General features: G+C 48.1%; 3 protein-coding genes and 2 pseudogenes across 3 annotated transcripts; 4 read left to right on the plus strand and 1 right to left on the minus strand.

Moving 5' to 3' along the window:
* Window positions 1–13,898: 13,898 nt before the first annotated feature.
* On the plus strand, window positions 13,899–18,079 carry LOC143173462 (olfactory receptor 5V1-like). The gene is made up of 3 exons (XM_076363726.1): window positions 13,899–14,271; window positions 14,455–14,665; window positions 17,989–18,079. Exons 1-3 carry the CDS (start codon window positions 13,899–13,901, stop codon window positions 18,077–18,079), a joined length of 675 nt encoding a protein of 224 aa, XP_076219841.1.
* A 5,965-nt stretch (window positions 18,080–24,044) lies between these two features.
* On the plus strand, window positions 24,045–24,992 carry LOC143173463 (olfactory receptor 6B2-like). The gene has a single exon (XM_076363728.1). The coding sequence runs from the start codon at window positions 24,045–24,047 to the stop codon at window positions 24,990–24,992; it is 948 nt and encodes a 315-aa protein (XP_076219843.1).
* A 12,990-nt stretch (window positions 24,993–37,982) lies between these two features.
* On the plus strand, window positions 37,983–39,036 carry LOC143173458 (olfactory receptor 14C36-like; annotated as a pseudogene).
* A 20,869-nt stretch (window positions 39,037–59,905) lies between these two features.
* Window positions 59,906–60,841, plus strand: LOC143173457 (olfactory receptor 14C36-like). The gene has a single exon (XM_076363724.1). It carries the CDS (start codon window positions 59,906–59,908, stop codon window positions 60,839–60,841), a length of 936 nt encoding a protein of 311 aa, XP_076219839.1.
* Window positions 60,842–69,844: 9,003 nt separating this feature from the next.
* Window positions 69,845–70,811, minus strand: LOC143173459 (olfactory receptor 14C36-like; annotated as a pseudogene).
* Between the last annotated feature and the right edge of the window lie 280 nt (window positions 70,812–71,091).

Consider the following 71,091-nt stretch of genomic DNA (forward strand, 5'->3'; position numbering starts at 1 on the left):
CCTATTTTAATTTCTTCTTTTGTTCTTTGGGTTAAAGTGATAAAATAAAAATCATCATCATGTTTATCTTTCTTCATGCACATTTCCACATAAGAAGAAAATAAAGAGTCAAAAATATCTTAGATGCCTCTCTGAGGATTAAATGGTGCTGAAGATGACAGTATACTTTTTTATTTCTTCTGGAAGCACAAATTAGTAATTTAGAAACTTAAGTTCTTGACAGCTTAAACCTTATGAGCTGATTCACAGCCCAAGTGAGCATCAACACAATTAAACCAAAATCTCCTTTCACAACCAGGATACTTACACCAAAAGTTTCTTTATGCCAGATTTTATATCTGCTTTAAGATAAATCCTTACAATGGCATTTTCATAGAAACAAAAAAGGAGTTTCTTTCCTTTGCGGCATGTTAGTGTATGTGCATTCAAAAATATTTAGAGGGCTAAGAAAAAAAATCTGAAAGCCAGTTAACCATCAAAAGATGCTGGGTGAGTTCCAAGAGAAAAATGAATAAAACCTATGAGTTGCTTGGCCAATTAAATATTATACATTGCAATGTCAAATATGTGTTTAAATCTCTTTAAAAAGCCATGTCTTTTGAAAGTATGTCCCGTTATATAGAAGACACCAAAATTGCTGTCTTTAAAATAGAAAACCATAACTCCCGTTTTAAATTACATTATTAACAGTATGAGAAATAGCAAGATGAAAGGGACTGTAAGCACAACATTGGGGAGACAGACATCTTTTTGGCATATGGAGATAATTTAATGTTTTGCAAGCAGGTGAAACAAGAAGAGGAAAAACTTTTTTGATGTTTCAGTTTTCCAGGAATGAGAGGTTGTCCTGGTTTCAGCTGGGATAGAGTTAATTTTCTTTCTAGTAGCTGGTACAGTGCTGTGTTTTGGATTTAGTATGAGAATAATGTTGATAACACACCGATGTTTCAGTTGTTCCGAAGTAGTGCTTACACTAAGACAAGGACTTTTCAGCCTCTTATGCCCTACCAGCGAACAGCTGGGAGGGGGCACAGCCAGGACAGCTGACCCAAACTGGCCGAAGGGATATTTCATACCGTATGATGTCATGTTCAGTATATAAACTGGGAGGGATTAGCCGGGGGAGGGGTGACTGCTGCTCGGGAACTGGCTGGGCATCGGTCGGCGGGTGGTGAGCAATTGCATTGTGCATCACTTATTATGTATATTCTTTTATCATTATTATTATTATTATTACTATTATTATTATCCATTCCTTTTCTGTCCTATTAAACTGTATCTCAACCCATGAATTTTACTTTTTTTTTCCTGATTCTCTCCCCCATTCCACGGGGGGGAGGGGAGTGAGTGAACAGCTGTGTGGTGTTTAACAGCCTGCCAGGTTAAACCACAACAGTCGTTTTGGCTCCCAACATTGGGCACAAAGGGTTGAGATAACAACAGATCTGACCAGAGTGTGTTAAGGCAAATTTGTTATAAGCATTCATCATATTGGTTTAACAGTCACTGGTCACAATGTTGATTAATTTACTCTCAAAGTCGTCATGCTTGCTCTCAAGGCTGTGTTATGTAGCACCTTACTTGCTGTATATGTTCCCTGTTGTGCTATCACCTCTGGGAGCTGGATCAAGGATATAATTTTGCTGCACTGCATAACACTACTGGTTTATGATGTGATAAAATTTTTGGTCATGAGACTAATTTTTGTATTTGTACTTCTGTATTTGTACTCAGTATTGCCATCATCTCCGTACCTTGGGAGTCACTTTTCAGAAACTATTAAGAATTACACCTTTTACCTTTTCTCCTTGGGGAACCAATCTATGGGGGAGATGGGGGGGGACACTTTCCCCTGCTCCCTCACCTTCCCTTTCTCCTTCAGGCTAGTTACAACAGCTCTTGAGAATTTTGAATATCCTTGGGATGTTCAAACCAGCATGGTCCTATTGCTCTGTCTTCTGAATGTGGTCATGATCTTGTTGAAGGTTAAAAAATTATTTAAGAATACCATCCAGAGATCAATCCCGTTGACGGGCACTGCAGCTACTCCAACCCCGGTGACAGGCACTGTGGCTACTCAAAACCCTGTGACAGGCACTGCGGCTAATCCAACCCCAGCAACAGGCACTGCAGCTGAACCAGAGAACCAACCCATGCCGGTATCAGTCACTTCTATACACAAGAAAGAATACACAAAAAAATCAACTCTTTTAGTAAGGGATGAAGATGAACCAGGGCCATCATGAGAACAGGAGGAGGAAGAGGCAGAACCCATAAATGAGATGGTAACCACCCAATCCCTGTCCCTGAGTGAACTGCGAGATATGCAAAAAGATTTCAGTCGTCGTCCAGGTGAGCATATTGTCACCTGGCTGCTCTGTTGCTGGGATAATGGGGCCAGTAGCCTGGAATTAGAGGGTAGGGAAGCCAAGCAGCTGGGATCCCTTTCCAGGGAAGGGGGCATTGACAAAGTGATTGGAAAAGGGGCACAAGCCCTCAGCCTCTGGAGGCGACTCCTGTCAGGGGTGAAGGAAAGGTATCTCTTCAAGGAAGATGTTGTATGTCACCTAGGCAAGTGGACCACCATAGAGAGAGGTATCCAGCACCTGAGGGAATTAGCCATGCTGCAGGTGATTTATGATGACCTGAACAATGAGCAGTTATCCAAAGATCCAGATGAAGTCAAGTGCACACGACCCATGTGGTGGAAGTTTGTATGGAGCGCACCAGCATCATATGCTAACTCATTGACAGTGATGACCTGGAAAGATGAAGAGGAAGAAACAGTGGATGAATTGGCTGGCCAGCTCCAGCAATACAAAGAAAGTCTCTTCCTCCCTCATTGTGGCTGTGGAGAAACTGTCCCAGGAGGTCCAGCAACTCAAAGAGGATAGGTCCTACTCCCCACCTGTATGGACCAGTATCTCAGCCATTAGGAGTAAGTGTCCCTCTGCTAAAGAGAGAGGATATAGTGGATATACACCACGGGCCACCCTGTGGTTTTACCTACGTGACCACAGAAAGGACATGAGGAAGTGGGATGGAAAATCTACCTTGACCCTAGAGGCAAGGGCACGTGAGTTGCAGGGAAAAACAATCACAAAAGGGGGTTCTTCCAGGAAAATTGCTGCTCCAGTTTCCAGTGAGCAGTTCCCCAGACAGAGCAGAAGGGCTGATTTTACTGCCGATCTTAATAAGAGGACTTTTGATTTGCATTTACAAGAAGTAAGTAATGGATACTTTGACGAGGACTAGAGGGGCCCTGCCTCCAGCCAGGTGGAGGAAAGGGACAACTGGGTTTACTGGACTGTGTGGATTCGGTGGCCTGGCACATCAGACCCACAGGAGTATAAGGCTCTAGTAGACACCGGTGCACAGTGTACCCTACTGCCGTCATGCTATAAAGGGGCAGAACCCATCTGTATTTCTGGAGTGACGGGGGGATCCCAACAGCTAACTCTGTTGGAGGCCGAACTGAGCCTAACTGGGAATGAGTGGCAGAAGCACGCCGTTGTGACTGGCCCAGATGCTCCGTGCATCCTTGGCATAGACTACCTCAGGAGAGGGTATTTCAAAGACCCAAAAGGGTACTGGTGGGCTTTTGGTATAGCTGCCTTGGAGACAGAAGAAATTAAACAGCTGTCCACCCTGCCTGGTCTCTTGGAAGACCCTTCTATTTCGGGGTTGCTGAAGGTCAAAGAACAACAGGTGCCAATTGCTACCACAATGGTGCACCAGCGGCAATATCGCTCCAACTGAGACTCCTTGATTCCCATCCATAAGCTGATTCGTCGACTGGAGAGCCAAGGAGCGATCAGCAAGACTCGTTCACCCTTTAAGAGTCCCATATGGCCAGTGTGGAAGTCTAATGGAGAGTGGAGACTAACAGTAGACTATTGTGGCCTGAATGAAGTCACGCTGCTGCTGAGTGCTGCCGTGCCGGACATGCTAGAACTTCAATACAAACTGGAGTCAAAGGCAGCCAAGTGGTATGCCACAACTGATATTGCTAATGCATTTTTCTCAATCCCTTTGGCAGCAGAGTGCAGGCCACAGTTTGCTTTCACTTGGAGGGGCCTCCAGTACACCTGGAACCGACTGCCCCAGGGGTGGAAACACAGACCTATCATTTGCCATGGACTGATCCAGACTGCACTGGAGCAGGGTGAGGCTCCAGAACACCTGCAATACATTGATGACATTGTCGTATGGGGCAACACAGCAGAAGAAGTTTTTGAGAATGGGAAGAAAATAGTCCAAATCCTTTTGAAAGCCAGTTTTGCCATAAAACAAAGTAAGGTCAAGGGACCTGCACAGGAGATCCAGTTTTTAGGAATAAAATGGCAAGATGGACGTCGTCAGATCCCAATGGATGTGATCAACAAAATAACAGCCATGTCTCCACCAACTAGCAAAAAGGAAACACAAGCTTTCTTAGGCATTGTGGGTTTTTGGAGAATGCATATTCCAAATTACAGTCTGATTGTAAACCCTCTCTATCAAGTGACCCAGAAGAAGAACGATTTCAAATGGGGTCCTGAGCAACAACAAGCCTTTGAACAAATTAAACAGGAGATAGTTCATGCAGTAGCCCTGGGGCCAGTCCGGGCAGGACAAGATGTAAAAAATGTGCTCTACACCGCAGCCGGGGAGAACGGCCCTACCTGGAGCCTCTGGCAGAAAGCACCAGGGGAGACTCGAGGTTGACCCCTAGGGTTTTGGAGTCGTGGATACAGAGGATCCGAGGCCTGCTATACTCCAGCTCAAAAAGAGATATTAGTAGCATATGAAGGGGTTCGAGCTGCTTCAGAAGTGATCGGCACTGAAGCACAGCTCCTCCTGGCACCCCAACTGCCGGTGCTAGGCTGGATGTTCAGAGGGAAGATCCCCTGTACACGTCATGCAACTGATGTTACGTGGAATAAGTGGGTTGCACTGATCACACAACGGGCTCGAATAGGAAACCCCAGTTGCCCAGGAATTTTGGAAGTGATCATGGACTGGTCAGAAGGCAAAGATTTTGGCATATTGACAGAAGAGGAGGTGACGTGTGCTGAAGAGGCCCCAGTGTATAATGAACTACCAGAAAATGAGAAGCAATATGCCCTGTTCACTGATGGGTCCTGTCATATTGTAGGAAAGCATCAGAGGTGGAGGGCTGCTGTGTGGAGTCCTATACTACAAGTGGCAGAAACTGCTGAAGGAGAAGGTGAATCGAGTCAGTTTGCAGAGGTGAAAGCCATCCAGCTGGCTTTAGACATTGCTGACCGAGAAAAGTGGCCAGTACTTTATCTCTACACTGATTCATGGATGGTGGCAAATGCCCTGTGGGGGTGGTTGCAGCAATGGAAGCAGAGCAACTGGCAGTGCAGAGGCAAACCCATCTGGGCTGCTGCATTGTGGCAAGATATTGCTGCTCAGGTAGAAAATCTGGTTGTAAAAGTCTGTCACGTAGATGTTCACATACACAAGAGTCTGGCCACTGAATCAAAACAATCAGCAGGTGGATCAGGCTGCTAAGATTGAAGTGGCTCAGGTGGATCTGGACTGGCAACATAAGGGTGAATTATTTCTAGCTCGGTGGGCCCGTGACACCTCAGGCCATCAAGGAAGAGACACAACAGAGAGATGGGTTTGTGATCAAGGGGTGGACTTGACCATGGACACTATTGCGCAGGTTATCCATGAATGTGAAACATGTGCTGCGATCAAGCAAGCCAAGCGGTTAAAGCCTCTCCGGTATGGAGGACGATGGCTAAAATATGTATATGGGGAGGCCTGGCAGATTGATTATATCACACTCCCACAAATCCGCCAAGACAAGTGCCCTGTGCTTACAACCAGCAACGGACGGCTGGAAACATATCCCGTGCCCCATGCCACTGCCCGGAACACTATCCTGGGCCTGCAGAAGCAGGTTCTATGGTGATATGGCACCGCAGAAAGAATTGAGTCAGACAACGGGACTCATTTCCGAAACAACCTCATAGACACCTGGGCCAAAGAGCACGGCATTGAGTGGGTGTATCACATCCCCTGTCATGCACCAGCCTCCGGGAAAATCGAACGATACAATGGACTGTTAAAGACTACACTGAGAGCAATGGGTGGCGAGACATTCAAACATTGGGATACACATTTAGCAAAGGCCACCTGGTTAGTCAACACTCGGGGATCTGCCAATCGAGCTGGCCCTGCCCAGTCAAAACTTTTACGTATGGTAGAAGGGGATAAAGTCCCTGTAGTGCACATAAAAAATATGTTGGGGAAGATGGTCTGGGTTTTTCCTGCCTCGGGCAAAGGCAAACCCATCCGTGGGATTGCTTTTGCTCAAGGACCTGGGTGCACTTGGTGGATAATGCGGGAGGATGGGGAAGTCCGATGTGTACCTCAAGGGGATTTGATTTTGGGTGAGAATAGCCAATGAATTAAATTGTATTATGTTAATTACTATGTAATACTGTAAATCATCACTTCTGTGGTGGCTATATGCCTTATCAATGGTATTACAGTAAGAATCACCCAGCTTAATGAAGAATGAACTTTGATGAAACTGAGCAAAGTGCAGCGATGATAGAACCGGACAAATGCAGCAGTGATGGGACCAAAACTGGCTTCAGCATGCAAAAAATCCAACACCACACACCATCTCTCCCGCCCTGAAGGACTGTTATGACAGATGGAGCCCAAAGTCATGGACTAAATGAACTCAACGGACATTTTATAGGGATGGCCCATAGACTAAGGGAATGATATCTGTGTGTATATATCAAAATACAGGAAAAGTGGTGGTGATTAATTGGGATGTATTGGAAAGTGTGGGGATCTGGGCATGACATAGATGGTATAGAATAAGTGGTGGATACTGTCCTGGTTTCAGCTGGGATAGAGTTAATTTTCTTTCTAGTAGCTGGTACAGTGCTGTGTTTTGGATTTAGTATGAGAATAATGTTGATAACACACCGATGTTTCAGTTGTTCCTAAGTAGTGCTTACACTAAGACAAGGACTTTTCAGCCTCTTATGCCCTACCAGCGAACAGCTGGGAGGGGGCACAGCCAGGACAGCTGACCCAAACTGGCCGAAGGGATATTCCATACCGTATGATGTCATGTTCAGTATATAAACTGGGAGGGGTTAGCCGGGGGAGGGGTGACTGCTGCTCGGGAACTGGCTGGGCATCGGTCGGCGGGTGGTGAGCAATTGCATTGTGCGTCACTTATTGTGTATATGCTTTTATCATTTTACTTTTTTTTTTCCAATTCTCTCCCCCATCCCACTGCAGGGGCGGGGGGGGGAGTGAGCGAACGGCTGTGTAGTATTTAGCTGCCTGCCAGGTTAAACCACAACACAGGTTTACCAGAGAAAAGTACTTGAATATGTGAAGAGGAGTATAGAGCTTTATCAGGAGAGAAGTAAGGACATTTGCCAAAAGAGTTATGAAGCAGGGGACTGGAAACTATAGGAAGACTATGACTGATGGCTCAGTAATATTTAAAAACCCAGCCAGGATGAATTCAGTGAGAATGACTTTAGGTACCACCAAAACCTCTCTTCAGAACTGTCATCTACAAAGACACAAAGTATATTGAGATAAAAATAGGCTAAAAGCTATTGGCTTTAGACTTGATCATCTACAGCTGTCATTTGAATGGTGTGTATCCAGTTTAATGTACACCAGAGTTAGTCATTGTAAGTTTTGTTCATAACTTGCAGAGATATAGACAACATCGCAAAATCCAAAACTTGATGCATTTTATTTACAAGAAGAATCTGTATTTGGCTAGAAAAACTGGATCCCTGAACTGTCCATTTTCTGCACTGACAGTAAAGTGAGCCTAAATTGAGTTGCTCAGATAATGATATATGACATCACGTTAGGTGGAGACTAATCTAATTCCTGTTTCTTCTGAATTACTTATCTTTACACAGCAGTAATGTCTGTTCTTTGGCCAAGTAAGGCAGAGTGTTATGAGTTCATACAGAAGTCCATAGCTTGCCATATATCGCCACATCTGTACTGCTTATCACTTGGAGCAATCCCTGCCTCAGTACTGTCCCAAAGCCTTTCATGCCTGTGCACTCAGAGGACCTGTTATCAATCTGTGCATGCCATGAACAGCACCTGTCTTTTCTGCAGGCTCTAAATGACCACGATATTTCTCATTTTGGGTCTTAACATAGGACACTGTCCATATTTTCATTTTGAGTGATGCTTCTCAAATCCCTCGGCACAGAACTGCTCTGCCATTTTCTTATGGGTGACTACGGACTGTCTGTCAGTGATAAATATTCCTCTGTCCAGCTTTGATATTCTGGATGTGTGTTCTGTGAGAAGAAGTGTGGCATGAAAGCACAAAGCTTTGAGGTATAATACCAGAAGACTAAACCAAAATGGGAAAGACAGGGTGTGGTCCTACACTTGCTAATGAAAAGGGATGACAAGAATTATGATACCTCTAAAATATATTTGAATCTTATTTGGGAATGGGCCAGAAGAGATCCTTGAAGAGATTTGTCATTCATATGCTGTTAAAACAAGGGGTGCATGCTGCAGTAAAAGAAGGAAACATGCACATATTGCCTACTGTACTTGATCTTAGCAGTGAGACTGCAACCTAAAATAGATATCTGAGATAGATTAAATGAGCGGTGCCTCAGATGTGCCTCTTTTCGCCCCTTGCAGTAATGGTAGCATAGAAAGTTATCTCACATATAAGAAAATGAACTCCATCTCAGTTGAAGACCTGATTATCAGAGGGACCAGAGGAGTCCTAGTCAGCTGCCAGAGAGACTATAGGGTCTGGGGGTCTCTAGAGATGAGACCTGTGTGCGTGTGTCTGTGCACGCATGCACATGTGTATGTGCATCTGTGTGAGTGTAGTGGTCTCAGGGGGAGATAGTGTTGGGTAAGAGAGACTTTAAATGCACTAAAGGAAAAAAATCATCTCCCATTTCCCTCTTCTGTCTATCCACCTACATATTTGGATATTTTATTATTCAAAATCCAATGAAGTAATATTCAAGAATTCTTCTAATTTAGAAATTCTAATTCTTCTAATTTAGGAATTAAGATTTTTCTTTCTGTTTAGTTAAATCTTAACTAGATGAAGGAAAGCTTTTTGAAACAGGTTAAAGCTGACAATAAAGATAAAAGATAAATATAGGATGATGGAGAATCTTCTTGATTTATTTGGTCACATAGTAGTAGTATCACAGGATCTACATGCAAATGAAAATTTCAGAGAAAACCATGGTTGAACAGGTGCTCATGCACCAAGTTTCTTCTTCTAGCTAGGATTCCCATGATGCAAGCTTTCTTTTTCTGATACATAGGATATCCACCCTTGCAGCATGCTTAATAGGAGATGAAGACTACTGAACAACATCAGCCACTTGTCCTGAATGTCACTCCACCACAACCATGTCGTCTCAGTTATGTTTTTGTAAAACTGTGGTAAACCCATGGATGATTGCCACACCACAGTTGCAAAGATGCTGAAAGGGGATAAATCACTAATAGCTGCTTTGTTTGGCACACTAGGCAATATACACACAATTACAGAAAGTCAAGGTCAGGCAAAAAGTCTTTTAATAAAAAGCAAAGAGAGGATGTCTAGAAAAAAAGGGAAGCTATGTCACCTCTTTCTACTGCTGGGGTATGGTAGTTCTTTCAGATGGGATGCATGTGCTCCTATTTAGACATCCAGGCTATGGACACCATATTTCTATATGAACTATATAGGGACATTAAGATACAGGTACATTAAGTAGCTATCTATCTCAGCTGTTATTTGCATTGTAGGCACCAAAGATTAGGAGAATAAAGTCCATCATTTAGACAAGAGATAAGCAATAAAAGAATCCACAATGTGAAGTTTATCTCAGATGATTTTGGGAGGGAGAGATGCTTGTAATATTAATGATCACTGCCTTTAATTGATCTCTTCATTTCAACCCGAATATCCAAGATATGATGATTTATTTTACTTGGTCTCAGCATTACTTAGTAGACAGTTTGCATTTCCGGTATCACTAAACCCATTTCTCTAGTGTCACGGAGGCCAGAGGTACACAGCAGTCTTCAAAACAGAATGGCTAATGAAAGGAATTATAAGGCGCAACACTGGGAATATAAGAAACTAGCTAATAGCCTATTATTATTTTTTTCTTCTGTCATGGAATAAGCTTGTTAGCTCCTGGCTCAAAATATTCAGAGTTTCATACACAAGAGATAATTGTCCCAGAGGCAGCCAGGAAATATTTAGGCTTCAAAACTAAGGCTAAGAATTTAGAGTTAGGAATATGAAAAGAGATGAGCTGCAAAGGAAGAGGTTTTTAATAGACTTCCCCAGTACATGACCAGGACGAACACAGAGAAGTGTCTCTTTTCCTGGGGTGAACTGTATTGCATGTTTTTAAATACGTTTGACTTAAAGATGCAGAGATTGAGAGCGAGGACGAAAAAGACAAGAGATGTAGATCAGAGATGAGAGAAAGAACTTCAAGAAAGCTTTATGTTGTATTTTTTGAAACATTGACGTTTTTTCTGTCTAACAGTTCTGTTAATACAAGGGGTAGTCAAGAGGAAAGAACCATATCGTTTTAACTTGTATACCATGAATCAGTCTCCCTAGTTATCTGTGTATCTGTCAATGTATCTGTCTATCTATCCACTCAGTTTTAACTTGTTCCTCATTTTCATGTTAGATATAGGTCAGTTCACTGTTATTTTGATCTTTTCTATGGGTTTGAGAGTATACATGCATGGGCATTAGTTTATTATTATTTCATTACAGTATTTTCTACTAATGAACTCATTCAATACATTTTAGTACCTTTTCCCAGGGAGAGGATACAAGGATTGCAAACAGGTAATGACATCTTAAGAAAAGAAGCAACATTTTTTCTTTGGTGAGTACATAAATCCCAAACCAAGTAATTCAGTGAATGTATGTTTTTTTTTTTCAAGTACCATGAGTTAGTGTTCATGTCCATGTTCATCATCTAGGCTTTTTGTATAGCCAAAGAAAACAACTTGACCATTTCAGGAGTGACTCAGAATATGTGTCAGAGATAAGCAGAATGAATTTGTAATTAAATGTGCTAGTCTCCACTAATTATCTTGTCTGCTATCTGCTACAACTAAGCTCTGGGCTCTTTTAAAATTCACAGCGAAAGATAGAAACTTTCATAGTACTATGATTTTTGTTAAATTCCTATATAAATGTGAAGATAATAAAAATGTAAGAATAACACTGTTAAATTCACTATAAGACTAGCGAATAACGCTACAAAATTTCTCCCAATGGGTCTAAAATGGCAGTCTGCAATGACTAGTGTCATCAATGCTGTAGAAGCCTAAAAGGGTAAAAGACATTCCACCTTTAATATCAAATTGCACTCTAATGACTCAACTCTCTCTCAGCCTATCTTCTTATCTATTTTTCCATTTTAGCTTTCAAAATTAGAATAATTGAGCAAAATATAGTTTTAATTTGTCATTTACAAAAAAATAAATTGAGTTCTTGAATAACTGCTGGATTTTTTTCCCTCCACAAAAACTAGTTTGTATTCATTTAAATGCATCATACAGTTTTTAGAAGTGATCATAAAATCTTCTCCATTGTGGAATTTTTTTAATGTCACTTTCTTTTAAATGTCAGGGAGTCTCTCTTCTGTAAATGGAGAGGAGAAAAATGTTATTAAAAAGTGTACTTATTTCTCATATCTTAAGTATCATTGTCGTGGTTTAACCTCAGCCGGCAACTAAGCACCACACAGCCGCTCGCTCACTCCCCCCCGGTGGGATGGGGGAGAGAATCGGAAGGGTAAAAGTGAGAAAACTCATGGGTTGAGATAAAGGCAGTTTAATAGGTAAAGCAAAAGCCACACACGCAAGCAAAGCAAAACAAGGAATTCATTCACTACTTCCCATGGGCAGGCAGGTGTTCAGCCATCTCCAGGAAAGCAGGGCTCCATCACGCATAACGGTTACTTGGGAAGACAAACACCATCACTCCAAACGTCCCCCCCTTCCTTCTTCTTCCCCCAGCTTTATATACTGAGCATGACGTCACATGGTATGGAATATCCCTTTGGCCAGTTTGGGTCAGCTGTCCTGGCTGTGCCCCCTCCCAGCTTCTTGTGCACCTCCAGCCTTCTCAGTCAGTAGAGCATGGGAAGCTGAAAAGTCCTTGACTAGTGTAAACACTACCTAGCAACAACTAAAACATTGGTGTGTTATCAACATTGTTCTCACCCTAAATCCAAAACAAAGCACTGTACCAGCTACTAGGAAGGAAATTAACTCTATCCCTGCTGAAACCAGGACAATCATCTTCTAGAGATTCCTTTACTTTTTTCTTCTGATGAAGAAACAGGAGGATCTAAGCAACTAGCTTTGATTTTTCTGAATAGCTTTTAGATAAATCAAACAGGGAGACAATATCCCACTGGTTGTCACCTAAGAACTTGTTGATAACAAAAATTTTCTGAGAAGTAATGAGTTTCCCATTTCCAGACTCAAGTGCCTAAATAAAAGAAACCAAGATGTTGGTAATGATTTAAACTAAAAAAATTCATTGCTCTGTTGTAGGACATCATGTGACACTGTGAAGGTCTTTGAGCGTCTCATAGTGTCATGATAGCTCTGGGATCAAACTCACACTCGCATCTAATCTCCCTGAGTGCCAGAAAACACGGCTTGATTCTGCCTGAACCAGCTGGCTCTTTAGAGAGGCAAACCAAAGCAAAGGATGGGGGTGGAAGATGTGGGAACTGGCTCATGGTGTAGATCTGCTTCTTGAGATGCTGAAGGTGCAAACTGGATGGAGATATTTGGTTCTGAGAACTTGAGTTTGAACTCTACAAACTACCAAAGGGAAGGTGAATATGGCCCATCTCAATCCTTGGCCAAGATAGCTTTCTAGACTGCTTTCTGAGTTGGAAACACCTATATAGTTGAGATGCATTGTGTGTTTGTGCGTCTTGTGACATGTCTCCTCTGTTATGTGACTAACAACATAACAATGAGAAAAATATTATATTTTGGACTACTGATTTTCCTGCTTAATCCCCACTGATGTATTGGAGAGTGTAATAGGAAACTTTGTTTAGCAAAATACAAGTGTATGTGTATAGGAAATATTCCTTGGAAGTTCTCTGATTTAAAATACAATTATCTGTTATGTGGTCAACCTCCTGGCAGTAAACATCAGAATGTGTAATTCCCAAAAATTCCACTTACCCCTGGCTTGGAGTGGAGACCTTAAACATGTCCACATCTATACGTGTGGAACACTGAGCCTGTGGGGGTATTCTGCAGCCCCGCCTTTGGATATATCAGATTTCGGCCCTGAGTCAAACAAGAAACACATAGAATAGATTTCCTAAAAACTGGGGCAACCTTGCACTGAGTGTCTAGTTCAGCATTAAGGTCATGAGTGTGGAGGAACAGACTGGTCCAGCCAGAATTGCTGTCATCCTCCCATGTTTGGTGGTGGGCACTTCTGGGATTTAAGCCTGTTTGTCAGGAAGACAACGTATCTTAGACAAGTCAGAGGATTGTAAAGACTTCTTCTTTCCCAGACCTCCCCCTTGTGTGGAGTTTGAAAGGCATTTGTAAGAGGACATGAAGGAGGAGGAGGAAATGCCTGTTGGGCTCAGCGGGGAGGACAGCTCACATCCAACCCTGCCTCCATACCTTTGTTGGAAACCCTGCTTCTCAGCTAGAACTGAAATTGACTTCACCCCACCACCTGCTCCTGACATTGAATACTGGTTGTTTATTTGCCTGTCTCTGTTACCTGGGAGTCAGCTAGTGCCACTTTAGTATGTCCTGATTCCACTTGCTGACATGATGGTTTTTTTCCTCCTCTTACAGGTAACATACTGTGAATGGAAAACCAAACAAGTGCAAGTGAGTTTGTTCTCTTGGGACTTACAAGTGACCCACACCTTCAAAGCCTCCTCTTCTTTGTTTTTTCAGTTATTTATTTAATCACTCTGTTTGGAAATATGGTGATCATGATTGTGATAAGTACTGATCCGCACCTTCACTCCCCTATGTACTTCTTCCTTTTTCACTTAGCCCTCACAGACATCTGTTATGCTACCACCATTATTCCTTATATGCTGGTGAAGTTCCTACTGAAGCAGAGAACCATTGACTTCAGTGCCTGTATTATCCAGATGTCCTTAATCCTTCTCTCAGCTGGTAGTGAAATTTTCATGCTCTCAGTAATGGCATATGACCGATACATTGCCATCTGTAAACCACTACAATACCAAGAGGTTATGAACAAATCTGTCTGTAGCCAGCTGGTGGGGGGTGCATGGGCAATGGGGGTCTTACACTCCATTATAAACACACTGCCGATGCTAAATGTGCAATTCTGCAAGCACACAGAAATTAAGCATTTCAGCTGTGAGTTGCCCCCTCTCTTAACCGCAGCCTGCGGCAGGACCTTCCTCAATAAACTTGTTCTTCTGTCTTCTGCTGTGATCTTTGGGTCAAGCTCCTTTCTGCTCACTCTCATCTCCTATATCTATATCATCTCTACTGTCCTGAAGATACAGTCTGCAACGGGGAGACAGAAAGCTTTCTCCACTTGCAGCTCCCACCTCATCATAGTGGTTTTGTTATACACAACTGCTTTGTTCCAGTACACAAAACCCAGTTCAGTCTCATCATTCATTCTAGATCAACTGTTTTCCATCCAATACAGCATTTTAACCCCCATGCTAAATCCCATCATCTACAGCCTGAAAAATAATGATGTGAAAACAGCTTTGGGCAGAATGTTAGGGAAAATTCAAGTTTCACAATCAGTGTAACTACCTCTAAGCTGTACTTTTCAAATAAATGCAATTTAAAATATGGAGCTATGAAAAAGCAACCTGTCCTGTATGTTAAGGGATGTTAAGAGTGGCTGTCACCTGCCACAGCTTTGGACCCAAGACCTCCTCCTGTCTGGCTGCTGGAGCCCCATCTTGTGCCCTGGGCACCTGGGGTCTCTGTCCAGGCTGAGGGTCATGGCTGCCGCGCTCCCATCTGCATGTTCAACCAGTAGCAAAGCTGAGCACGTGTCCCAAAGGACACTGACACGGCCAGTCACACAGACTGCCACAGACACAACTCTGCCTTCAGCAGCACCTACATACTGGACCCACACAACACACAAGCACATGTCCCCTCCTCCTCTGGGGCTGGCAGAGACTAGGGCAGGCGCACACACAACATTCTCCAAGTTCACAAGGACATGCACAGGTCCCCTGAGCATCAGCACGGCCTGTCTGCTGTCCGGTGCCCCTGCCCTGGCCCTCTCACCTGCCCCATGGGTTCCCTACTCAATGACTGGTCTAGCTTGATGCTTGCTGCAAGCATGCAACACTCACACACTCATCCCAGAGGCACTCCACACTCACAGGTGCTCCTGGGTACCAGCATGAGCCCTCTGCCCACCTGATACTCCTGCAAGGACCCAGGTCCTTCTACTCACTGGCTGGTCCAGCTTGAAGTTTGCTGGTGAATACACATGCACACCCCACGCACACACGTTTTGGGGAAGACACAGACACTCGCCCCTCAACAGCTAGCACCAGGCACATGGGCTGTGATCCATGGTCCTGCTCCAGCCGCCAACATGGAATCCCTCACTCTCCTCCCGCACCCCAGTTGCCTGCAGTAACTGTTTTTTGGGACACACACTGTTCCTGGCCCAGTGGCCAGTAGCCCCTACTCACACCAGTAACTGACACCACAGGCCAGGGGCACCCATGCCCCTGGTCTGATGCCAGTAGCTGGCAACCTAGTCCACTCATGCTGGTTTCCCCAGTAGGTGGCACATAGTCCTTGCAGCACTCACACACAGGACAGAGGGTGAGATTATGCAGACAGATAGTTAAGAACAGTTCTAATAAGAAAATAGGACAGACCGCAGTGATCAGGCAGAGGGCTTGGTCACAGAAGTGTACTGATCTGTTCCATTCTACATGCAACTGCCTTATTTACACCCATTTTTGTCTATTCTTCCTTTGTTCCTCCTCAGTTCCCTTCCCCTGCACATTCCCTCATCAGTTTGCACAGTTCCACTAACCACCTCCAACATCCTGGACCCTCAGGTTTGAATCTTTATTGGTTGCAAATTCCATGTTCGCCTGTAATTTCTTGATAGCCCATCAATTAGTGTGACTGACAAGGTTTCTTTTGTGTCTTTGTCCCCATTACGTTTACCTGTCAGGTTTGTTTCTCTGTATAATTTATTTTCCTTAGTATCACATTTGACAATATCCTTCATTAGATAATCTCGCTGAATGTAACATTCCCACATACCCTTAACAGTTAGCATGACTGACCACGTTCATTCTCATCACTGCCTCCTTTATAGTTTGTGGTCTGGTTTGTGTCTCTGTATGTTCTTGTTTGTTGCTTCCTCCTTTTCTTATTATCCATTTTTGCATTGAAAATGTCCTTGACCAGATACCCTTAAAGGAGCAGATACCCCCATTCCACGTATGTGTCTGTAGGAACAGGCAATATCACTTGCTTTTGACTTCATGTTTTTATTCCCATGCTGTTTTTACTGCATTCCTACTCTTTTGCTACTGGGGTCTTTCCAGGGGGCAACAACTAAGTTGGCAGATGAAATCTGGGCCAGCTCAGTGCTTACATCAGCTGCTCTATTAGGCTTATTCTAGGTCCAGCCACACCATGTAGGGACAGCCCCTGTTCCAGCCACTGCATTCCCTTCACAGCCACGGCAGGCATCTGCTTGCTGAAGTCAGGACTCCTGCTTTCCTGGAGCTGTGTCCACTGAAACTACCAGAATTTGGTCTCTTCAGAAATGATCTCTTTTCACCTCCTCGCTGTCCTGTTGTGCCCCTCTTCTTGTATATGGTCTAACTGCTTTTGTAACCTGGTGCTGGCACTGCAGTGCCTCCGTGGGCATTCCCATAACTACAAGCATGTCCTAGCAATGAGTGCTTCTCTGCTAAAGAAAGCCTGGCCTCTTCTTGCCTTCCTATTACAGCATCTCTGCAGCAACAGGTTTTCAGCGTAGTGCCTGAAAGCTCAGCTTTTCTTACAATGCTGCTGGCAAGAACACACTTCAAAGCATTGCACCTAAAGGACCTGCAGCTTTCCTTGTGTTCTCCATGAGCTCAGGGTGACAAGCAGAGAGTCCCAGCATTCCCTGGGAATGGAGGATGGAGACTGATTCATACCATCGTCAATTAAACACCTTAGGCTGGATCTAGCAGCACATCTGATTGCCTCTCATGCCATTGGAAATGTCTCATGATTCCTCAGAGCACTTTTCATGGCCACAGACACCTAAAAATGAGGGATAATAGCCTGTGGCTCTATCTGGCTAGGTCAACTTCCCTCCCTGACCATCATGTCCAGTGTGGAGTCACCCCATGGCCCCAGAGAACTGCAACTCTGGACTTGGTCAGGGGGCCAGAGCTGGACTGCAACCCCATTCGCTCTGCTGAGCAGCATTGCCAACTTTTGGGGTCCTGCACAGAAGAACATGGCTTCACTTTTACCTGGGAAAAGACTCTCTGCGGAGCAGGGGTGTCACTAAAGAAGAGCAAGGGAGCACCAGTGTGTGAGAGAGCAATAAAATATTTTTTTAGTGCGCAGAGATGTGGCCCACCCCGCCAGGGTAGCAACTTCATGTTGCAGCGTACTTCCTGTTTGTAAAGTGGAAGGGGCAGCTGGTCCTGCCAGATAATCACAGGACAGTCTGCAAACACATGGGGTATGATATTTTACAAAATGGCAGCCTCCAGGGGCAAAAAGAGGTGGATAAACAGATCACATGGCTGAGAACAAGGGCAACACTTTGGGGAAAAGTGGGAAACGTGACTGCCAGTAGGGGTGGGAAATCTGCCAGAAGTTGGGGACATGGCACCAGTCACTTCTTGTCTTGGATAAAAGTTGTTCCTATATTATTGGTGATGTTGTGATGTCTCTGTGATACAGACTGCTTGATCAGGAAGAAGAAATAGTGGAGGCTTTCTTCAAGACACTGCAGGAGCAGTGGTGTCCCAGCCATGTCTGGCTGTTTGTGTGAGCTAGTAACTGTGTGTCTCTAATGGTGAGGGGATCCCCACCAGCTCACAGTCTGTGGGTGCTTTTGTGTCTCCAAGAACAAGATCACCATGGGGTAGTCAATGGTGGAGCAGGGAAGTCTCTGCCAGCTCTGGGTGTGTCAGGGCCTGTGTGACTCTAAGGGTGAGAGCAATTGGGGTGCACTGCTGGGGGACCAGGTGGGTCCCAGGGAGTCCTGGCTGTTTCTGTGTGGAAGTGCCTCTGTTTCTCTAAGAGTGAGACTACAAGGAATTTGATTATTTGGGACAAGGGGACTCTCCATCAACTCTGGGTGTGTGACTTTCCCCGCAAGCCTTTCTGTGGGTCTCACAGGCCACCAACTCAGAGGCGAGCAGCTCAGGTGCTGGCACGATCTGCAGTGGAGCGCTCTAGCGCGGTGCACGGGGGGGGTTCCCAAACCACGGGAACCTTGGGGGGAGCTGAGAGTGCCCCCCTGGCTGATGAGACTCGGGCAGGGCCAGGAGCAACAACAGCCAAGCCCCCACCTCCCACGTATAAAAGAAGCTCTTAGGGAGCACTAGCAACCAGGGTGAGCAAACAGGGAGTGGTGCGTCAGCAAGCGCATGGTGCGGCAGTTTGCACAACAGTTTGCGCGGAAGGGCATGCAGGAAGGGAGCTCTGCCAGCTTGACCAGGGAGCAATGGTATCCACCCAGCAGAAAACCATGGCCTCTCTAAGCTCTCAACCCACCACGACTGACGCAGCTTCCCAGACAGAGCTCCGGTGGGAACACGCTGCCACCCAGGTGTCAGGCTGCAGGGTGTGCCCTGCTCTTACACCAGTACCAGATGGCAGCAGTGAGCACACCCGTGGGAGGTGCGCCCAGGGAGAGGAACTCCTCTGCTTAGTGACAGAGCTCTGGGAGGAGATGAGTAGGTTGAGGAGTATCAGGGAGAGCGAGAGAGAGATAGACTAGTGGAATCGCACCCTACCTTCCCTGGGTAGAGGCCCAACAGGCAGACAGGATGCATGATATGGAGGATTCCCTATCCCCTCTCCACCTGGCTGAACGCAGAGACTTAAGGGATAGGGGGCAGTGGCAACAAGCTCCTGCCCGGCGCAGCAGGCGCGTCTCCTCTGTGACTCCCCCACCTTCCCAGGTGCCCTTGCATAATAGGTATGAGGCTCTGCAAGTGGAACCGAACAATAACAAGGACAATGGTTCATCTAGCTTGGAGGTGTCGCTGAGGTAAAGTCGGCTAACACCCTGCATCAAAACTGCTTCCATAAAGAAAAAAAGACGGGTCATTGTCATAGGAGACTCCCTTCGGAAGGGAACAGAAGGCCCAATATGCAGACCAGACCCACTTCTTAGGGAAGTCTGCTGCCTCCCTGGGGCCCAGGTTAAAGATGTGAAGAGAATATTTCCTACCCTGGTATGGCCCTCAGATTACAATCCATTATTGATTTTTCAGGTAGGCAGCGATTAAGTTGCAACAAGAAGTCTGAGGGCAATCAAGAGAGACTTCAGAGCCCTGGGACGACTGGTTAAAGGATCAGGAGCACAAGCAGTGTTCTCCTCTATCCTTCCAGTTGCAGGGAATGATGAGGGAAGAAACAGGAAGAGCCAGCAGATCAATTCCTGGCTCCAAGCCTGGTGTCACAGGCAGAATTTTGGGGTTTTTGATCATGGGTCAGTCTACACAACACCAGGCCTGCTGGTGACAGATGGGGTACACCTGTCTCAAAGGGGGAAAAGGATCTTTGCACAGGAGGGGGAAAGGGATAAAACCAGGCTTGCTAGAGATAGGCCTTGGGGTGGCATGCCAGTGTTTGAGGGAAAGTGTACTAGTGAGGACTTTCGGTCTTCCATCTCAGTGGAGGTAGGGGATGGAGATTCGTGTGGCAGCAAAGACACAAGGGTTATTGATGTGTTAGAAACCATGGAAGTGCCTGAGAACAGTCACATAGGAATTAGGGCTTCTCCCCAAAAAATGTGGCGGGATCAATAGCCCAAGTGAAGTGCATCTACACCAATGCACTCCCCGGAAGGAGGATCCAGGGAAATACGGGCCTGTCAGTCTGACCTCAGTGCCAGGGAAGGTTATGGAGCAGATCATCCTGAGTGCCATCACGTGGCACGTACAAGACAAAAAGGTGATCAGGCCCAGTCAGCATGGGTTTATGAAAGGTAGGTCCTGCTTGACTAACCTGATCTCCTTCTATGACAAGGTTACCTGCTTAGTGGATGAGGGAAAGGCTGTGAATGTTGTCTACCTAGACTTTAGTAAAACTGTTTCCCACAGCATTCTCCTGGAGAAAATGGCTGCTCATGGCTTGGACAGGCATACTTGTTCCTGGGTAAAAAACTGTCTGGATGGCCGGGCCCAAAGAATTGTGGTGAATGGAGTTAAATCCAGTTGGCAGCCGGTCACAAGTGGTGTTCCCCAGGGCTCAGTTTTGGGGCCAGTTCTGTTTAATAACCTTATCAATGATCTGGATGAGGGGTTTGAGTGCAGCCTCAGTAAGTTTGCAGATGATACCAAGTTGGGCAGGAGTGTTCATCTGCTTGAGGGTAGGAAGGCTCTGCAGAGGGACCTGGACAGGCTGGATCAATGGGCCAAGGCCAATTCTATGAGATTCAACAAGGCCAAGTGCCGGGTCCTGAACTTGGGTCACAACAACCCCATGCAGCGCTACAGGCTTGGGGAAGAGTGGCTGGAAAGCTGCCTGGCGGAAAAGGACCTGGGGGTGTTGGTCGACAGCCGGCTGAATATGAGCCAGCAGTGCGCCCAGGTGGCCAAGAAGGCCAATAGCATCCTGGCTTATATCAGAAACAGTGTGGCCAGCAGGACTAGGGAAGTGATCGTGCCCCTGTACTCGGCCCTGGTGAGGCCGCACCTCGAATACTGTGTTCAGTTTTGGGCCCCTCACTACAAGAAGGACATCGAGGTGCTGGAGCGTGTCCAGAGAAGGGCAACGAAGCTGGTGAAGGGTCTGGAGAACAAATCTTATGAGGAGCGGCTGAGGGAACTGGGGTTGTTCAGCCTGGAGAAAAGGAGGCTTAGGGAAGACCTTATCGTGCTCTACAACTACCTGAAAGGAGGTTGTAGCGAGGTGGGTGTCAGTCTCTTCTCCCAAGTAACAAGCAATAGGACAAGAGGAAATGGCCTCAAGTTGCACCAGGGGAGGTTTGGATTGGATATGAGGAAAAATTTCTTCACCGAAAGGATTGTCAGGCATTGGAACAGGGAAGTGCCCAGGAAAGTGGTTGAGTTGCCATCCTGGAGGTATTTAATAGACGTGTAGATGTGGTGCTTAGGGACATGGTTTAGTGGTGGACTTGGCAGTGTTAGGTTAACGGTTGGACTCGATGATCTTAAGGGTCTGTTCCAACCTAAATGATTCTATGATTATGTCATGAGTTAGGAGAGTCCTGATGATTGCCCTACCTCAGTCTGCTTTCTAGAGGGGCCTGACACAAAGTTTGAAGGAGTCAGTGTTAAGGGAAAAGGCAGGGCTTGCCAGAGTTTACTAAATTTCCAGCAGTTCAGAAGTTGCAGTCTCCTTTGAGAGCCAATTAAGCAATGCTCCCTCTTTGCAGTCCCTGGGGAAAGCCAAACTGTGGATGGGACCTCAAAGGAATCAGTGCTATCAACCCCCGGCTACTGTGCAGTCACTGAAGGTGCTGCGGGGAGAAGAGGGCAAGGATAGAGAAATGCCTGAGCCCTGTGTCCTGGTTTCACCTGGGATAGAGTTAATTTTCTTCCTAGTAGCTGGTACAGTGCTGTGTTTTGGATTTAGTATGAGAATAATGTTAATGTTAATAACACACCGATGTTTTAGTTGTTGCTAAGTAGCATTTGCACTAGTTAAGGACTTTTCAGCTTCTCATGCCCTGCCAGCGACAAGCTGGGAGAGGCCACAGCCAGGACAGCTGACCCAAACTGGCCAAAGGGATATTCCATACCATGTGACATCATGCTCAGTATATAAACTGAGGGGAGTTAGCTGTGGAAGTGACCACTGCTCGGGAACTGGCTGGGCATCGATCAGTGGGTGGTGAGCAATTGCATTGTACATCACTTATTTTGTATATTCTTTTATCATGATGGTTATTATTATTTTCCCTTCTTTTTCTGTCCTATTAAACTGTCTTTATCTCAACCCACAAATTTTACTTTTTTTTTTTTCCCCCAATTCTGTCCCCCATCCCACTGGGGGGGGGGGAGTGAGCAAACAGCTGTGTGGTGTTTGGCTGCCTGCTGGGTTAAACCACAACACCCTGTCTCAAGGGTTGCAGAGAGCCCGGGAAAGGGAAGGACATGGTTGGGAAGAGGCAGAGGGTGAGAGTCCGACCTTGGTCTTTGTACCTAGGCACCATCAGCGCAGAGGTCACCCCTTTGTGCTGAGGACTGCAGGTGGGTGCTGGATGTGCTGAGTCAGGGTACTGTTGATTTTGCTGCTGTGTGTTTGTGCACTGAAAGTTTGTAAGTGAAAGCTGAGTCTTATCCCTGTTCTTTGCTGCATGTGTCCCCACTGCAACTCCCTCTTTCCCCCAGACGCCCTGAGCCCCAGCACTGCTGGACAGGGGCTGGTGGTGCTGAGTTGCAGCTGGGCTTGGGTGTGTTGGAGCAAGCCGGGGACACTCACCCACCTTGGCTGGGATGAGGGAAGAGTCTGGGCAGGGTGTTTAGGACCAGATTTCCTGATCCCTACTCTTCTCCTCACACAGGGCTCTGTCCTTTCTCAGCCTTCTCCTTTTTGTCTTTCTCCTTCATTGTCCCTCAGGCCATCCAGTGGGAAGGGCTTCACTCGTCCTAGTCAGCTCTGCTAAAGCTGGTTGTCTTCATTACTTCCAGAAGCAAACCATCCCAGCTCAGGAGGTGGTTTTGACAATGTTTAGAGTAAAACGTATTTCAAGGAGCACCGCTCAGGTTTTTCTCAGGCATGGACTTTCTCTGGCCGTTAACTGAGGCACGTCCTGGGCATTGCCCATGACCCTGACCCTGCTCCTCTCCCGCCTCACCCTCAGCCACCCCTGGGACACCCCTCCCAGTGCCTGGCAGTGCTGAGCACGGATCCCCATGAGTACAGCTGGCCACGCTGAGGTCATGCTGCTCGGCTGGATGAGCAGGAGGGCGGCCCCAAAGCAGTCAGGAACCACCACTGAAGAGGGGAGGATGAGAAGTGAATGGTCCTCCCTACCCTTTTCCCTTCTTCCATTCAATCAATCTTGATTGATTCACAGTTACACTTTTTCTTTAATTTACTTTTTCCTTCTTTCTCACCTTCTCTTCTATTGTTTCACACACAATGTTGGTTCAAGTGTCCTCTGTCATTAGCTCATTGAAAAGCCCCTTCTTCATCTGGGCTGGAAACTCTTGACATGCTCTTTGTCAACACAAGAAATTGGCCTGCTCAGGGCAGGAATAATCTCCTCTGAAGGGCAGTGTTTCAGACAGCTGAGACCACTCACCCAGTGCTGTTCTCAGCTGTCTCCTAGTTGAAGAAAGCGTATTTGCCTTAATATTTTTACAGAAACAATGTGTTTCAAATCATGGCACTGGTTTTCCTTGAGACACTGTTTCCTTGCCAGAGAGCAAAGGATCTAAGTTCTCAGCAGCTTATTCTGATTATGTTGGGGAAACTACTGAGCACAAGAACGCAGGTCAAAATGTGAGCAAATGCGTATGATGTTTTTATTCCAGTGTGAGGAACAGGCAGTTCCATGGGGCAAGTCACTCCTGTGGTCAGAGGGAGTGCTCTTGGGACAAGCAGGTTTGCCCTCTTGTCCTGGTTCTCTTCTTCTGATGTGGAGGGAGGCAAAAATGAACTATGAACAAAGGCAAAATATATGACATTTCGGTTTGTTTTTTTAGCAGCAATGTCCCTCATGGCTTTTCTTCAACTTAATGCTGAACTACATGTGTTTTCTCACAGGCCTCCTTCCTGGCAAGTGGGAAAAGAAAGATAAACAAAACTGTATGAAAACACGTGAAGAGGACAATCAGACATCACCCATGGAGTTCCTGCTGCTGGGAATGGGGAATACGCCCACACTGCAGATTCCTCTCTTCCTCCTATCACTCATCATTTATTCAGTGATTGTGACTGGGAATATCCTCATAGTTGTGCTGGTGGTGTCAGAGCAGCATCTGCACACCCCCATGTACACTTTCCTGGGCACTCTGTCCTTTTTGGAGACCTGGTACAGCTCCACCATCCTGCCCCAGCTGCTTGCTAGCTTCCTAACTGGGGACAGGACTATCTCTGCTCACGGCTGTATGGCTCAGTTCTACTTCTTCAGCTCTTTTGTAGCTACTGAGTGTTACCTGCTGGAGGCCATGTCTTATGACCGGTACTTGGCTATATGCCAGCCCCTGCTCTATGCAAGCCTCATGACCTGGAAAATCTGTCTACAGCTGGTGGCTGTATCTTGGCTAGTGGGTATGCTGGTGTCTGCAACAGTCACAGCCTTTTTATCCCAGATTAATTTCTGTGGCCGTAAGACAATCGACCACTTCTTCTGTGACTTTACCCCTCTGCTGGAGCTTTCCTGCAGTGACACCAGTGTGGTCACACTTGTATCTTTCATCATGTCTTTCCTGAGCATTCTCTTCCCCTTCTTGTTCACGCTGGTCTCCTATGTGTGCATCACAGCTGCCATCCTGAGGATCTCATCCAACATAGGCAGGCAGAAGACCTTCTCCACCTGCTCCTCTCACCTCACTGTTGTCACTATTTTCTACGTCACCCTTCTCATTGCCTACCTGCTGCCCAGAACAGCTCCGCTGAGGCAGCTCAACAAAGTGTTCTCCTTTTTCTACACCGTTCTGATGCCCCTGGTCAATCCGTTCATCTATATCCTGAGAAACAAGGAGGTCAGCAAGGCCCTGAGGAAAGCACTCAGAAAAGCCATGGCCAGCACCTAGGGTGCACAGTAATGTTTCATCTGCAGGAATGCATCATTTGTTCTTTTGGTTTGTGTAAGTAGGTAGGACTTTGACAGGCATGTGGTATCCAATGCCCCAGACATTGCTTTAGGAGCATGCAATATTGAGTATGCTTGTGGGATTGGAAGGGCCAGGGGGAAGAGATTTCCTTTCAGAAGGGTGTAGGAGATATTTGGGTAAACTACGCTTCTTTCTTTAAAGTTAGCCACCTGCTTCTTTCTTTAAAGCCAGTTGGTGATTCCTTCTTTATGTACAGTGGAAATGTTCTCGGTTTTCTTTCTGTGAATGGAATAAAGGGATTGCTGATGAAACATGATCTCCATCCGTTGTAGAAGTCTGCATGCCAGCCAGTGACCCTGGTCACTGCTACGTTCAATGGAGAGGCCCATTTCAGCACAGCTGCCCACCCCCATGCAGTTACTTCTCATCATCTGAGATGCCCTCAGGTCTTCCAGAACTGGGTATGTGGCTGGCACATAGAGCAAGGGACTTAGGAAGGGATCTGCTGGGGTTTAACAGCAGCAGGTGACAATGGAGGGAGGAGGGAGACGTGGGAGCATCGGAAGGTTTGCCCTACAGCACTAGCACCTGCAGGCAGGGACTCCAAAGCCAGCCTGTCAGTTATGCAGCACAGTCCGAGGCTCATAATAACACAAACCAGATGCAGTGCCTTCACAACACCCTGTTCTGTCACCGATGTGTCCAGGGAACCTGTGGAATAAATATCAGGTGAAGAAGGCTCCTGGGTCAGCATTTAAAACAAAATTGTGACTCTCCCTCATTCATGCCCTTCCTTCCCCCATCCCCAGCTGTGCTTCTCTGGCTCCCACTTCAGCTCTGCTGGTATACCTTCACCTTGGTGTGGAAAGAGTGGGGCAACTCCATGTCTCACACTGCCTTCAGCCTTTGGCTGAGACAGCTTTCCTCCTCACCTCTCCTTCCTTGCTGGGAAGCCTCTACCCAGCTCTTCTCCAGAGCCAAGGGCTTAGGTGGGCTCAAGGTCTGTTCCTCTCAGATGTTAACTCCTTTTTCCAGGTTGTCATTAGAGATTTAGAGGGTTACAAGCTCAGCCTTGGTTGTTCACTGAGCAAGAAGGGCACTCTGTGGAGGCTTCAACAGTACTGAGTTCGTTTCCAGGTAAAATTCACAAAGAGAGGAGGAGAAAGCCCAAGCTCCACTTCCAAGAAGAGAGACGGAAGGTGTTGGGGATCATCTGGCCAAAGATTCCCCATAACAGGGGAATCCCTTCCCACCATTCTAGAGAAGAGATCCCCTTATAGATTTCCAACATTATTGGAGTAATGTAACCAAAGAGTAACCAAAGAAAGCCCTTTGCTCTCCATTCTCTGCCCTCCTGGATGGCCTGCCTGGTGGCCATGACTGGGGCCATGTTGATCATAGTGCTTGTGGGGATTGCTCAGAACAACACTACCCTGCGCTGCCCTGGAGAATGCCCATCCTGCCCAGCCAGTCCATGGTACTCATTGAGGTCCAGGGTGATGCAGCCAGGCTGCAGTAGGATGGCAGGGAAATCTGTTGCCCATTAAGAAGGGCACTGCAATTCAGGTGGGGTTTGACCTTGCTTCTTGAGGGAGGGATTTCTTCCTGAAGTGCTAGGAGCAGCAACATGGACAGCCACATCTGAAGGACTTACCCAGAATGTCTGTGATGCCTTTTGGGAGAGCAGAGCCTCCTATTTCTAATACGCTTCAGAAGAGAGGAGTCCAGTCCTCCTTTCTCCTCTCAAAGCATCAGGAGAGTTTAGGCCCCCCTTCTCTGGGAACCAAGCTGTCTATTCTATCCCACAATCCCCCTTAGGGAGCACAAGAGTCCAGACTGGCTGTGGTGTTACCACACCCAAAACCATAGGCACCACTGTAACCCAAAGGCAACCACCACGCAAAGGTTCAGTATCCCCCCCCTCAGCTGGGGTTAATGGTCTGCAGTGGGGACACAGGCTTGGCGTCCACAGACAGACTTTCCTTCCCAGATCTCTCTCTTCTTCCACCCCTCCACCTTTCCCCTTCCTTGTGTGCCTCATCCTCAATCACGAGCACAGCCCTGGAATTGCTGGGTCTCCAAGAATAAGAGGCAGGGAAAGGGAGGAGTTGGAGTTGTGCTTTGTGCAAAGGAGTGGCTCAAGTGCACAACACTTTGCCCTGGAGCAGGTGCTGATTCAATCAAGAGGTAAGGATCAGAGCGCAGACCCATGTGGGTGACCTGACAGAGGACATCTTTTGTAGACCATCTGATGAAGGTTAGGAAGAGGATGAAGTCTTTAGACAGCAAGTGGAAGTAACATAATTTAAGGCTCTAGTACCCACTGGCGACTTCAGAGACCATGGACCTCTGCTAGAAGGGTACAGCTGAGGGGAAGGAGGAAGATAATCCCTGACCTGACTAGGGGAGATGCTCTACTGGATTAGTTTTCAACAAAAAGACAAGACAGGACTGGCTGAAGAAGTGAAAGTGAATGGCAGCTTTGACTACAGTGTGAATGATGGAGTTGAACAATCTGAGAGAATTAAGAAAGATGAATTGTAACAGTCCACCCTGGACTTAAGAAGACCAGTTTTGGACTTGTCCAGAGATCTTCTTTCCAGGCTGTCCTTGGAGATTCTGCTGCAGGGAAAAGAATGCCCCAAGCAGCTGCCTAATCATCAAGGACAACCCCCTCAAAGCAGAAGTGCAGGCCATTGCAATGGGCAGGAAGTCGAGCAAGAGTTGTGCTAGGCAGCCTGGGTGAACAGGGAACTCCTCATGGAGCACAAAACAGAAGAATGCAGAAGGTGGCAGCAAGGACTGCTTGGAGAAATAGAGACACATGGCCTGAACGTGCTGGGATGAGCGAGGAAGGCCAAAGTTCTCATGTGAAGTATGAGTTCAGCCATTTAAAGTTACTCCCTGCCTTCTCCCCCAAAACAAACAAAAAACCAATCAATCAATCAAAACCAATCAAGAAGATCAGGAAGTGACTTGGACTGACAACCTCTTATCGTGGGAAGGAAAAGAAGTATGTACATATACACTTAAGACCCTTTGCTCTAGTAGGGATGGGAAAAACAGCTCAGAGGCAGGGAAATGATAGACACACTCAAATGAGAAATAAAGGTTTGAAACCATGGAACGTGCCACAGGCTGGACTGCCCATCCTCATTAAAAGGCCGTATCTCTGTGTGTGAGCTGGTCTCACTTCAGTTAGCCATCCAATCCATAAACACACATATACATACACATCTTTTAACCAAATCTTCTGTTAGATAACTGACGGAAACATTTAACTTACAGGGTATCTATTTTTCATTTATTCACTTACCTACATGCCAAAGCTCTGTGAATCAGATGAGATGGATCAGTCTCTCTGCAGGGTGAATCCTGGCTTCCTACTGTCGGAGTTTCCCTTTGTTCAATGTCGACAGCGGAGCGGGAGTGCGATTCCGGAGTAATGACAGATCCCAATATGAGTATGGTCATTCTTCTTTATTCATGCTTATAACAGGGCTTATATAGTTATCTACTATAGGCACGCGCTTCATAACAACCTATGATTGGTTAACTACAGCTGTACACGCGCTCAATAATAAGCTATGATTGGGTTAAAGTTACTGTCCACGCGCTTATTGCTTCTACTCGATTGGCGGTTGGCAGCAGGACATGTTAGCCGCTTACTTCACCTCCTTCTAGATACAGTTTCGTTACAGTTGTTTACCCGGCCCCATTGTTCTTCGTTCTGTCCGGGGAAGTCCCGGTGGTCAGCCTGCTGTGTCAGCATGTATTAGTTACTTTTTGATACATGGGTTGCTCAGCAATACCAGATCATGGCCTTGCTGAATCAGCCATTCTTCCACATCCTACAACTTCCATCCCTCCAAGTCTTTGAGGCTCTTAACTTCCTCTTGGAGCCCTATCACTGCCCAGTCTTGGTATGTTACGGCCCTTAAGGGCCACAGATGTGTTCACAAGGTGCTTGGAAAGGCTTGTTTGGGGTCCATGCTCTTCACCTGCAGAAAAGCCTGTTTCTCCCATGGGGGCTGGACTGTGGCCCCAGGAGGGATAAGTTACCTCCAGATCCACTGCCACAAGCATCAGCCCCAGAGGGCAATGAGAAGCAAGAGAGATAATCTGAGGCTGAAGGAGAATCGCTTGTTAAAAGGAGGAGCTCAGGGTGTCACTGAAAATCGGGAATGAAACTCCTTAACACTGGGTGTATTAAAGAGCAGGCATTACTTTATTTGGCGCTGGGTGCATGGGGGATCTCTCCACCTAGCATGCACACCGTATGTTGCATCAGCCATCCCTTATATGGTTCTTTGATATACATATGCATCACATTTCTTGGAATAATTATACATATTCATTACATTTCCCAGAACTAATTATAATATCTGCATAGTTTTTCACACATGCATTTTGAGTCCTTTAGGGGCTTCTACAGGGCTCTCGGGTGGTTTCTAGTGGTCTCTGGTGGTTTCTAGTGGTCTCTGGTGGTCCCTGCAGGAGGTGAACTTTTCTTTACGTAGTCACAAATTGGCTCATCACCACCCTTTGTTACTGTTCTGGTTGTCCTTGTCTGGTTTCTGCTAGTTCTTATCTATCTCGTGATGTGCTCGTTAGCTTAGGCCTTGTATGCTTGATTAATCCAGCCGTTTATCTTGCAACTATTCACAACAAGGGGATTCAGTTCATGGGGCAGGTTCTCCAAGTAGGAGATACAGAAGAAAGTCTCATCCATGATCCTATTCCCACCCTGTTCCTGCTGGGTCCCTAGTGTCCTCTTTTGCCAAGGGGAACCTCATGCCTCTTCTGGAAAATTCTCTATCATCCCTGATTTGCACAGGGGCCTTCAGCCTTGCCAGATCCCAAGGTCCCACCTCTAGGTAAAAATTCCTTTCCATTTCTGGGCTCAAACATGCTCGTAAGCATTCGTTTAAGACCTCAACCACCAGCCTGTTTCTCACTGCCTTCCTTCAACCTTCTCTCCCAGCCCTTCATACTGCCCAGGGCTGCCTCCCAGTTGGGACCCACTCAGTCTTCAGAAAAGGCCTGGGTCTTCCTAGGTTGTTCTCATGCGTGTTACCACCTTCCTGGCTCACTCCAGAGCTCTTAGGGAGCATTCTGATCTGCCTTGTGGCCTTATGACCATCTTTTATGAAACATTTCTCTCTTTAGTACTCTTGTATGAAGTAACAACAGTCACAGAAGAGCACCAAATACATCAAAAGAGATGCTGAGTGAAGTGCCAGTAATAACCAGGGGAGTTTCCCCCAGGTATATGGCTTCATGGCAAGAAGTCTCTGCTGAGAAGGGATCCAACCTCTGCCACTCTCTGCAGAGGGAAATTGACAAAGTCTTCCCCTCTGAGACCTGGTGCCTGCACTCTGTTGCTCTTCTTCCTCACTCCCATCAGGAACTGAGACTCCACTACTTAATGGGCACTGCAGCCAAGGCTGACACTCTTTCGCATCCCTGAGCTGCTTTTCCCTGTTTGCAAGAAGCAGATCCAGGTAAGCATCTCCTGTGTTGACCCACCTGACAGTTGTGCTAGCAAGATGACCCCATAGACCCACAGAAACCTCTGGGAGTGTTTGCACCCTGCAGTGTCATCTTCCTGTGAGTGTCAGGGTGATTAAAGTCCCCAAGGGTGACATCGAGTGATTGAACTGGACATCCTCAAATTGCTTGAATAAGACTTTGTCCCCTTCCTCACCTGTTTTTTATGTCCTACCATGATGTCACCCTAACTGGGCTGTCCTCTGACCATCACCCACAAAGGCTCACCCAATCTGTTGCCCATCCCATAGAGGATACAATCTCCTCTACAATCCTCCATTCAAACAGATCGCTCCTTTGCACTGAGGGCATCCCTCTCCTGATCTTCCCTGCCTGTTTCTTCTGAAGTCTGTATCCGTCCATTGCAGCACCCCAAGCTGTGTGATATGTCCCACCACACCTCAGCATGTATTTCATCAATGTTACAGCACGTGGGGCTCCAGCTCCTCCTGTCTGTGCTCCAGGTTGTCAGAAGATCTACGGAGGGTAGATTTGGCTGCCCATTTGGGCTGCAGCACCTCTGCTGTGGTACCAGGGCGAAGCTCAGACTTGTCACAGATCTTGCACCCAAGACGTCGTGCTTTCCTTCAGAGCAGAGACATGCTGGAGTGGATGGCAGATGGCAATGTAAGGATGAAATGAGGGTCTCACAAGCAGAACAAACCCTGGTGTCCCCAAGGCCAGAGAGAAACAGGCCTGGGCTATGCAGCCTTGGCAGCAGATGGCTCTGCTGTCTGTGGTGTCTCTGAAGCCCAAAGGGCCTGTGGCAGACATGAAGGTGATCTCCAGGAAGGACAAGGTGCTGTCAAAGAGTTTCTTGGCTCTGGACATCCTGTGATCCAGGCCTGTTCCTTGACTGTATCATCAAAGCAGGTGAGTAAAGGATGGGGGGAGAGAAACCAGCAGAGTTTGAATGCACAGGCCCACGAGTAGGGACCCTGGAGTGATGTCCTTCCTGTTCATGCATGGCCTGAATCTACTGGACAGGTATGGTACAGATGTGGCCTCACTGCAGTAATGGCAATCAGTCACTGGCCCACAGGTATCAAAGCTGTCTGCAATGTCCTGGGGTGGCTGTCACGCACACACTCTGAATGAACATTGGTTTCTGGTCAGTCCTGCACTGTCCCTGCCAGGCACATTCTTCAGTTATTCTGGAGTTCCCTGGCATCTGAGGTAGCAGTACAGGCCTGTATTTGGAAATTACATTGAGTAGCTGCCCTGACTTAGGTTGGGAATTGTAGGGATGTCCATGAGACAACTTCAGTTACAGTCAATGGAGATCTAGGAAATACAGCTGGTGGTGAAGAGAGAGACTTAACTCTCCCTATGGCATATGACTCCGTTTGTTCAGCTAAATACCTCTATAGACTGCACTGAAGATATTGAGGAGGGACGGGTTTTGTTGTCCTAAATTTGGGCATCTGCTGTCATTTCAGTTGGCCAAAGGAATTTCCCACCAGCCTCCAAGAGGATGTCCCCAGATGCTGCCCTGTCCCTCAGCATTGCTCCATGTGACGGTGTGCTCCCCCACCCAACCTGACCTTTATCTCCTGTAACCCTACCTAAGTGAGAACTACCAGGGGCAGTCGTTAATGGATGCTGATGGTGATATTTCATCCATTAATGAAGCGTATTCAGGAGCCAGATAACAACACAATAGCCCTTGGTTATTGTGAGAAATACGCCCACCTAACCACAGTTATCAGTATGCAAATATGACTATGAGTCAATCATCTTACCCCTATAAATAGTGAGCAGCCCAAGAGCCCTTTGAGCTCTCCTGCACGGCAGTGGGCTGCACAGTGGGATCTCCCCTTGAGTAGGGACGCCTCTCAAGGTTACTGCTCGAGGTTGAGAGATTCCTTGCCGTGACAGATCCTCGGTAAGTGACTAACAGCATGCTAAACTTTGAAATCTTAGCTAAGTGATATAAAGGATTGATTGCACATATATAATCCTTTAGACATAAACCGTTGACCAAGACTGGGACTAGGATTGGATCCAGCCGCACCTAAACTCCTCTCTGAGAAGTTTAGAAAGCAAGGGGGTCCTTTCTGAACCTCATGACCCAATGGGAGGGTCTCCCTGACAGTAATGTCTGACCCTGTCCTCTATGCAGTAAATAATCAAGTGTACCTTGCCATCGAATCTTGTTCACTGTCACATTTACCATTGAACTTTGTTAATTCACGCTTTAACTCACTGTTTTCTATCAATAAAGTATTGTTGCTTCTCTCTTACGAGTGAAGTGCAGTCTCACTCCATCCGCGACACTCCATTAGAGTTTCCAGTTACCTGCATGTAACTTGGACCACCTCTGGCACTTCAAATGTCACCAGGTGTTTGAGTCTGAACAGTTCACTGCTGCCCTCCATCTCCGTTAATTAGTATGGGAGCTTATATGAGAACTTTGTGCACGCCTGAATTAAGGCAAGAGGAATCCCACCTCCTGTGGGTTTGTGGCAGGCATGGGAAGGAGCTGAGTCTCCTTCTAGCCCTAAGACTACAAACCCAGGATGGGATGCCTTGAATTACTCAGCTGAATCCCTTCCCTCAGCAGAGGTAAAAGAGATTCTTCCCTGTCCCTGTGTGGATGTCCTTTCTATGAATTGGTCAAGAAAAGGTGATTCTCATTCCCAACTCTTTTCCTGATAAGAGAAATGACTGTGCTAGAAAGAAGTGCAGAAAAAGTACTGGAAAGAAGTGTCCCCAGCTGAGGGAGGGAACATCAGTGATTACTTCAGTCTGTTTCAAAGTAGGTTCCCCTGGAGCCCCAGGGACACCTCAAGGGAGCCTAGAGAGGGGCAGGGAATGTGACACCTTGGTCTGGTCCTCTGATTCTCAGCTGGGCGGGGCTCCTGGGACAGAGGCAGCTCATGATAACCACGCAGCGCGACGGAGAGACAGCTCTGCTCAGGAGTACCTCCTCTGCAAAACTCAGCAGGACTGAGGGCAGTGCCTGCAGGTGACAAGGGCAGATGAGAGAGCAAGATGTTAAAGGCAGTGTGAAGTGGGAAGACAACTTAGAGCTCACTGCAGGAGAAACCTTCAGAGCCCTTGTCACAGTAAGTTTCTGGCAGCAGGGCAATGAAAGTGGGGATGCCAGAGGGGTCTTCTAAAGCTGGCACACCTGATGGCTGATAGGATCTGCAGGTTGGCTCTCCCAGTTTCTCCAATGTGGAGAAAAAGGTGTCATAGAGCAGGGCATTTCTGAGGGTACTTTTGAAGGGGAAGGTCAAAGCAGGGGCTACGTGAAGGGGAAGGCACTTTTGCTTATTTTTCCTGGATTTTGTTCCTCTCTTTCTCTTGTTGTTTTCCTTTTTGTTACAATTTATTATTATTATTATTATTACTATTATTTTTTATTTTATTTTATTTTAAATATTAAACTGTTCTTATCTCAACCCAAGAGTTTTCTTACTTTTGCTCTTCTGATTCTCTCCCCCACCGCAGCTGGAGGGGGGAGGGTGGGCGAGCGGCTGTGTGGTGCTTGGTTGCCGACTGGGATTAAACCACAACAACTCTTTTTGGCACCCAACGTGGGGCTTGAAGGGTTGAGATAATGACAGATCTGACCAGAGTGTGTTAAAATAAATTTGTTATAAGCATTCATTATATTAGTTTAATAGTCACTCGTCACAATGCTGTTTAATTTGTTCGCATGGTTGTATTATATAAATCCTCACTTGCAGTATGTATTCCCTGTGGTGCTGTTTATCACTTCTGGGAGATGGGTCAGGATTATCACTTTGCTGTGCTGTGTAACATCGGCTTATGATATGATAATATTACTGGTAAAAACACTAATTTGGTATTTGTATTTGGTATTGCTGTCATCTCCGTACCTCGGGTGCCATCTCTCGGAAATTATTAATAATGATGTTCTTCACCTTTTCTCCTCGGAGAACCAATTTCTGGGGAAGACGGGGGGGATGCTTTCCCCTGTTCTTTCACCTCCCCTTTCTCCTTCAGGATAGTTACACCAGCTCTCGGGAATTTTGAATATTCTTGGGATGTTCAAGCCAGCATGCTCCTATTGCTATGCCTCCTGAATGTGTTTCAGGTCTTATTTAGGGTTAAACAAAAATATTTTACAAAATAATCCAGAGATCTGCCCTGAGGCTAGATAGTTATGAGTGGCAGGGTGTGTGGGATAGTATGGGCAAGTACCTAGGACAGTGGGCACCTCCACTGTTTTGGAACTTCACCCCTGAACAAGTGCAGAATCATGAAAAACTAATGAAGTATTTGGAAAAAGTATGCTGTCACCCTGGCAACTCCACAGGGACACAGATCACTGCAATGTGCTGGGGCCTGGCCCATGCCTACCAAGCCCTGTTCAACACTATTCAGTACCCTCAAGGGGAAGAGAAGGTGTCTGGATCTGATGACAAGGTGACAGGCACTTCAGCTACTCCAACCCCCGTGACAGGCACTGCAGCTGAACCAGAAAACCAACCCATGCTGGTATCAGTCACCTCTATATACAAGAAGAAATCTTGGAAGTGAAAGTCAGCTTATTTAGTAAGGGATAATGAAAAAGCAGGGCCATCATAAGGAGAGGAGGAGGAAGAGGAAGAACTCATAAATGAGGCAGTGACCACCCGACCTCTATTCCTGAGTGAGCTGCAAGGTACACGAAAAGATTTCAGCCTTCGTCCAGGTGAGCATGTTGTCACCTGGCTGCTCTGTTGCTGGGATAATGGGGCCAGTAGCCTGGAATTAGAGGGTAGGGATTAGCAGCTGGGATCCCTTTCTAGGGAAAGGGGCATTGACAAAGCAATTGGAAAAGGGGCACAAGCCCTCAGCCTCTGGAGGTGACTCCTGTCAGGGGTGAAGGAAAGGTATCCCTTCAAGGAAGATATTATATGTCACCCAGGCAAGTGGACCACCATAGAGAGAGGTATCCAGCACCTGAGGGAATTAGCTGTGCTGGAGGTGATTTATGGTGCCCTGGACAATGAGCAGTTATCCAAAGATCCAGATGAAGTCAAGTGCACACGACCCATGTGGTGGAAGCCTGTACAGAGCACACCAGCATCATATACCAACTTGTTGGCAATACTGACCTGGAAAGATGAAGAGGGACCAACGGTGGATGAAGTGGCTGGCCAACTCCAGCAATACAAAGAAAGTCTCTCTTCCTCCCTTGTCTTGGCTGTGGAGAAACTGTCCCGGAAGTTCCAGCAACTCAAAGAAGATAGGTCCTACTCTCTACCTGTACAGACCAGTATCTCAGCTATCTATCTAGAAAGGATATAGTGGATATACACCACGGGGCACCCTATGGTTTTACCTGCGTGACCACAGAGAGGACATGAGGAAGTGGGATGGAAAATCTACCTCAACCCTAGAGGCACGGGTACGTGAGTTGCAAGGAAAAACAATCACAAAAGGGGGTTCTTCCAGGAAAATTGCTACTCCAGTTTCCAGTGAGCAGTTCCCCAGACAGAGCAGAAGGGCTGATTTTACTGCCAATCTTAATAAAAGGACTTTTGATTTGCATTTACAAGAAATGAGAAATGAGTACTGTGATGAGGATTAGAGGGGCCCTGCCTCCAGCCAGGTGGAGGAAAGGGACAACTGGGTTTACTGGACTGTGTGGATTCGGTGGCCTGGCACATCAGACCCACAGGAGTATAAGGCTCTAGTAGACACCGGTGCACAGTGTACCCTACTGCCGTCATGCTATAAAGGGGCAGAACCCATCTGTATTTCTGGAGTGACGGGGGGATCCCAACAGCTAACTCTGTTGGAGGCCGAACTGAGCCTAACTGGGAATGAGTGGCAGAAGCACGCCGTTGTGACTGGCCCAGAGGCTCCGTGCATCCTTGGCATAGACCACCTCAGGAGAGGGTTTTTCAAGGACCCAAATGGTACAGCTGCCTTGGAGATGGAGGAAATTAAATAGCTGTCCACCTTGCCTAGTCTTTCGGAGTACCCTTCTGTTGTGGGGTTGCTGAGAGTCAAAGAAGAACAGGTGGTGATTGCTACCACCAGTTAAACCATGGCACTGAGATGTTCTTTAGGACCACCAAACACTGAGATGCCCTTACACAGTGCCCTATACCCAGGAGGTGTCTGCAGAGCAGCGGTGAGCACACAGCATGTGGAAAGGGGTCTGTGAGCATTGACGGAGGAGTCCTGGGGACAGAGAAACAGCTGCCAGCAGGGACAGCTCCAGGCAGCAGAGACACAGACAGGGAGTGAGAGGAAAATGCCGACAGAAAAAGCTGGGAGGAGGTTTTGAGCATCAGTCAGCCCTTCAGTGAAGATGTTTCCCTCCAAGCAAGCCCCTCCTGGTCTCCTCTCCCACCTAGCAGAGCGTCTGCCCTCAAGACCAGAGGGTCCACAGTGTGATTCACTTGCAGCCAGACCTCCAGCAGAGCAGACTCTCCTGTGTGTCCATCTGTCCTTCCCTGGCCTTGCCTACCTTGGCAGCAGCATTGTGGTATTTCTCCTTGGTTCTCCACCTGTCTGTGCTGCTGTTGTTCTTGTTTGGAGGCTCTCTGGGTATGGGGTTTTCAGCTGCAGATCAGACACTCACCCTGTGGGTTGTGCTATGGAGATGTGCCCATGGGAGGAAGGTGCCCAAGCCCCCTTCTAACCTTTGGGGCTCTGGGCAATGGAGTCCATGGGTGGGGAAAAAGTTGACTCTCCTTCCAGGACACCCCAGCATTTAGGACATCCAAAAGGACATATCTTTCCATTGGAGTCATTGCAATATCTAGGAGCCCAGCAGACAAGCCGTGAAGGTGCTAAGGCCATGGAAATCCTGCTGCGCAGCTGCATGTGAGAAACTGGAATGAGCCTTCAGCATCCTTGGCTGGAAAAGGGATACAAAGACAGGGTGAAGGGCTTGGAGATCTGAACTTTGAAACTGGATTCCTCTGCTCTCAGCAGTGCCCAGTTTCTTATCAGGGGAACATCTGAGTGCAATTGTCTTCCAGTGCAAGGAAGTGCCAGAACAGGGCAGCTGAGACCAGGACTGATGGACAGACCAGCGCTGCTTACTCTGCACTAAAGGACAGTCCCTTTCCCTCTCAGGCCCACAAGGTTTCACTTTAAGTGCAGTAGAAATGCCAAGGATTTCAGCATTAAAAATCACTCCTCAGGTGTGGTGGGGCAACAAGAACAAAATTAACAAAACAAAATCCCCACAGCTCTACTCTGTAGTTAGGCAAATTGGGAGCAACAATGCTGAAAAGCTTTTTGATATTACCAACGGATTTAATCTGAGACCACCCCACCTACCTTTTTACCCATTGCTGTAGGGCAGGACTGACTCCTCCAGAGCCCACAGCAGAGGCCCCTGCTCCCAGTGGCACCCTCAGCCAGCACCATGGCTCATGAAAGCTCATAAAAGGGACCTGCCAAAGGTCCTCCTGAAAGGGGAGAGGCAGTTTGGGTCTTTCTATGAGAAATGGAGTAGGTTTTGCTCAAAGTCATCCATCCTAACTTATTGAAGCTTTTTTCTCCATTAACAGATCCCTGTGCCCAGAGGCAGCAAATGTCGAACGGCAGCTCCATCACCCAGTTCCTCCTCCTGGCATTTGCAGACACGCGGGAGCTGCAGCTGTTGCACTTCTGGCTTTTCCTGGGCATCTACCTGGCTGCCCTCCTGGGCAATGGCTTCATCATCACAGCCATAGCCTGTGATGACCGCCTCCATACCCCCATGTACTTCTTCCTCCTCAACCTCTCCCTCCTTGACCTGGGCTCCATCTCCACCGTTGTCCCGAAATCCATGGTCAATTCCCTCTGGGAAACAAGGACCATCTCTTACTCAGGATGTGCTGTCCAGGTCTTTTGCTTTCTCTTCTTAATTGTAGGGGAGTATTGTCTTCTCACCGTCATGGCCTACGACCGCTACGTTGCCATCTGCAAACCCCTGCACTACGAGACGCTCCTGGGCAGCAGAGCTTGTGCCAAAATGGCAGCAGCTGCCTGGGGCAGTGGTTTCCTCAATGCTGTGCTTCACACTGCCAATACATTTTCACTACCACTCTGCCAAGGCAATGCTGTGGACCAGTTTTTCTGTGAAATCCCCCAGATCCTCAAGCTCTCCTGCTCAGACTCCTACCTCAGGGAAGTTGGGCTTCTTGTGGTTAGTCTTTCTGTAGCTTTAGGGTGTTTTGTTTTCATCGTGCTGTCCTACTTGCAGATCTTCAGGGCTGTGCTGAGGGTCCCCTCTGAGCAGGGACGGCACAAAGCCTTTTCCACGTGCCTCCCTCACTTGGCTGTCGTCTCCATGTTTGCTAGCACTGCCATGGTTGCCTACCTGAAGCCCCCTTCCATCTCCTCCCCATCCCTGGATCTGATGGTGACAGTCCTGTACTCAGTGATACCTCCAGCAGTGAACCCCCTCATCTACAGCATGAGGAACAAGGAGCTCAAGCATGCCATTAAGAAGGTGATTTCATGGATGTTTCTCAATAGTGATAAATTTCCCATCTGTCTCCACAAATGACTCGCAGGGTGTCGCATTGCACACCTGTAATTTGGGGGGGTTGTGTTATTGTTATCATCACCATTATACTTATTGTCATTATTGCTATCATTCTCATTTTGTGGTAATTTTTGGTTGTTATGTTCCTACATAAATGTTTGGATTCACCTCGTTTCTACTGAGGAATTAACCTGCTCTGTCACACGTGGAGCCTGTGTCAAAGTGTGTTTAATGCTGGGTCAGAGCTAACCCCTCCTAGCACCTCTGTAATAAAGAGGGATCTCCCAAGCACAGTGCCTGGAGACTCAACTTGTCTTCCAAGGCTGGTGCCAAGAATAGGCATGAGCAACTGCACCCCAAAAGGGCCTGTTGCTCCATGGGTTCAGGAGCAAACAGCTCACTGTCATAGTGTGACCTGTTAGAGATCAAGGGTTGGATTTAGGACTCACCTGTTGGTGTCTGGTGACAGTGATGATGGTGAATGTTCACTCAAGTACATACCCAGGGCTGTCTCACGTGTGACATGCAGATCATGTCCTTAAGCAGGGGAGTCTGGAGCTTCCTGGAGAGCCCAGAGGATCTCCATGTACTGTGTGTGCCTGGGGTGGGCAGTGACTGGAGTCCCACAATGTGAGAGGTTGTCCAACATGGAATCACCCAGAGGTAAAGCATTTAGTCCAGGTTTCACAGGGAAACGAGGAGTCTGTGATCCCAGGAGAGGCAGTGGGAACCCAACAGGTACAGGGAAAGGAGACTGGAACAATGCAGGAGCTGGGTGAGGAGCCCTACATCCTGGTCTGTCTTGCTGTCTTGGGGAGTGGGGCTGGTTTGGGCAGAAAAGGGGGCAAATGAAGTCAAGATTGGGGCTCATCTGCAGTATGAATACAGGAGAGACAGAGAGTGACCGTCCTTTGCTTCCTCATGCCTGTGGGGCCAGCTGCAGCCCTGGGATTGCTGGGGAGACTGACCCTCCTCTCTTTCCCCCAGGAGCTGCTGTGCCCTTCAGAGGGGCTGGGGCTCTGGTGTGAATGCCTGGAGTTTTGCAGCATGCTGCAGTGTGCAATGCCATGGGGCCAGCCCAGACTGGGCTGCCCTTCTGGGCTGGGGAGAAGGCAGGGGAGGTGGGGAGAGCTGGGGAGGAGGTGGGCTGGATAGTGCCCGGGAGAGGAAAATGCCAGTGTACAGCTAAGCTGTGTGAGTGTGCAGGGTGGGGGCACAGAGCAGGGTGCTCCAAGAGCAGAGCCAGGCATCATGGTGAAGGAAGCAAGGCATCAAAGGGGGAGAAGAGAGGGGCCTCGTTTATACCACGTTCCATGGACACCCTGAGGAAGATGTCCCAGGGAAATTTTCCCAGACCAGTCCCCCACACCGGCCATTTCCATCTCTCACCACACACCCCAGCCTCGAGGAATGACCTTTACTGCATGGTCACCTCTATCCTCCTCTGGGGCTCAGTAATTTCCAACTCCACCAGCACTATTAATAAAAAGGAAACCATTTTCCTGCTGACACTCATTACACACCAAGTCCCATAGCTCTTGCTGCAGCTGCTCTCTCAGTGAAGCCTGTTCTCAGACAGCTGCAGCTAGATCAGGTGCTCATGGCCTTGTCTCGACAAATTTTTAAAATCTCCATTGAGATCCCATCGACTGGCCTGGGTCCTTGCTCCAGTGTTTGGCTCTGAGGGATTTATCAAAAACCCACCTCTCAGCCACTCCTTGTACATAATATGCTCCAGGCCCCAACCATCCTTCTGACCTCTGCGGGACTCGCTCCAGTCTGTCAGGGTCTTTTTTGTACTTGGGAGTCCCATACTGGATGCAGCAGCCCTGATGTGGTCCTGTAGTGGTTTAACATTGGCCAGCAGCCAGACACCCAACCAGCTGCTCACTCACTCCAGCTCCTCAACAGGACAGGGTGAGAAAATAAGATGGAGAAGCTCATGGGAAAAGATAAAGACAGATCATTTACCAATTACTGTCATGGGCAAACCAGACATGACTTATGAAAGGTAATTTAATTTATTGCCAATTAAAATAGGTTTGGATAGTGAGAAACGATGACAAAAATATTAAAGACTATCCTCCCCCTCTTTTTTTCCCCAGGCTCAAATTACTCCTTCATGCCAAATTCTTCTACCCAGTACAACCCCGAGGTGCGGGAGGGATGGGGAATGGGGGGTTACAGTCAGTACATTACATCTCTGCCACTCTTTCCTCCTCACACTTCTTCCCAGCTCCAGCATGGGTCCTCTCCACAGGATCCCACAGTATTTGCAATCAATGCTATATGTTGTTCATTTATTTATGTCTTACTTTTCCCCTTTATACTCACAGAATCACATAATTGTTGGGGTTGGAAGGGACCTCTGGAGATCACCTAGTCCAACCGGCCAGCTCAAGAAAGGTCAGCTAGAGCCAGTTGCCTAGGACTGTGTCCACGCAGGCTTTCAATACCTCCAGGGATGGAGACTCCACAGCCTCTGTGGCAATCCTGTTCCAGTGCTTGACCATCCCCTCTGGACTGAAGTGTTTTCTTCTGTTCAGAAGGAATTTAATGTGTTTTAATTTGTGCCCATCACGTCTTGTCCTGTCACTTGGAACTACTGAGAAGAGTTTGGTTCCCTTGTCTTTGTTCCTTCCCATCAGGTATTTCGACTCATTCATAAGGTCCCCTCGAGCCTTTTCTTCTCCCAGCTGAACAGACCCACATCTCTCAGCCTTTTCTCCGATGGAGGATGCTGCAGTCACTTAAACCAGCTTTGTGGCTCTTTGCTGGACTTGCTTTAGTAGGCCAACAACTTTCTTGTACCGGTCAGCCCAGCACTGGACACAGCATTCCAGACGTGGCACCACCAGTGCCGAGTAGAGGGGAAAGATCACCCCCCTCGATCTGCCGACAATGTTTTTCCCAGTGCAGCCCAGGAGGCTGTTGGCCTTTGCTGCAAGGGTGCATTGCAGCCTTATGCTCAGGTTGTTGATCTCCCGGACCCCATGGTCCTTCTCTGCAGAGCTGTTACCTAGCCAGTCCTCCTCCAGCATGATATCCATCCACAGTGTGGCTGGAACACAGGCTGTCCTCCCCCAGGGACTTTCTCAGTAGCAACTTGTCCTTCTCAGAGATTGGCTTCACCTCTGTCACAGGGCCCACAGTGCTACAGAGTCACCTGGGACAGCAAACTCCCCTCCCACCAGAGCTGCACAGCCCAGGCCTGTTTCTCCCTGGCCTTTGAGACTGCAGCTTGTGCTCTCTTTGTGGGAACCTCATTCATCATGATATTGCCAGCTGCCATCCACTCCAGCATGTCTCTGCAAAATCTTTCCACACAAGGGGTCCAAGGCTTTTGGTACCACGTTTCCATGTGATAGGTCTGCCCTTAGCCCTAGTGCCATATCTGAAGTGCTGCAGCCCAAATGTGCAGCAAAGCCCTCAGCCTGAGACACAGAAAGAGGAGTTTGAGCCCCGTGTGCCATCACAGAGCTGTGACATCAGTGGAATAATAGCTGAGGTGAGGAAGGACAGCTCCCATGGCTTTTGTGGTGGATGGAGTTACAGCATATTTAGGAGAGATGGACAGGGAAGATGAGGAGGGGATGGGATGGCCTGTGTGATGACAGGGCAGCTCAGATATACAGAGCTCCTCTGTGGGACAGGGAACAGGTTAGGTTGGAGCTTGTGTGGGGGGTCAAAGGAAAGGCCAGAAAGGATGATATTGTGGTAGGAGTTAGTTGTGGTTTGAACCTGGCCTGCAACTCAACACCCACAGAGTTGCTTATTCACTCTCCACCTTGACCCCCAGTGGGACGAGAGAGAATCAGAAGTGCAAAAGCAAGAATGCTTGTGGGTTGAGCTAAAGACAGTTTAATAGGTGAAGCAAAAGCATTTTGTGCCAGCAAAACAAAATGAAGAACTCATTTGTGACTTCCCATCGGCAGGCAGATGTTTAGCCTTTTTCAGGAAAGCAGGGCTTTATCACACATATTGGTTATTTGGGAAGACAAATGCCATGACCATGCATGTACCCCCTTCTTTCCTTGAGTTTTTATTGCTGAGCACAATGTCATACGGCATGGAGTATCCCTTTGGTCAGTTTGGGTTAGCTGCCCCAGCTGTGCCCCTTCCTACTATTTGAATACCACCAGCCTTCTTGCTGTGGGGACAGTGTGAAAAAGAGAAAGCCTTCCTGCCTTCCTGCAAGAGCCTTCAGCAATAGACAAAACACTGGTGTGTTATCTGTGCTGGTTTAGTAACAAATCCAAAGCACAACACCCTATGGACTGCTACAAAGAAAATTAACGTCATCCCAGCCAAACCCAGGACGGAGTTACAGGTCATACAGTCAGGGTGGGGAATGAACAAAGTCTTATTTAAAAAACCCGAGGAAATCTGTGCATAGAATCATAGAATCATTTAGGTTGGAAAAGACCCTTAAGATCATAGAGTCCAACCGTTAACCTAACACCGCCAAGTCCACCACTAAACCATGTCCCTAAGTGCCTCATCTACACGTCTATTAAACACCTCCAGGGATGGTGACTCAATTATTTCCCTGGGCACTTCCCTGTTCCAATGCCTGACAATCCTTTCGGTGAAGAAATTTTTCCTCATGTCCAATCTAAATCTCCCCTGGTGCAACTTGAGGCCATTTCCTCTTGTCCTATCGCTTGTTACTTGGGAGAAGAGACCGACACCCACCTTGCTACAACCTCCTTTCAGGTAGTTGTAGAGCACGATAAGGTCTTCCCTAAGCCTCCTTTTCTCCAGGCTGAACAACCCCAGTTCCCTCAGCCGCTTCTCATAAGACTTGTGCTTTAGACCCTTCACCAGCTTCGTTGCCCTTCTCTGGACACGCTCCAGCACCTCAATGTCTTTCTTGTAGTGAGGGGTCCAAAACAATGCAGTATTCGAGGTGCAGCCTCACCAGTGCCGAGTACAGGGGCACGATCACTTCCCTAGTCCTGCTGGCCACACTATTCCTGATATAAGCCAGGATGCTATTGGCCTTCTTGGCCACCTGGGCGCACTGCTGGCTCATAGTCTGCCGGCTGTTGACCAACACCCTCAGGTCCTTTTCCGCCAGGCAGCTTTCCAGCCACTCTTCCCCAAGCCTGTAGTGTTGCATGGGGTTGTTGTGACCCAAGTGCAGGACCCGCATTTGGCCTTGTTGAATCTCATACAAATGGCCTCGGCCCATCGATTCAGCCTGTCCAGATCCCCCTGTAGAACCTTCCTACCCTCAAGCAGATCAATGCTCCCACCCAGCTTGGTGCCGTCTGCAAACTTACTGAGGCTGCACTCGATCCCCTTGTCCAGATCATTGATAAGGTTATTAAACAGAACTGGCCCCAAAACTGAGCCCTGGGGAACACCACTTGTGACCGGCTGCCAACTGGATTTAACTCCATTCACCACAATTCTTTGGGCCCGGCCATCCAGACAGTTTTTTACCCAGTGAAGAGTATGCCCGTCCAAGCCATGAGCAGCCATTTTCTCCAGGAGAATGCTGTGGGAAACGGCATCAAAGGCTTTACTGATGTCCAGGTAAACAACATCCTCAGCTTTTCCATCATCCACTAAGTGGGTCATCTTGTCATACAAGGACTTCAGGTTAGTCAAGCAGGACCTGCCTTTCATAAACCCGTGCTGACTGGGCCTGATCACCTTGTTGTCCTGTGTGTACTGCGTGATGCCACTCAAGATGATCAGCTGCTCCCTAACTTTTCCCAGCACCGAGATCAGACTAACAGGCCTGTGGTTCCCTGGATCCTCCTTCCGGCCCTTCTTGTAGATGGACGTCACTTTTGCTAACCTCTAGTCAACTGATGTTGAGTGGTGATGTTCTCCTGTGAGCAAATTATCTTCCCAACATTTCCAAATAGCAAATTCTTTTGTACCCCATGAATAGCTGTGGTGAGTCCCATTTTTACAATATGCATCCCACTGTTCACAGTGCCCCACAGTTAAATCATCTAGGAGGTAACACCATCCTGGGACAGCAACAGCTGCACATTCTGTATTTAAATACTCAGCCGATTTCAATATTTTCCAAGTGTTATTAATGCCTATTCCACAACGAAGGTTACCTTGGAACGAGTGAGACCAGAAACTCCCTCAGTACCCTTGGATGGATCCCATCCGGCCCCATAGACTTGTGTGTCGCTAAGTGGTGTAGGATGTCACTAACCATTTCCCCTTGGATTATGGGGACTTCATTCTGCTCCCCGTCCCCATCTTCCAGCTCAGGGGGCTGGGTACCTGGAGAACAACTGGTCTTACTATTAAAGACTGAGGCAAAGAAGGCATTAGGTACCTCAGCCTTTTCCTCATCCTTTGCCACTGTGTTTCCCCCCACATCCATTAAAGGATGGAGATTCTCCTTAGCCCTCCTTTTGTTGCTAATGTATTTATAGAAACATTTTTTATTGTCTTTTACGGCAGTAGCCAGATTAAGTTCTAGTTGGGCTTTGGCCCTTCTAATTTTTTCCCTGCATAACCTTACGACATCCTTGTAGTCCTGAGTTGCCTGCCCCTTCTTCCAAAGGTTATAAACTCTCCTTTTTCTCCTCTGAGTTCCAACCAAAGCTGTCTGTTCAGCCAGGTCAGTCTTCTTCCTGGTCAGCTCATCTTTCGGCACATGGGGACGGCCTGCTCCTGCGCCTTTAAATAAGAGTTCCTTCTTGAAGAATGTCCAGCCTTCCTGGACTCCTCTGCCTCCCAAGGGACTCTGTCAACCAGGCCCCTAAACAGGCCAAAGTTTTCCCTCTGGAAGTCCAAGGTAGCAGTTCTGTTAACCCCCCTCCTTACTCCTCCAAGAATCGAAAACTCTTATCATTTCGTGATCACTATGCCCAAGACAGCCTCCAGCCATCACATCACCCACAACTCCTCTGTTCGCAAACAACAGGTCCAGTGGGGTGCCTTCCCTAGTTGGCTCACTCACCAGCTGTGTCAGGAAGTTGTCTTCCACACACTCCAGGAACCTCCTAGACTGTTTCCTCTCTGCTGTATTGTATTTCCAGCAGACATCCGGTAAGTTGAAGTCCTCCACGAGAACAAGGGCTAGCGATTATGAGACTTCTCCCAGCTGCTTATAGAATATTTTGTCTGCCTCTTCATCCTGATTGGGTGGTCTATAACAGGCTCCCACCATGATATCTGCCTTGCTGGCCTTCCCCCTGATTCTTACCCATAAACACTTGACCCTTTCATCACCATCATCAAGCTCTAGACGATCAAAACACTCCCTAATGTGCAGGGCTACCCCACCACCTCTCCTTCCTTGCCTATCCCTTCTGAAGAGTTTATAGCCACCCATTGCAGCACTCCAGTTGTGCGAGTCATGCCACCATGTTTCTGAGATGGCAACTATATCATAGTTTTCCTGCTGCACAATGGCTTCCAGCTCCTCCTGTTTGTTGCCCATGCTGCATGCATTGGTGTAGATGAGTTGGGCTATTGATCCCACCACATTTTTGGGGGAGAAGCCCTAATTCCTATGTGACTGTTCTCAGGCACTTCCGTGGTTTCTAACACATTAATAAACCTTGTGTCTTTGCTGCCACACGAATCTCCATCCCCTACCTCCACTGAGACAGCAGACCGTAGGACCTCGCTAGCATACCATCCCTTAAACATTAGCATGCCACCCCAAGGCCTATCTCTAGCAAGCCTGGTTTTATCCCTTTCCCCCTTCAAATCTAGTTTAAAGCTCTTCCAATGGGTCCTGCTAACTCCTGTGCAAAGATCCTTTTCCCCCTTTGAGACAGGTGTACCCCATCTGTCACCAGCAGGCCTGGTGTTGTGTAGACTGACCCATGATCAAAAACCCCAAAATTCTGCCTGTGACACCAGGCTTGGAGCCAGGAATTGATCTGCTGGCTCTTCCTGTTTCTTCCCTCATCATTCCCTGCAACTGGAAGGATAGAGGAGAACACTGCTTGTGCTCCTGATCCTTTAACCAGTCGTCCCAGGGCTCTGAAGTCTCTCTTGATTGCCCTTGGACTTGTTGCAACTTCATCGCTGTGATCATAGACCCCTGACCCTGACCCAGTTACCCTTATGGGCAACTCAGTCTCCCTGGTATTCACTGGATGGGTAAGACAGCAGGATGCAAACAGTCCAGGAAGTTTCTCGTGGGCTTTGTGGACAACTCCTTAGCACAGCTGCCACAGACCACCCACTCTGATGCTCACCTGGACCTGGTACTCACAAAAGAGGAAGAGCTGGTCAGGGATGTGAAGACCTTGGCTGTAGTCACCATGAAATTGTGGTCTCCCAGTACCACAAGGAGGTGAGGATGGAGAGTAGCAGAACACAAACCCTGGACATAAGGGAATGAGAATTTGGCCCATTGAGGGCACTGGCAGGTGGGATCGCATGGGGGCAGTGTCAGAGCCCTGAAAGCATCTGTAGGCCTTAATGCCCCTGACCAGCCTCACCTGGGACCTCCACCCACACCTCTGTCCATGGGCCCAGGAGACCATTTAAGTCCAGGCCTGAGTTTCAGCCCCAGCTTGATCAATGCTATAGGTATAGTGGTCTCCAGCCCCAGCCATAGGCACAGCCTTGCCTGTCCATGGACCTTGTTGATTCAGACTTGTAGACTCATTTCCCAGCTTGATTCTTTATCGGGTATACAATGGAATGATACTGTGGCCATCCAAGTGCCAGACCCCAGCTGATTAACAGAGGCCTTGGGCCTTTCTGATTCTTTTTTTCCTGTCACATGGTCATGTTTTGGGAGGAGAGGAAGTAAAAGCAGATGAGGCTTCTGGGTGCCAACGACTGCAAGGTGGGAAAAGAGCCATCACATGCAAAATGATCTAAAGGCTATGCTAGTTCAAAACTTGTATCTTCCAACACTTTCTGTGATGCCTCCAGCAGGAACCTGGAATTTCTGAGATCCCTCCATCTCCCTCTTTTTTAGCAAGATAGTACTTGATAGTACCCAAGTCAGAGGCTTTGTGTCAATTCTGTTTACAGCCTAAAGCACCACATGGTCTGGAGCTATGCAAGGAAACTTGCTGAAGAATCACAGTCCTCTGGTGAAGGAAATGGATGTTCCCTCGTGTCTCAGAAAGCATGACATACTGATAGCTGTGTGCAGGGATGTGGTCAAATGCATTGTCTCCATTTCTCACTTACAGCTTAATCTCTTCTCATAGGACACCCTGCAAGGCACAGGCTCACGGAAGGGTTGGTGGGAAAGAAACTACTGGTGGTTTGTCTAGTCCAGCCTCCAGGTTGGCTGCCACTTTGTGGAGCTTAAACCTGAAGAGGTCTAAAGGTGGAGATCACAGCAATGCTCCTCCTAGTCAATTTCATTTTTCCTAATGCTATGTCTGAAGCTTCCAAGAGGCAGTTTGTTGCTGTTGCCTCTGTCATATCATTGGCCACTGCAAAAGGGAGCTTGGCTTCATCATCTCTCCAGGTAGGTGTGGGCTGTTATTAGGTTTTTCCGGGCCTCCATTTCAGCAGGATGGAGAGGCCCAGTTCCCTCAGTCTCCCCTCATAGCGTATGCTTTAGGCCCCTCACTCCATCTTGGCAGACCTCCTCAGGACCCTCTCCAGTTTCTCCACTTTCCTTTAGAAATGTGAGGCCCACTGTGTTGTATGTCATCCGTCATGGTGCCCAGGCCCTTCTCCTCAGGGCACTCCTTAGCCATTCAGGTTCCTGCCCATTTTGCTGCACGGAGTTGTTCTGTAGCTTTTCCTTCTAAACCTTAAAATGTCTGTTGGCCAAATCCCTAGGTGTGTCAAGGTCCCTCTGGACTGAACCTCCAACTATCAAGCTTTCAAAGTACGCGTGCCGATGGTCATCCTGAGTCGTGGTGCCTCTAACAAGATCATAATTCAAGTAGCTGCAGGACATTACAGATAAGAAAAGAGTACTACTGTAATGGAGTTGCTAAGCAAGGTAGAAAGCACTGTGGTAACCACCTCAAAAACAGCAAAGCAGGGTACAAAGTGAGCAAACACAGGGCCAGTGGGGAAATGGTGAAAAGGGGTTGGCTTTTTGCATGGGAGGGGTTAAGGATTGTTAAAGAGTAGGACTTGAGAGATGGGAAAAGGGTGAAAAGGGAATGAAAGGAAATGATCAGGGCTGTTTGGGGATACTCGTCAAGCAGTCCTGCATCTGAGCAATACTGCCTGGAGCAGGACAAGAAAGCTGCAGCTGCTCTGAGTATATTAACATCTGACTTACTTCCAAGGTCATGGGGAACCTGAGAGCTTTCCCTACTGTCATCAAGGGAGGAATCATCAGAGGGAAGGAATCACAGAATCATTTAGGTAGAATGGGACTTCAGGAGGTCTCTGGTCTGACCTCCTGCTCGCAGCAAAATCAGCTATGGAGTCAGACCACATTGCTCAAGGCTTTATCCAGTGGGGCTGGAAAACATCCAAGGACAGATGCAGCACAGTATCTCTGGGAAACCTGTGCCAATGCTTGGATGCCCTCATGGAAAAATATTTTCCTTCTCTCCATCCTGAACCTTCCTTATTTCAACATCTGACTATTGTCTGTTATCTTTCTGCTAAACACCACAGTGACAAGACTGGTTCCATCTTCCTTTTCAGAAAGAAAATTATTTCACCTCCCTATAGGGACTGGCAGGCTGCCACGAGGTTCCCAAGGCCTTCCCTTCTCCAAGCTGAATAAGGCCCTGTCCCTTTGTTTCTCCGCACAGGAAAGTGCTCCAGACCCTGAGCATCTTGGCAGCTCTCTGCTGAATTCTCTCCCAGTTATCAATATCTTCCCTGATGTGGTGGGTTGACTCTGGCCAATAGCCAAGCAGCCACACAGCCACTCGCTCTTTCCTCCCCTTTCCCAGTGGGATGAGGGAGACAATAGGAAGAAATAAAGCATGAAAAGTGGTGGGTCGAGATAAAGACGGTTTAATAGGTGAAGGAAAGAGATTAAAAAAACCACAACAAGTGACACAAAGATAATCACTCACCACCTCCCACAAGCAGGCAAATGACCAGTCAGTCTCCCAGTAGCAGATTCCTGGAATGACAAAAACCGTCTACCTCCTTCTTCCTCTGCCCCAGCTCTTATTGCTGAGCATGATGTCATATGGTATGGAATATCCCTTTGATCAGCTGGGGTCAGCTGCCTGGCTGTGTGCCCACACAACCTCTTGCCCACCCCTCGCCTTCTCGCTGATGGGGCAATGTGAGAAGCAGAGAAGGCCTTGATGCTGTGCAAACACTGCTCAGCAATAGCCAAAACACTGGTGTGTTATCAACACTGGTTTAGCCACAAATCCAAAGCACAGGACCATGTGGACTGCTATGAAGAAAGTTAACCCCATCCCAGCCAGACCCAGTACACTTGAACTGAGGGCCCTAAGATGGACACATGTGGGCTAACAAGTATGGAGCTGCAGGAGACAATCGCTTTCCTCAATCTTTTGGTGAGGCTCCTGTTTATACACTCCAGGACACTGCTGGCCGCCTTTGCTACCAGGTCGCAATGGTGGATTGTGTTTTCCCTTCTGTCACCCAGCACCACCAGGGCCTTTTCCATAAAGCTGCTCCCCAGCCAGGCAGTCCCCAGGCCCTACCGCTGCAGGGTGTCAGGCTATCCCAGGTGCAGGTCATGGTGTTTGTCCCTCTTCTATTTCACAGAATCATAGAATGGTTTGGATTGCAAAGGACCTTTAAAGATCATCTAGTCCACCCACCTGACATAGGCAGGGACATCTTTCACTAGATCAACTTGCTCAAAGCCCTGTCCAACCTGACCTTGAACACTTCCAATCATGGGGCATCCACAACTTCTCCTGGAAACCTGCTCCAGTGTCTCACCACCCTCATCGTAAAACATTTCTTCCTTACGTCCAATCTAAACTTTCCCTCTTTCAGTTTAAAACCGTTGCCCCTTGTCCTGTCATTGCAGGCCTTGGAAAAAAGTATTTCTCCATCTTTCTTATAAGCCCCCTTTATATATTGAAAGCCTGCAATATGGTCTCTCCAGAGCTTTTTCTTCTCAAGGCTGAACAACCCCTACTCTCTCAGCCTTTCTTCCTAGGATAGGTGTTCCAGCCCTCTGAAAATATTCGTGGCCCTCCTCTGAACCTGCTCTAACAGTTCCATGTCTTTCTCATGCTGGGGACCCCAGAGCTGGATGCAGCAATCCAGGTGGAGTCTCATGAGAGCAGAGTAGAGGGGGAGAATCACCTCCCTTGACCTGCCAGAGACGCTTCTTTTGATGCAGCCCAGCATACAATTGGCTTTCTGGGCTGCAAGCATACATTGTTGGCTCATATCCAATTTTTCACCCACCAGTATCCCCAGGTCTTTCTCTGCAGGGCTACTCTCAATCCATTCATCCCCCAGCCTGTACTGGTAGTGGGGATTGCCCCAACCCATGTGCAGGACTTTGCACTTGGCCTTGTTGAACTTCAGGAGGTTCACATGGGCCCACTCCTTCAGCCTGTCAAGGTACCTCTGGATGGCATCCCTTCCCTCAAGTGGAACAACTGCACCAGTCAGCTTGGTGTCACCTGCAAACTTGCTGAGGGTGCACACAATCACACTATCTATACTGTTGATGAAGACACTAAACATTATTGGTCCCAATACTATTTAAGGCATTTAATGAAGTTCCTGAGAGTACAGTCCTCCTACCTATCAGGTTTACTCTGAACGGCATCCCTAAGGCACAGGAATGGTCCTCCCATGTTGTCATCGATGAACATGGTGAGAGTTGCCTCCTCCTGGTCATGTGTACAGGTGTTAAAAACTGCACCGGGCCCAGGGGAGTCTCCTGTGCTGCCCCACAATGCCCCAGTATGTCCCACTGGCCTCCAGGTAGGGTATGACCCCTTCTGCACTGCTCTCTCAGCCCGATCAACCAAAAGGTGTTTTACCCATCTGTTCACCCATCCATCCTGTAATGTCCTAACTTGGGTACAGGAATATTGAGGGAGACTGTGTCAAAAGTCTTTCTGAAGCTGATGTAAACAACATCCACTGTTCTCCCCTCAGGCACAAATGCAGTTACTTCATCACGAAGGCAATCAGGTTGGCAAGTAATGAGGAGTGTGTTTCATTCTTTATGAAAATTTATCATGCTTTAATTTTCTTTGTTTGCAATTTAGAAAAACTCTTCTGTGCCTGTGTGCAGCCAGTTCTCTAAGGAAAGCAGGTGCAAGTTGGTACAAAGGAGCTATAACATCCCACTGCAGACCTCAGTGGAGAAGTCTGATGTACGGAAAAGTGATGTAAGCCCCAGGTGGTGTATGAGAGAAAAGGTGGGTTTGGGGAGGTGAGGAGCAAGTTTGTCCATACAGTGTCTGTATGGGAAAGCACTCTTACACCTCCTCCAGACCACTACAAACATGTTGAAGGTGACAGGTTGCAGGATAGACCCCTGTAGTACCCTACTAGTTGGAGGCCTCCAGGCAGAGTACCACCCACTCACCATGTCCCTCCAAGCCTGACCATCCAAGCAGTTTTTTTACCCTTGTACTTATCCACTCATACAAACTGTTCTCCTGAGACATCTACTGTTTTCCTGACTATTAGTAAGGGAACTCTTGTGCTTATAAGATGCTGTCCTTAAAGACTGGCAGTACTGATCTCTGCTGCCCCTCAGTGCTGCTGCCCATAGGATCTCCACTGAAAGTCCCATGGACATGCCAAAGTGTGCTCCTCTGAGATCTGGTGTCTGTATTCTGCTACTCTCCTTCCTTGCTCCCTGTGGGAGCTGGGAACCTGCTGTATCATGGTCTCTACAGCCAAGGCTAATGCTGATTTTCATATCCCTTACCAGCTCTTCCTTGCTTGCGGTCCAGGTGAGAATCACCTTTGTTGGCCCACCTGGCAGCTGTGCTAAGAAGTTGTCCCAAAGCCCTCTAGAAGCCTCCTTGACTGCACCCTGCTTTGTTTTTACCTTCCAATGAATGTCAGGGTCATTAAAATCACAAGGAAGACCCAGGGTCATAGAATCATAGAATCATAGAGTCACTGAGGTTGGAAAAGACCTCTAAGATCATCGAGTCCAACCATCAACCCAACACCACCATGCCCACTAAACCATGTTCCTAAGTGCCTCATCTACTCGTCTTTTAAATACCTCCAGGGATGGGGACTCCACCACTTCCCTGGGCAGCCTCTTCCAATGTTTCACCACTCTTTCAGTAAAGAAATTTTTCCTTACATCCAATCTAAACCTCCCCTGGCACAACTTGAGGCCATTTCCTCTCGTCCTATCGCTTGTTACTTGGGAGAAGAGACCGACACCCACCTCGCTACAACCTCCTTTCAGGGAGTTGTAGAGAGCGATGAGGTCTCCCCTCAGCCTCCTTTTCTCCAGGCTAAACAACCCCAGTTCCCTCAGCCGCTCCTCATCAGACTTGTTCTCCAGACCCTTCACCAGCCTCGTTGCCCTTCTCTGGACACGCTCCAGCACCTCAACGTCCTTCTTGTAGTGAGGGGCCCAAAACTGAACACAGTATTTGAGGTGCGGCCTCACCAGGGCCGAGTACAGGGGCACGATCACTTCCCTACTCCTGCTGGCCACACTATTTCTGATACAGGTCAGGATGCCATTGGCCTTCTTGGCCGCCTGGGCACACTGCCGGCTCATGTTCAGCCGGCTGTCGACCAACACCCCCAGGTCCTTCTCTGCTGGGCAGCTTTCCAGCCACTCTTCCCCAAGCTTGTAGCGCTGCATGGGGTTGTTGTGGCCTAAGTGCAGGACCCGGCACTTGTCCTTGTTGAACCTCATACAATTGGCCTGGGCCCATCGATCCAGCCTGTCCAGGTCCCTCTGCAGAGCCTTCCTACCCTCGAGCAGATCAACACTCCCGCCCAACTTGGTGTCGTCTGCAAACTGACTGAGGGTGCACTCAATCCCCTCATCCAGATCATCGATAAAGATATTAAACAAGACCAGCCCCAAAACTGAGCCGTGGGGAACACCACTCGTGACCGGCCGCCAACTGGATGTAACTCCATTCACCACAACTCTCTGGGCCCGGCCGTCCAGCCAGTTTTTTACCCAGTGCAGAGTACACCTGTCTAAGCCGTGAGCCGCCAGCTTCTCGAGGAGAATGCTGTGGGAGACGGTGTCAAAGGCCTTGCTGAAGTCCAGGTAGACCACATCCACAGCCTTTCCCTCATCCACTAGGCGGGTCACCTGGTCATAGAAGGAGATCAGGTTGGTCAAGCAGGACCTGCCTTTCATGAATCCGTGCTGGCTGGGCCTGATCCCCTGGTTGTCCCGCTCATGCCTTGTGAGCACCCTCAAGATGAACCGCTCCATAATCTCCCCCGGCACCGAGGTCAGGCTGACAGGCCTGTAGTTCCCCGGATCCTCCTTCCGGCCCTTCTTGTAGATGGGGACTTTTAAAAATTAATTTATTTATTTTTTTGTAAATAATAATATTATTATAAATAATTATTATCATAATAATATTAATAATTATATGTTATTAAATATAATATTTAATAATTATATATTAATATATTATATAATTTTTATTATATATTAATAATAATATTTAATATATTATTATAAAAATAATAATTTTTAAATAAATAATAATAATTTGAATTCTATACTTTGGTCATTGATCTGGAGACTTCTTCAGATGGCTTAAGTAAGACTTGGTCCACTTCCTCACCCTGACTGCAGGTTCTTTATTATAGAATCATAGAATCATAGGATCATAGAATGGTTTGGGTTGGAATGGACCTTAAAGATCATCTAGTTCCAACGCCCCTGCCATGGGCATGGACACCTTCCACTAGATCAGGTTGCTCAAAGCCCCATCCAACCTGACTTTGAACACTTCCAGGGAGGGGGCATCCACAACATCTCTGGGCAACCAGTTCCAGTGTCTAACGAACCTCACAGTAAAGAAATTCTTCCTAATATCTTAATTTAAATCTACCCTCTTTCAGTTTAAAACCATTATCCCTTGTCCTATCACTACACTCCCTGATAAACAGTCTTTCCCCATCTTTCCTGTAGGCCCCCTTTAAGTACTGGAAGGCTGCTATAAGGTCTCCCTGGAGACCCTTATCTCCCAGCACAACATCACCATAACTGGCCTCTCCTCTGTCCCTTACCACAAGGGCTTACCCAAACTGTTGCCCATCCCATAGAGAATCTCCATACACATCCTGCCTGATCTTCCCAGCCTTTCTCTCCTGTACCTATCCATTGCAGACCACCAGTTGTGCAAACTCTCCCACCATGCCTTGGCAGTTATTTCATCAACGTCAAAGCTCTGTGATGGAACATGGGGTTCCAGCTCCTCCTGTCCGTGCCTCTGGCTGAAGGCACTGGTACACCTCAGCTGTGGCACCAGGGCCAAGCTCTCACCTGCTATGGGGAAGCCTGCTACCAAGTGCCTAAGACCATGTATAAGCAAAGACTTTGCTTCAGAGCAGAGACATGCTGGCATAGATGGCAGATGGCAATGTACGGCTGAAATAAGGTGTGCACAAAGAGAGCAAACCCTGCTGTCTACCAGGCCAGAGAGAAATAGTGTTTGCACTCTGTGATGTCCCGCAGGCCCAGAGGGCCTGTGGTAGAGGTGAAGATGATCTCCAGGAAGGACAAGGTGCTGCTGAAAATGTCCTTGGATACAGACAATCTTTGACACAGGAACAGTGTGAAAATCAGTGGCCTGTTCCTTGATTTTATTATCCAGGGGATTACTAAAGCATGCAGAAGAAGCACTGCCTGCACCTACTGGATAGGGATGGGACAGGCCTTGCCTCACAGCAGTGGTGGGAATCAGTCACTTGCTCATAAGCACCAAATCTGTCTGAGATGACCTGGGGTATCTGTTATGTACCAGCTCTGAATGGGGATAGCTGTCCATACGTCCTGCACTGCCCTTGTCAGCTGTGTGCTCCAGTTGTGGTGGATGGTTTTGGTATCTGAATTAGCACCAAAGGCCTGTATTTGGCTAATAAATTCAGCAGCTGGACTGGATTAGGTGAAGCAATGTAGGGGTGTCCATGAGACTACTGCCATTATAGTCACTGGACATCTAGTAAATATAGCTAATGGAGAAGAGAAAGAGAGAGACTGAGCACTCTCTCTCTGGCACATGACTCGATTTGCTCAGATTAATACCTCTATCAGCTGAACATAAGGATTATGTTCATAATAAAGGTTAGGGACAGGTTCACTTGTACTAAATGTGGGCATCTGCTGGGCCAAAGGGATTTCTCACCAGCCTCCAAGATGCTCACATGCTGTCCCATCCCTCAGAATTGCTCCATTAGAGCTTGCAGTTACCTGCACACATTTTGGATCACTTCCTGCCCCTCAAATGTTACCACGTGTTTGCATCTCAACAGCTCACTCCTGACTTCCACCTCCATTAATTAGCATGGGAGCTGAGACAAGCAGTTCACATGCAGGTGCCCATTTTGTGCACACCTGAATTGAGGCAAGAGGAATCTCACCTCCTGCAGGTTTGTGGCAGGCTTTGGAGGGAGCTGAGTCCCCTTCCAGCCCCAGGATTACAAACCCAGGATGAGATGCCTTGATTGACTCAGCTGAATCCCTTTCCTCAGCACAAATAAAGGAGATCCCTCCTTGTCACTGTCTGGGTGTCTTGTCTAATAGTAAGACAAGAAAAGGTGATTCTTTGACCTAACTGTCTCTGATAGGAGAAATGACACTGCTGGAAATAAGTGTCTCTCCCCAGCTAAGGGAGGGAACATCAGTGATTACTTCAGTCTCTTTCACATCAGGTTCCCCTGCAGCCCCAGGGACACTTCAAGGGAGCCCAGAGGGGGCAGAGAAGGTGATGCCTTGGGCTGGTGCTCTGCTCCTGAGCTGGGATGGGCTTCTGGGATGGAGGGAGCTCATGGCAACCTGGCAGCGCTGCAGAGAGACAGCTCTGCCCAGGAGCATCTCCTCTGCAAAGGGCAGCAGGACTGAGGGAACTGAATGGATGTTGCCAAAGGCAGACGAGTGGGGCAGAGGGACATTAAGGCAGTCTGGGGTGGAAGGACAGAAGAGAGGTTACTGGGGGAGAAATCTTCTCAGCCCTTCACATGGTAAGTCTCTGGCAGCAGGGCAAGGTGCATGAGTAACCTGGAGGGGTGTCTTAGAGGTGGCACATCCCCAGGCAGATATGATCTGGCAGGATGGCTCTCAGGGTTTCCTTAGTGTGGAGGAGGACATGATCCAGAGCAGGGTTTCCTTTCCGCACTGTCAGAGGGACAGGGCACAATGGCTCCCTTCTCCCAGGGATGGCTGCAGGGGTGTGCAGCCAGGTGTGAACCCAGGGGTGCCCAGGGCTGTCCTTCAGAGCAGGGTCCCTGCACCCTAGGGGGCCGTGTGCTGGGGCAGGAACTCTGCTGCCTGCTGGGGTCAACATTCAGCCTGCCCAGGGAGCTCCCCACGAGGCTCTGGGGAGAATCTGTGGGTGGAAGGCAGGGTCCTTCTGCTTTCAGGAGGGTGCTGCATGGAATCAGGTCTGCTCAGGACTCCAGATCGCCCCCAGGACATTTCTGAGGAGACTTTTCAAGAAGCACATCAAGGTAGGGGCTACTGGAAAAAGAAGAAGCTTTCCTGACTTTTTGCCTGGTTGTCTGAGTTTTGAGCTGGAGGTTGAAATTCTTGTTTCCACTCTAGAGTAGGCTTTGAGACTCCCAATCTCTTACACTGAGAGATGAATAAATCTGTCAGAAGCACCTCAAAGCACCGTAACCCAACTGCCTCCAGTTACAACCTCCCTTTTACAGACACATCAGGATTCCTGTGACCTGCTCCTTAGCTCCTACAGACACAGAGGTGCCCCTGGGCAGTGTCTTGCCCCTGGGAGGTTTCTGCAGTGCAGAGCGAGTGTGATGGGAAAAGACAGAGAAACAGCTACAGGCACAAACAGCTCCAGGCAGAGGAGATATGTCAGGGGAGGAGAAGAAAGTGCTGTCAAAAGTGCTGTGGTGGGTGGATTTGGGCAACTCCCTGTCAGTTCCTCCAGTGTAGATGCCTTCCCCTGAGCAAGCTCCCTGGTCCCCTGTCTCACCCACAACAGCTTCTACCATGAAGACAGTGGTGGCCAGGGCATGAGCTGCCTCCTCTGCAGCCAGAGCTTTAGCAGAGAAGAGGTGCCTCTCTCCTTACACATGCCTGTTTCCTCCTGCATGACAGAGGGCTTAGAGTGACTGCCCAGCAGTGCCAATGTCTGGGGAAGTGTGCACAGCTGGGTAAGGTAATGACTTTCCAGAGTGTTTGCCTCTTTGCCTTCCTCGGCATGAGCATCATGGTATTTCTCCATGTTTCTCCACCTGCCCATGCTGCTGCTGTTATTGTTTTCAGGCACTCTGGGGATGGGGGTTTCAGCTGCAGTTCAGACCCTGACCCTGACCATCCTGCCACAGATGTGTCTGCATGGGAATTAGGTGTCCCAGCCCCCTTCTGACTTCTGGGACCCCAAGCAATGCAGTGTGTAGGGGCGGAGAATGCGCCAACTGTCCCTTCAGAAGATCCCATCTTTTACTGCCTCCCTGTATTTTAATCTGTTGTCATTGGGGAAATGCAGTCAATGGGGTTTAGGAAATAAGCAGACTCTCTCTGAAAGCCACACCACCTCAGGACACTTGACTGTCTCCCTGCAGTGTCATGTCAAGCTGTTCTCCACAAGGGTGCAGTGCTCCCATAGCATCTCTGTGCTATCGAAGAGCCTGACAAGTGAAGCAGTGAAGATACTGAGGCTGTGGAAATGCTGCTGGGCTTTTTCCAGCATGGGTAGCTGGTCGGATGATATGAGCCCTGCGTGCTCTTGGCTAGAGAGGGAGTGTTGAGACCTCAGTCAGGTGTGGACACAACACCCCAGAGTGCTTGGTCTGGTCATCTGAGTGAGATGAGACACAGTCGTTCTGTGTCACTCCCTGCACATCTAGGCTGATAATGAAAGAGAGGAGTTTGGAGAGCCACCCTTTGGATCTGGAAACCCCTGCTCTCTCTAGGTTGTTGTTTTTTTAGAGTAACTTCTGAGTGTGATCATCTTCCAGCTGAGAGAGGCAGAATGGGGCAGCTGGGAACAGGACTGATAGAGACCAGCTCTCCTGACTCTGCACTAAGGCACAGGGAACCCTTTTGCCTCTCATAGCTCATTAGTGTTCATGCTGAGAGAAATCCAGAAGCTGAGGATTTCTACCTCTTCAACAAACACTTCTCCCAATGTGACAAGGGCATCTAAAAATGAAGCGTATCACTAAATTGCTGTGCTACAGCCCATCATCTGGAGCACAGGGCAGGAAGACGCCGAGCAGCCTTCCTCCATGATGGGTGCACCTCTCCTGAGGGAGGATGTGCACATAGTGATAGTCCACACCTGCTGCTCTCTTGTGATCATGCCTGCCATCTTATGATCATTTACCACCAGGAGGGTGGTAAATTGATGGGTGGGCAGGGTATGTCTCAGTGGTGGTTGAACCAGACCCGGGCACCTCTGTTTAGAAGGGTAAAATGATAAAAGAGAAATCCCTCCCAGGGCACTTTTCCAGAGCCAGGGGGCCTGAGTACTAATTTAATCTCTCCCTGCAGGACATGAAGACTATTCCCACAGGATCACTGTATCCAGGCTCCTGCACTCAGCCCAGGGTGTCCATCCTCAGTGAACTCCTCGATATACGGGGTTTTTTGCCACTTCAGTGTACAAGTTGCTGTAGAGCAGGTCTTACTCCTGGGGAGCAATCAGTTGAGGCCCCTGCTCCTCATGCAACACTCAGACATTACAAATCAGAACTTAAGGGAGGAAGAAACATGAAGGGAGTCTTGAGAAGAAGAGAGGTGATATGAGAGGTTTCTGTAAGAAACAGAAGAGGTTTTCTCAGAGAAGCCTGCCCTAAATTGTCAATGTCTTTTCCTCCCTGGACAGCACCTGAGTTCTGGAGGGACCAAATGTCGAACGGCAGCTCCATCACCCAGTTCCTCCTCCTGGCATTTGCAGACACGCGGGAGCTGCAGCTGTTGCACTTCTGGCTTTTCCTGGGCATCTACCTGGCTGCCCTCCTGGGCAATGGCTTCATCATCACAGCCATAGCCTGTGATGACCGCCTCCATACCCCCATGTACTTCTTCCTCCTCAACCTCTCCCTCCTTGACCTGGGCTCCATCTCCACCGTTGTCCCGAAATCCATGGTCAATTCCCTCTGGGAAACAAGGACCATCTCTTACTCAGGATGTGCTGTCCAGGTCTTTTGCTTTCTCTTCTTAATTGTAGGGGAGTATTGTCTTCTCACCGTCATGGCCTACGACCGCTACGTTGCCATCTGCAAACCCCTGCACTACGGGACCCTCCTGGGCAGCAGAGCTTGTGCCAAAATGGCAGCAGCTGCCTGGGGCAGTGGTTTCCTCAATGCTGTGCTTCACACTGCCGATGCATTTTCAATACCACTCTGCCAAGGCAATGCTGTGGACCAGTTTTTCTGTGAAATCCCCCAGATCCTCAAGCTCTCCTGCTCAGACTCCTACCTCAGGGAAGTTGGGCTTCTTGTGGTTAGTCTTTCTGTAGCTTTAGGGTGTTTTGTTTTCATCGTGCTGTCCTACTTGCAGATCTTCAGGGCTGTGCTGAGGGTCCCCTCTGAGCAGGGACGGCACAAAGCCTTTTCCACATGCCTCCCTCACTTGGCTGTCGTCTCCGTGTTTATCAGCTCTGGCCTGTTTGCCTACCTGAAGCCCCCTTCCATCTCCTCCCCATCCATGGATCTGCTGATGGCAGTCCTGTACTCAGTGGTGCCTCCAGCAGTGAACCCCCTCATCTACAGCATGAGGAACCAGGAGCTCAAAGATGCACTGAAGAAGCTGTTTCAATCAGTTGTCTTTCAGCAGCAATAAGCTGCCCATGTCTCTTCTGAAGTGATTTCAAACTTATCTTAGAAACCTCCTGTGCTTTTCGCATTTTATCTGTAATAATCCTGGTTTTCCAGGAATTTCTACATTCACTGCACTTCTCCAGAGGCATGAACTGAGTTGGCCTGACACAGAGGCCCTTGTACACCTCTGGCGTGATGGTACAGCTGGTCTCCCATGTCACAATCCTGTAATAAAAGGGGATTTTGTCAGTGCTGGTGTCTGGAGGTTGGCCTCTTCTTCCAAAGCTGAAGTGAAAAAAAAGCTGAAGAAATTGTCCCCCACGAGGCTGTGCTGCTGTGCTTGGGTTCTCCATGGGCTCAGGAGAGGAGGGCAGTGGGTGATGTGTTACGGATGGAGGCCTGGACTGAATTTTCACATGTGGGTGCCCAGTCCCCGTCGAGATGGTGAATGATCAAAAGGGATCTGCCTAGGACTGTCTCCCTGTGGCTTTCAGGCACCACAGCCTGCTCGCTCTGGCAAGCAATACTGTCAGCATGGGGCCCTGCAGTGATAACAAGGAGGGGGCAAGAGAGGCCAGCAAGAGAGGCTCTGGTGGCAGGGACGACCCTGGGGAAGAGCATAGGAACAACTCTGTGCTTCTACAAGGAAATAAATGACAAAGAGAAACCTATTTCTGCATGCACTGGCTTGGGGCAGGCTGCTCTGTTGCTGGGGCAGTATAAGCAGCCTTAGGAGCCCCAAGGCCAGGAGTCTTATGCTGGCACAGAGGAGCTCCCAGCAGTGGGCAATAAGGATCTCTTGGAGGCAGGAGACACAGGGAGACACTGGCCTCCGTATCCTCATATCATGGCCATCCCCTAGTCTGGGGCTGATGTGGGAATGACACCCCTCTCTTTCCCCCAGGAGCTGCTGTGCCCTTCAGAGGGGCTGGGGCTCTGGTGTGAACGTCTGGAGTTCTGCAGCACCTTGCAGTGGGCACTGCCATGGGGCCAGACCAGACTGCGCTGCTGTGCTAGGCTGGGGAGAGGGCAGGGGAGGTGGCGAGAGCCAGGCAGGGGCTGGGCTGGCCTGGAAAGTGCTCAGGAGAGGAAAACACCAAAGGTAGCTGAATTGTGTGACCATGCAGGGTGAGGACATGCACCAGTGGGTTTGTGGTGCAGAGCCAGGGTTCATGGAAGGGAGCTGAGATATGCAGGTGCAGAAGAGAGGAGGCCAGTCTGTGCCCTTGGACACATGGATAGATTGGGAAGTTGGCCCAGGGCATTTGTCACCTCCAGCCTCTCATACTAGCAATTTCTATCTGTGTTCACTCACCCCAGGTTTTTGGGTGAGTCTTGCTGTGAAGCCATCTCCATCCTCCTGCTGGGTTCAGCACCTGTATCAGGAGAATGTCCAGACACGCCCAGCCTCTCTCTTGGCCCCGACCACAGCAGACCATGGAACAGGGCTGTCTGCGAAGACTCACATGGGACAGAGCCAGGGCAGGGCAGGGCCTGGTCACTGAGGAAAGTTGCAAAAGTAGGATGGTTATGGGGGGATAGGGAACTGAGGACTGTCATTGGTATTGTAATGGGGAGGACCTTTCCACACTCCTGAACACAGCCTCTTCCATGCTGTGCCTGCGCAATGGGGCCGTAGGATGATATCTGGGGCAGTGCGGCAGGGACAGGGTGCTGTCAGGGGCCATGAAGCAGCTGCCAGGAGGTTACAACAAGGACAGGTATATACAAGGAATCTATATGCATTGCCATTGCTGTGCAGGTATGATTTTGGGAAAGCCAAAGCTCACCTGGAGTTGGTGTCTGCAAGGAAAGTCAAGAGCAAAAAGAAGAGCTTCGATCACTTGTTAGAGACCAAAGCTGAACAAGGAAAATGTAGGGCTGTTGCTGAATGAGGAGGGTGATTTAATAACAGCAGACACAGATGGGGCTGACTCAATGCATGCTTTGCCTGAGCCTTTACTGAAAAGGTCTCCGGGCCTCTGTGCTCAGTGAAAGTGTTCAAGGAGGAGGACACTGTATTGGCAGGAACTTAATGAAATCCAACAAATACAATTGCTAGCTTCTGCCCCCACAGGGGACTAAGCCTGGAAATGTCACAGGATGGGGGCATCCTATGGAAGGGTCTTGTTGGGCAGCAAGCTGGACAGGAGGCAGTCATGTGCCCTGGCAACAAGGGAGACCAACAACATCCTGGGCTGTATGACCAGGGGCACAGCCAGGAGATTGAGGGAGGGGATTATCCAGGTTACTGCATCCAGATTTCAGATCCCCAGTACAGGAAAGATGTCAGCAAGATGGAGAGGGTTCAGTGAAGGGCCCAAGATGGTAGAGGGCTGGAGCACCTGGTCTGTGAGGAGAGTCTGAGGGAGCTGAGCTTGTCCAGTTTGGAGAAGGAAAGGCTGAGGGGGACCTCATCGCAGCCTGCCAATACCTGTGAGGAGGTTATGAAGAGCCAGGCCCTTCACCATGGTGCATGTTGGGAAGATAAAAGACAACATGTGGAAGATGAAAAAGAAGTTCATCCTGGACATAAGGAGAAAATTGCTCAGCCAAGCATTGGTACAGGTCACCCAGAGGCTGTGCAGTCTCTCTCCTTGGAGGTTTTCAAAATTTGACTGGATCAATTCTTGAACAGCCTGGTCTGACCCTGTTTCTGGCAGGTTGGACTACAAACCTACTGAGGTCCCTTCCAACCCAAGCTATCTTATGACCCTCAGGCCCTATTTCTGATGGTGTCCTGGTTTCGGCAGGGATAGAGTTAATTTCCTTCCTAGTAGCTGGTACAGTGTTTTGGATTTAGGATGAGAACAAAGTTGATAACACACCGATGTTTTAGTTGTTGCTAGGTAACGCTTACACTAGCCAAGGACTTTTTAGTTTTCCATGCTCTATCGACTGAGAAGGCTGGAGGTGCACAAGAAGCTGGGAGGGGGCACAGCCAAACTGGCCAAAGGGACATTCCATACCATGTGACGTCATGCTCAGTACCTAAACTGGGGAAAGCTGGCCGGGGGGGCCGCTGCTCGGGGACTGTCTGGGCATTGGTTGGCGGGTGGTGAGCAATTGTACTGTGCATCACTTGCTTTGTGTATTATTATTATTATTATTATTATTATTATTATTATTATTATCATCATATTACTATTATTATGATTTTATTTCAATTATTAAACTGTTTTTTATCTCAACCCACGAGTTTTTTCTCACTTGTGCTCTTCCAATTCTCTCCCCCATCCCACCGGGTGGGGGGGAGTGAGCGAGCGGCTGCGTGGTGCTTAGTTGCCGACTGAGATTAAACCATGACAGTCCTTTTTGGCGCCCAACGTGGGGCTCGAAGGGTTTGAGATAATACCAGATTAACCGGAGTGTATTAAGGAACTTATATCTGTTAATAGTTGTGGGTCACAATGTTGGTTTCTCTGTTCTCGATATTGATTTGTATAATCTGCATTGTGCTCTTTTTTCCCCTAGAAATCCCCGCCGGATCGCTTGAGCCCAGGAGTTCTGGGCTGCAGTGCGCTATGCCGAGCGGGTGCCCGCGCTAAGGCCCAAAAGGACTGTCGTGGTTTAATCTCAGTCGGCAACTAAGCACCACGCAGCCACTCGCTCACTCTCCCCCACCCGGTGGGATGGGGGAGAGAATTGGAAGAGCACAAGTGAGAAAAAACTCGTGGGTTGAGATAAAAAACAGTTTAATAATTGAAATAAAATCATAATAATAGTAATATGATAATAATAATAATAATAATAATAATAATAATAATAATAATACACAAAGCAAGTGATGCACAGTACAATTGCTCACCACCCGCCAACCAATGCCCAGACAGTCCCCGAGCAGCGGCCCCCCCGGCCAGCTTTCCCCAGTTTAGGTACTGAGCATGACGTCCCATGGTATGGAGTGTCCCTTTGGCCAGTTTGGCTGTGCCCCCTCCCAGCTTCTTGTGCACCTCCAGCCTTCTCAGTCGATAGAGCATGGAAAACTAAAAAGTCCTTGGCTAGTGTAAGCATTACCTAGCAACAACTAAAACATCGGTGTGTTATCAACTTTGTTCTCATCCTAAATCCAAAACACTGTACCAGCTACTAGGAAGGAAATTAACTCTATCCCTACCGAAACCAGGACAGATGGGTACAGAGCAGATGTTTACGGGGCATGAATCTGCCTATGCTGTATGTGACCATCTGAAACAACACCTAAACCAGTGAAGAGAGGTCGACACCTCAGTGTGAGTGTCTGACTGAGGAGTGTCATGGACAGTCCTGGGCAGGGACTGTTTTGGGGGCATGGGGCTCTGTGTAAGACACAAAATAATCTTCTCTTAATGCTGTTAGCCTGACATACACTAATTAATGTCAATAAAAATGAAACAAATATGTGATCTAAATCAAAGCTTTTAAAATTGTTTTGTTTTCTGTTGTTTTAATACACTGGTCTTTGGGGGAATTGTGTGTCTTTTTTCTTTCTTTGAAAAAGAAAGGTGTTCAGAACCGAGTTTGGATGTGGAACACAAATGTCTTCAGTTACAGGAACTCAGACACCTGGTGCCAGCATCGATGCCCTGGGACCCTCTGCCCAGGCTGCACCTGCAGCTCCTGAAGGGCTCTGGTCTCCCACAGGTCCTCTGTGATAGTTGCCAGTCCCAGGAAAACATCTAAGGTACACTGGGGCCCCGAAAAGTGGCACCGGATGTTTATGGTCAGACAGCTGAGGTCTGCCTGGAAAGGTGAATAACTTTTTTCAATGTTTAAAAGAATTTGAATACATATTCATCAGCTGAAACAATTGAGTACTTTTAATAAAATGGCAATGTTTTTCCACCATGCCAGAATGGGAATTTCCAGGAAGTGTATTAATCATAGGAGAAGAAATATTGATCTCCCCCTGTACTTGCACTACCAGTACTCTGCTGTTACGCTGCATATTTAATCTACCTCATCTTTCAGGTGTTCCCACCTGTCCTGATTAAAGGACCATATGTAAGAGGGCATCTTTTCAGCAGACTATCTGGACATGTGCCCTTCCCATTGCTTTCCAGATTTCCTCTTCCCCTTCCTTTTTGTTCATTTGGACATCTCCCAACTAGTTGCTGCTTTGAGCTTCAGGGAGTTAGAAGCTTGCCCTATCTCTCAGAAGCCTAATTTACTCTTTAATCTACTCCATTATGTTTGTATCTAGCCTTTCCTATCTCCCTGCCTAAAAAAGATCTTGTACGGCTATCCCTTGTGGAAGGTAGACATCATTAGATGCAGCTGGGACTTAGCATACAGTTAAGGAGCATTTTACTGTTCATTAAATTGTATTGTGTGTAACTTTTGTTTGTTAACAATGACGAGGAATCCTTCTGTGCCTGTGTGCAGGCAGTTCGCTGAGGAAAGCATGTGGGAGTTGGTGAAAAGGAGCTGAAGCATCACACTGAAGCTGCAGACTTCAGTGGAAAAGTCCGATGTAAGGAAAAGTGATGCAAGTCCCAGGGGGCAGATGACAAAAATGGTGGGGTTGGGAAAGTGAGGAGGAAGTTTGTTGATAGTGTCTGGCCTCAAGGAGACTGCTTTTCCTGCCCACCCAGACCTCCTTAGGAGACCCTCTGGATAAATATCAGTTGGAGCATGCTGCTATCACTTCTGTAAAGTGAAAATTATAAAAATACCCTTAAAAAGCAAAAATCTTTTCTTATTAAATGGTCATTGAAATCTTCATCATTCACTACTCTCCTGAAGCCTCTCCAATTAGCTATACAAGTCTTGAAGACTTGAAGAAAATTATGGGATTGTAATGAGCCCCGTGGTGTATTTGGTCCTAAATCCATGAATCTCAGATACTGAGAGGAGATTGAACAAACTGCTTGAGAAGGCAAAGTCAGAAGGAAATGCTGAAGTTTCTTGGAGTATTAATTGTCCCCACTGAGGGCCATTACTGACAAAGTCTCCCCATGGACTCATCAGTACAGAAAATTGGAGGCAGCGGTGAGACGTGGGCAGAGGCACTGTGCAGGTGGCTCTGATGCTGAGTAAAGCCTTCATATATTTATCAAGCCAAATGCCAAGCCCTGACCACCCCCAGCTTGGGGAAGGGAGATCCTGTCCTCACGCATGGCTCGGGCTTCCTGGGGCAGTAGGATATGGGCTTTGTGATGCCAAATGAAGGACAAAGGTATGACACCTCCCAGACTCCCTGAGGGATTCAAGGAGGAAATGAGGCTCCAGTGCCATGAGAACAATGTGTTTCATCATAGGCCTTGGTGGCAGAGACATCAGCCATAGCCAAGGGGACAAAGACCTCGGTTCTGCTGGAGCCCTCCAGCCTTGCCAGCACCCTCGGCCATCTCCACTGCAGGCTGTCCTATGCTGTCCTACACTGTCCCACACCTGTGCCTGTTTCCCTGCAGGCTGTAGACAACCCACCCACTTCCTCACCTTGCTCTCACCCCAGCACCCATCCTTACCTTCACTGATTTCTCTCCATCCTCACTGGCTGTTCCTTGAAATACAAAGCAATGGGCTGATCCCAGATTCCCTCTCAGTCACCTGTAGCAGCACAGCACTACCTTTTGAATGACATTTCTTCCTCCTCCTGTTCAGTCTGGATTTCCAAAGCTGCAGTTCCTGGTGGTTTTCCTTCCTCATACTCTTTCTCACTGCCAGAAAAACATGCAGTCATCTCTGTGAGCAACTTTCAAGCTTCCTCAAGCTACTACTACACTACCCTGAGCCTCTGTTTCAACAGGCCTAAGAAGCCTTTCCTCAGCCTCTCTCAGCCTTTCCATACATGGCCCCCAAACCCATCTTGGCAGATCTCCTCTGGACCCTCTCCAATTCCTCCACACTCCTCCTGAACGGGAGCCCCACACCAGGACACACTATTCCAGATGTGGCCACACGAGTGCCAAGTCAAGGGGAATACCTCCCCTTGTCTGGGTGGCCATGCTCCTCCCAGTGCAGCCCGATAGGCACATGGCCATATTCACATTTAGCACCACTGACTTGTATGGCATCCCTCGTAATGCCCATGGTCCTTGAGGTTGCTCCTCATCCAGTCAGGTCTGAGTCTGCCTTGATGTATGGGGTTGTTCTGCCCCCTGGCGCAGAACATCAGAAGATCCCTTCTCCTTGGGAAACGTCTAGAGGTTTCTATTGACCAAATCCATTTCTCAAGGTCTGGTTGGACTGAAGCTCCATTGTGTCAGCTATTAACGTCTAGATGAAGATGGAGATAGATACTAGTTAAATGAAATTGCTGCCCAAGGTAGTAGGTATTACCATGGTGACCATGCCAGAAACACCAAATGAAGGTACAATGCAAGCAAAACCAGGTTCAATGAGGAAAGGGTAAGCAGAGGTGTGCTGATTGTACAGCAGGGCATGAGGATGATCAAAGGGAAGAACTTGGGAAGGGCAAAACATGGAAAAAGAAAATACAAGGTGAAGCCAAGGATATGATCAAGACTGTTCTGGGGTACCTGCCAAGCAGCCCTTCACCCAAGAAAGACTGACTGGAGTGGGACAAGAAAGCTGCACTTGATCTGAGCATATTTACGCTTATATATTGACTTATTTCCATGGTCAGTGGCGAGTGGGGAGTCTGAGTGCTTTGAATACCAGCATCAAGGGAAGATCCATAGTGGATGAAAACACAGATTTGCTTGGGCTGGAAGTGATCTCAGGAGGTCTCTAGTCCAACCTCCTGCTCACAGCAGGGTCAGCTATCAGGTCACAGCAGTTTTGACAGGAATTTATTCATTTTGGGCCTGAAAACCTCCAAAGACAGAGATGGCACCAATTCTGGGAAACCTTCTCACTGCACATTGGCCCTCGTCCCCCAGTCATGTACAGCAGTGAGGAGCATAATCCCTCCTGGTTACCTCCTGGTAGGTGTGGGAAGGATGTTATATGGTCTCCCCAAAGCCTTCTTTTCTCCTGACTGAAAAAACATAGCATGTTCAGCCTCCCATAGTGAGAAAATCAACTTTACAAATGCATGTCTGAGACGTTTAAGGGTACCCTAAAGTCCGGACTTTGCCTTGGATTAGCTGAACACCAGCATTTTTCTATTTAAGGCAATTTCTAGAACAGGTCACCCCCCATCTGATCTCTTCCCATCCATCCTCTGATTTGGCTGGACATTCCTGGCCCCCTCCTGATACTCCTCATATGGCCCCAAGCTGGATGGGGGTCACTGCTGCTAATCCCCCTTCCCAGGAGATCTGTGGATATGGCAGGTGGTTTAAGGGACTATGGTGTACTTCCAAGGACACGAGATGTGTTCAGCCGTTGCCTGAAGGTGACATAAATCACTTTCCAGCCTCCCTTCCTTGTGCCTGTGGGGTCCCCACTGCCTGCTCTGGGATTGCAGTGTCCTTATTTCCCTGCAGATACCTGGGTTTAGCACTTTCCCTTTGGGTGACTCCACCACTTTGTGGGGCTTCATTCACTGCCCACCCCAGGCACACACAGTACATGGAGATCCTCTGGGCTCTCCAGGAAGCTCCAGACTCCCCTGCTTAAGGACATGATCTGCATGTCACACGTGAGACAGCCCTGGGTATGTACTTGAGTGAACATTCACCATCATCACTGTCACCAGACACCAACAGGTGAGTCCTAAATCCAACCCTTGATCTCTAACAGGTCACACTATGACAGTGAGCTGTTTGCTCCTGAACCCATGGAGCAACAGGCCCTTTTGGGGTGCAGTTGCTCATGCCTATTCTTGGCACCAGCCTTGGAAGACAAGTTGAGTCTCCAGGCACTGTGCTTGGGAGATCCCTCTTTATTACAGAGGTGCTAGGAGGGGTTAGCTCTGACCCAGCATTAAACACACTTTGACACAGGCTCCACGTGTGACAGAGCAGGTTAATTCCTCAGTAGAAACGAGGTGAATCCAAACATTTATGTAGGAACATAACAACCAAAAATTACCACAAAATGAGAATGATAGCAATAATGACAATAAGTATAATGGTGATGATAACAATAACACAACCCCCCCAAATTACAGGTGTGCAATGCGACACCCTGCGAGTCATTTGTGGAGACAGATGGGAAATTTATCACTATTGAGAAACATCCATGAAATCACCTTCTTAATGGCATGCTTGAGCTCCTTGTTCCTCATGCTGTAGATGAGGGGGTTCACTGCTGGAGGTATCACTGAGTACAGGACTGTCACCATCAGATCCAGGGATGGGGAGGAGATGGAAGGGGGCTTCAGGTAGGCAACCATGGCAGTGCTAGCAAACATGGAGACGACAGCCAAGTGAGGGAGGCACGTGGAAAAGGCTTTGTGCCGTCCCTGCTCAGAGGGGACCCTCAGCACAGCCCTGAAGATCTGCAAGTAGGACAGCACGATGAAAACAAAACACCCTAAAGCTACAGAAAGACTAACCACAAGAAGCCCAACTTCCCTGAGGTAGGAGTCTGAGCAGGAGAGCTTGAGGATCTGGGGGATTTCACAGAAAAACTGGTCCACAGCATTGCCTTGGCAGAGTGGTAGTGAAAATGTATTGGCAGTGTGAAGCACAGCATTGAGGACACCACTGCCCCAGGCAGCTGCTGCCATTTTGGCACAAGCTCTGCTGCCCAGGAGGGTCCCGTAGTGCAGGGGTTTGCAGATGGCAACGTAGCGGTCGTAGGCCATGACGGTGAGAAGACAATATACTCCCCTACAATTAAGAAGAGAAAGCAAAAGACCTGGACAGCACATCCTGAGTAAGAGATGGTCCTTGTTTCCCAGAGGGAATTGGCCATGGATTTCAGGACAATGGTAGAGATGGAGCCCAGGTCAATGAGGGAGAGGTTGAGGAGGAAGAAGTACATGGGTGTGTGGAGGTGGTAGTTGCAGGCTACAACGGTGATGATGAGGCTGTTGCCCAGGAGGATAGACAGGTAGATGTCCAGGAAAAGCCTGGCATTCTGTGCAACAGCTGCAGCTCCCATGTGTCTGTGAATGCCAGGAGGAGGAACTGCATGATGGAGCTGCCATTGGACATTTGCTGCCACTGGTCATTCAGCCCTGTTCAAGGAGGAAAAGGCAGTAAAGAGTTAGGAGAGTCTTGTCTGAGCAAAATCAAAGGCATTTCACAAAGACCTTCCCTCTGCTACACACTGCCCCTTTTCCTTTTCTAGGAGACCTTCCTTCATCTCCATGGCTGGAGTTCTGGTTTGTGCTGGCTGTGTCATGAAGAGCAAGGCCTCTGCCTGCTGCCTCCAGAGGGGTCAGCCGTGCTCTGCAGCAGTGGGTTCATGGGAAGGGTGGGGGCAGGGGCCAGT

Source organism: Aptenodytes patagonicus, unplaced genomic scaffold (assembly GCF_965638725.1).
Source record: "Aptenodytes patagonicus unplaced genomic scaffold, bAptPat1.pri.cur scaffold_82, whole genome shotgun sequence".
Taxonomy (NCBI): Eukaryota; Metazoa; Chordata; class Aves; order Sphenisciformes; family Spheniscidae; genus Aptenodytes; species Aptenodytes patagonicus.

Bases quoted from the DNA above. Each gene is read 5' to 3' on its own strand.
- LOC143173462 (XM_076363726.1), top strand. From the start codon at position 13,899: ATGGAAAACCAAACAAGTGCAAGTGAGTTTGTTCTCTTGGGACTTACA. The intron at 14,272-14,454 runs GTAAACCACTAC...TCTTAACCGCAG, and splicing joins TGACCGATACATTGCCATCT to CCTGCGGCAGGACCTTCCTC. The intron at 14,666-17,988 runs GTACACAAAACC...TCTGTGATACAG, and splicing joins TACACAACTGCTTTGTTCCA to ACTGCTTGATCAGGAAGAAG.
- LOC143173463 (XM_076363728.1), top strand. From the start codon at position 24,045: ATGAAAACACGTGAAGAGGACAATCAGACATCACCCATGGAGTTCCTG.
- LOC143173457 (XM_076363724.1), top strand. From the start codon at position 59,906: ATGTCGAACGGCAGCTCCATCACCCAGTTCCTCCTCCTGGCATTTGCA.